The 63,981-nt window shown below is 33.0% G+C and overlaps 2 protein-coding genes and 2 non-coding genes across 4 annotated transcripts; 2 read left to right on the forward strand and 2 right to left on the reverse strand.

Annotated features, from left to right (window-relative positions):
- Window positions 1–1,400: 1,400 nt before the first annotated feature.
- Window positions 1,401–1,471, reverse strand: TRNAH-GUG (transfer RNA histidin (anticodon GUG)). The gene has a single exon. It is a non-coding gene; the product is annotated as a tRNA-His (tRNA).
- A 2,681-nt stretch (window positions 1,472–4,152) lies between these two features.
- On the reverse strand, window positions 4,153–4,224 carry TRNAH-GUG (transfer RNA histidin (anticodon GUG)). The gene has a single exon. It is a non-coding gene; the product is annotated as a tRNA-His (tRNA).
- Window positions 4,225–26,269: 22,045 nt separating this feature from the next.
- LOC143236540 (uncharacterized) lies at window positions 26,270–27,817 on the forward strand. Its single transcript, XM_076474844.1, has 2 exons — window positions 26,270–26,411; window positions 27,623–27,817. Exons 1-2 carry the CDS (start codon window positions 26,277–26,279, stop codon window positions 27,815–27,817), a joined length of 330 nt encoding a protein of 109 aa, XP_076330959.1. The 5' UTR covers window positions 26,270–26,276.
- A 2,054-nt stretch (window positions 27,818–29,871) lies between these two features.
- Window positions 29,872–41,656, forward strand: LOC143238445 (epithelial sodium channel subunit beta-like). The gene is made up of 9 exons (XM_076478673.1): window positions 29,872–29,973; window positions 30,548–30,711; window positions 31,835–31,924; window positions 33,069–33,183; window positions 35,237–35,309; window positions 37,662–37,776; window positions 39,898–39,926; window positions 41,046–41,121; window positions 41,419–41,656. The coding sequence occupies exons 1-9, from the start codon at window positions 29,958–29,960 to the stop codon at window positions 41,581–41,583; spliced, it is 843 nt and encodes a 280-aa protein (XP_076334788.1). The 5' UTR covers window positions 29,872–29,957; the 3' UTR covers window positions 41,584–41,656.
- The last annotated feature ends 22,325 nt before the right edge of the window (window positions 41,657–63,981 follow it).

Genomic DNA, 63,981 nt, shown 5'->3' on the forward strand with positions numbered 1-63,981 from the left:
CTTTCATAACCAAATATCTTTACCACGAGATGCTACGAAACAAAATTTGAGGAATTATTGAGAATTACTTCGTCGAATTTTGGCCAGTTTTATTGGATTAGCCGCAAAGATATTTATCCGCAGGAAAAACACATTGACATACAAAACCCTTGGACATGCTCATTGTTAGTAATTATAGTTGGTCAATATGTGAGAAAAAAGCATAATATTGTACGAACAACATTCTCGTGTTGCAGCCACTTTATACTGCACTTAGTGCAATGACACCTTTTTTACATGTGCAAAACCGCGATATAGGCCAAAATTGTCTATATTGTCCATTTGAATATCTGGGTTTCGTTCATTTTTTTCAGCAAGGAAGTACGATTTTGGAAACAAAACATGTACTACTCTTGTGTAGGCCAAGATACATAGGCTTTGGTAGAAAGATATGTCATTCCAGATCCTAAATATTGATATAGTTAGTTTAAAGGGTTTCAATTTGTCCATGTCAGTATTGTCTGGTGAAGACATGCTGTATGAGGCCACGAAAGTTTACTTTTTAATTGTTTAGTTTTGCGAGTATATATTTTCTCATCATTGTCTTTGTTATCGTCATGACGAACATTTGAAACAATTTTCAGTAAATTATTTGGGAAAATTTATATGTGAGAAAAATGTCTATTTTTCTATTTTATTTTATCCCCATATTTTTGTGCGTGCAACGAGGACCTACTTTTGTATTATAAAGTTGGTTATATATAATTACCCTAAAAAAACACCTAATCTGTTAACTGTCGTCAAGATTATGAAATAGTCACACGTAGTATACCGTTGACCTCATATTCTTCGTAATAGTATTTTAATATATTTCTCATGATAACCGTTTTCGTATTACTAAAAATTATGAGATAATAATATAAAAAATGAATTAGTAAGGAGTTATTTTGATACGTTTTAAGAAATATAACTTTTCTTTGCAACAGTTTTTCACAATATGGAAATTATTGCAGTGTGTATGAAGATTTTTTTAAGATCATGACGAGGTAATGTTATGAAAACACGTGCTACAAAACAATTTTTTATTCAGAATTGGAAAGAAGAATTTCGATTAAATATTTATCTTTCTTTATTCTGTACAATGAAATAAAAGCTAGAATTTATTGGATTGAGGTGTTATCTCATTTACAAAGTTCTTTATTTCTGTTTTATAATGTAAAAAGTGTTAATTTTGATAAATATTTTTCTTTGGCGAACACGAGCCAACAGGTGGATTTTTAAAGGTAAATAAATTGTGTAAGATAACATCACGTGATAATTTAGTCAAACCTTGATATTCGTTTTTAAACGACAAATGTTGTAAGAGATTACGTATCTGTAATGTCACCCTTAAGGTTTATTTTGGAAAAAGTAAACGTTTTTGCCGTGACCAGGATTCGAACCTGGGTTATTGCGGCCACAACGCAATGTCTAACCACTAGACGATCACGGCAGGTGTGAATATGTTTTGCGTTTTCTTCTTTTTTTCATAGAATTTGTAGCGGGTAACACAAGCGACAACCACGATGCAAATGTGTTTCAGTCAAGACTAATGATTCAGAACAAATGTTTAATTTCATCACGTGTATTGTCTCAGTTTTACTGACGTTTGGAGGCTACTCTTATCTTGTTAATGGACTAATTTAAACCGTTCATTTCACACAAAAATCACCATATACATACCTGTTTTATATAATAACAAAATAAATTGTGAACCGATGGTTTAAGTATCGTTTGATTTTTGATATTTTTAATTCTCCTTACCTATAGATATTGGGAGATTTACAATTAAAGTCTTATAATGATCTGAAGTGATTATTACCTCACGTTTGACATGTGTTAAACGTGTAATGATAAAAATAAAGTATTTCACCGTACATATTTCTTAGTGCATTTCATTGCCATTAGAGATTTAAATGTGAGCAAAATTGAGAGTAGAAAATGACCTTCACGTTTGAAATTTAAACTAAAGTCTAAAATGAGTGAGTTATCTGATGTACGAAACGTACTAATCCGTAGTGCGGTGTGTGATTTACAATCTCACTTTAGTCTGAAGTTTTTCTTTTCTTCTCAGATTTAAAAATTATAGAGCATACGAAATGTATGAAAAGTGAAGAAAAAAACGTCATATAAATGTATGTGTGTGTATCAAGAATAATAAAGTTTTATTTAGTTCATCATCTTGATGAAGACGTTTCGCCGAACTGGTATAGGTGAAGTAGTTAGAGTGAAACGTGAAATGGAAACAAAGATCTAAGTTACATAATGAGGAAGACTTGGCTTATTTTCTTCATAATCACATTTATGCTTTATAGATTCACAATAATAACGGGGCCAAGTATTTCACTTCTTTTTAAATTTTCTCTTACTTAAATTTGTTACATAGTTTCAGTATTTTCTTTATGTGATTTATTTAGTTTTTTATATAAAAGAATGGATTGTAAATACTGTAGAATTTTGAATGAAGTATGTGACAAGACGCTATCGAATCCAAATTGTGGAATGATAACTAATCTTCACATAAAGGTTTAAGTGTTGTACGGACGTGACAATCAACTCCTCAGTATCGGTTGAAAGTTATTGTTCACTGGCTTCTTCATATTAGGTCAGTAAATCAAATATAGAGACAGCTGAAAATTTCACTTATAGTTTCGTAGTAAATACAATATTCTAACCAAAGGTTCATGACACTCTTACGAGTACAGAAGATGTGCTACGCCTGAATATGTATTTGTCTCTTTCAGGTCTCGAATTTGCGTTATTACTTTCATAACCAAATATCTTTACCACGAGATGCTACGAGAAACAAAATTTGAGGAATTATTGAGAATTACTTCGTCGAATTTTGGCCAGTTTTATTGGATTAGCCGCAAAGATATTTTCCGCAGGAAAACACATTGACATACAAACCCTTGGACATGCTCATTGTTAGTAATTATAGTGGGTCAATATGTCATAAAAAAGCATAATATTGTACGAACAACATTCTCGTGTTGCAGCCACTTTCAACTGCACTTAGTGCAATGACACCTTTTACATGTGCAAAACCGCGATATAGGCCAAAATTGTCTATATTGTCCATTTGAATATCTGGGTTTCGTTCATTTTTTCAGCAAGAAAGTACGATTTTGGAAACAAAACATGTACTACTCTTGCGTAGGCCAAGATACATAGGCTTTGGTAGAAAGATATGTCCTTCCAGATCCTAAATATTGATATAGTTAGTTTAAAAGGTTTCAATTTGTCCATGTCAGTATTGTCTGGTGAAGACATGCTGTATGAGGCCACGAAAGTTTACTTTTTAATTGTTTAGTTTTGCGAGTATATATTTTCTCATCATTGTCTTTGTTATCGTCATGACGAATATTTGAAAGAATTTTCAGTAAATTATTTGGGAAAATTTATATGTGAGTAAAATGTCTATTTTCTATTTTATTTTATCCCCATATTTTTGTGCGTGCAACGAGGACCTACTTTTGTATTATAAAGTTGGTTATATATAATTACCCTAAAAAACACCTAATCTGTTAGCTGTCGTCAAGATTACGAAATAGTCATATTCTTCGTAATAGTATTTTAATATATTTCTCATGATAACCGTTTACGTATTACTAAAAATTATGAGATAATAATATAAAAAATTAATTGTAAGGGAGTTATTTTGATACGTTTTAAGAAATAAACTTTTCTTTGCAACAGTTTTTTCACAATATGGAAATTATTGCAGTGTGTATGAAGATTTTTTAAGATCATGACGAGGTAATGTTATGAAAACACGTGCTACAAAACAATTTTATATTCAGAATTGGAAAGAAGAATTTCGATTAAATATTTATCTTTCTTTATTCTGTACAATGAAATAAAAGCTAGAATTTATTGGATTGAGGTGTTATCTAATTTACAAAGTTCTTTATTTCTGTTTTATAATGTAAAAAGTGTTAATTTTGATAAATATTTTCCTTTGGAGAACACGAGCCAACAGGTGGATTTTTAAAGGTAAATAAATTGTGTAAGATAACATCACGTGATAATTTACTCAAACCTTGATATTCGTTTTTAAACGACAAATGTTGTAAGAGAATACGTATCTGTAATGTCACCTTTATGGTTTATTTTGGAATAAGTAAACGTTTTTGCCGTGACCAGGATTCGAACCTGGGTTATTGCGGCCACAATGCAATGTCCTAACCACTAGACGATCACGACAAGTGTGAATATGTGTTGCGTTTTCTTCTTTTTTTCATAGAATTTTTAGCAAGGTAACACAAGCGACAACCACGATGCAAATGTGTTTCAGTCAAGACTAATGATTCAGAACAAATGTTTAATTTCATCACGTGTATTGTCTCAGTTTTACTGACGTTTGGAGGCTACTCTTATCTTGTTAATGGACTTATTTAAACAGTTCATTTCACACAAAAATCACCATATACATACCTGTTTTATATAATAACAAAATAAATTGTGAACCGATGGTTTAAGTATCGTTTGATTTTTGATATTTTTAATTCTCCTTACCTATAGATATTGGGAGATTTACAATTAAAGTCTTATAATGATCTGAAGTGATTATTACCTCACGTTTGACATGTGTTAAACGTGTAATGATAAAAGTAAAGTATTTCACCGTACATATTTCTTAGTGCATTTCATTGCCATTAGAGATTTAAATGTGAGCAAAATTGAGAGTAGAAAATGACCTTCACGTTTGAAATTTAAACGAAAGTCTAAAGTGAGTGAGTTATCTGATGTACGAAACGTACTAATCCGTAGTGCGGTGTGTGATTTACAATCTCACTTTAGTCTGAAGTTTTTCTTTTCTTCTCCAGATTTAAAAATTATAGAGCATACGAAATGTATGAAAAGTGAAGAAAAAAACGTCATATAAATGTATGTGTGTGTAACAAGAATAATAAAGTTTTATTTAGTTCATCATCTTGATGAAGACGTTTCGCCGAACTGGTATAGGTGAAGTAGTTAGAGTAAAACGTGAAATGGAAACAAAGATCTAAGTTACATAATGAGGAAAACTTGGCTTATTTTCTTCATAATCACATTTATGCTTTATAGATTCACAATAATAACGGGGCCAAGTATTTCACTTCTTTTTAAATTTTCTCTTACTTAAATTTGTTACATAGTTTCAGTATTTTCTTTATGTGATTTATTTAGTTTTTTATATAAAAGGAATGGATTGTGAATACTGTAGAATTTTGAATGAAGTATGTGACAAGACGATATCGAATCCAAATTGTGGAATGATAACTCATCTTCACATAAAGGTTTAAGTGTTGTACGGACGTGACAATCAACTCCTTAGTATCGGTTGAAAGTTATTGTTCACTGGCTTCTTCATATTAGGTCAGTAAATCAAATATAGAGACAGCTGAAAATTTCACTTATAGGTTCGTAGTAAATACAATATTCTAACCAAGGTTCATGACACTCTTACGAGTACAGAAGATGTGCTACGCCTAAATATGTATTTGTCTCTTTCAGGTCTCGAATTTGCGTTATTACTTTCATAACCAAATATCTTTACCACGAGATGCTACGAGAAACAAAATTTGAGGAATTATTGAGAATTACTTCGTCGATTTTTGGCCAGTTTTATTGGATTAGCCGCAAAGATATTTTTCCGCAGGAAAAACACATTGACATACAAAACCCTTGGACATGCTCATTGTTAGTAATTATAGTGGGTCAATATGTCATATAAAAGCATATTATTGTACGAACAACATTCTCGTGTTGCAGCCACTTTCCACTGCACTTAGTGCAATGACACCTTTTTTACATGTGCAAAACCGCGATATAGGCCAAAATTGTCTATATTGTTCATTTGAATATCTGGGTTTCGTTCATTTTTTTCAGCAAGGAAGTACGATTTTGGAAACAAAACATGTACTACTCTTGTGTAGGCCAAGATACATAGGCTTTGGTAGAAAGATATGTTTTTCCAGATCCTGAATATTGATATAGTTAGTTTAAAGGGTTTCAATTTGTCCATGTCAGTATTGTCTGGTGAAGACATGCTGTATGAGGCCTTCAAAGTTTACTTTTTAATTGTTTAGTTTTGCGAGTATATATTTCCTTATCATTGTCTTTGTTATCGTCATGACGAATATTTGAAAGAAATTTCAGTAAATTATTTGGGAAAATTTATATTTGAGGAAAATGTCCATTTTTCTATTTTATTTTCTCCCCCTTATTAATTAAGCAGTGTAAGACTAGAGGGAAGGTAGTTAGTCATCACCACCCACCGCTATCTTTTGGGCTACTCTTTTACCAAAGAAAAGTGGGATTGACCGTCACATTATAACGCCCCCAAGGTTGTTGAGGGCGAGCATGTCTGGCGCGACTCGGGCGCAAACCGCGACCCTCATTTTACGAGCGCACGCCATAACGTCCTAGGCCATGCCAGGCCCAGCTTAGTATTTCAAAACTTACTATTTAAATGACATATTTTGATACTTAAACAGCAAATTATTCAATTTCTTTCTTTTAATAAGAGCTTAGTTTAAAATCAAATGTTTCCTGTTAAAAGAATGAATGTGTCAAATCGCTATAATTAAGTTTTTAGAAATTTTTTGTGCTATTTGTCAGCTGGTGTGCTTATAAGTGACATCTGCTTGCCTTTTGAATAATGTCGGCGTGTTACTGAGTTGTTGAAATACTAATGGTTATAGTTTGAAGAACAAATATTTTGAAGTAAGTTATTCTAAAAAGTTTTGAGAAAGTTCTAATGCTGTTCTTATCGAATCCTTATCTTTAATGTAAACACCTCGAGTTGATTTGTATGCCACACTTCACCACTCTTTCACATTGATGTATAGATTAAAATGTTTCAGTTGCTATGCACGCGCGATTGAGCAAACTTCGTGCTGTTTCGATGAACGTGTTTAGAAAGTTTGTAAATCTGTTGTGGTGCTTTAAAAATCGTATAGGAAAAAAAAACAACCGAGAATGAGTTAGTTGAAATATTTGGCTCTAGCATTCAAGAAAGTATGCTTTAGGTTAGGTTGGAGAAAAATACAACTTTCTGTCTGTCATCTGGAGAAAAAGGGTGATGGAGACCTGAAGATCAAAATGATCAACATTTAATGTAAGGTATTAATCTACAAAGAAATGTTGAAACTTCAAAATGCGAACTTTGTAGGAAACAAATGGTTAAAAATGTTATGAAAAACAATAGGAACACGGGTGTCAGATGTGGCACTATGTCGGTGAAAATATGATACATCTCGTCTGAGCTTCAAGACGAACAGAAAGGCTCAAAGGTAGATCGAAGTGATGAAACAGTTGTAAAGAGACCAAAAGGAAAACGAGAAAAATTAGCTGGACGAAAGAATCAGAGAATGAAGAAAACAGAAAATTTAAAGATCAGAAAGAACGAAGCAGGTAATTAACAGAGGAATCACAAGAATGCAACATTAACAGAAACATTACAAAATCGAGTATAAAATCGAAGAAGCTATTAAAGATTAGGACCTAAAGATTGATGTTGCAAAAGATCTATGTGATGTATAGAAAGATTATAATAATATTAAATAAATAAAAAAACCCATCAAAAATGAAAAGATATTTTACCAAATTAAGAACATCAAAGAATCGCATGGAAAGTACAGAAGTCTTAGAAAAAGATCAATAGAATACTACAGAAGTCTTAGAAAAAGATCAAAGGAATACTACAGAACATTGAAAAGTTATAAATAACTTCAACAGCAGGATGAAACATCTTTAAACTGAATTAGTAAAATCATCCATATCTCTCTCTACAATAACTTTAGACACAAACATCTAGACACGAAATGGAACTCTATGACTTTAGACACTAACATCTAGACACAAAATGGAACTCAACACGTACTTCTAAACATAAAATAAAAATAATTTGGTTGACGCCCATCACCGCATCATGTTTCCACCTATGAGTGCAGAACCTTCTTAAACTACTACAGGTGCATGAATAAATCGCGAAGCTACAGAAATTAGCAGACCGTATCAATAAAGTTATCCAATCAACATACTATGACGGAAAGATGACATAGAAGAACGTTAGCCACACTTTGGAATAACTTTGCATTCTTGAAGTTGTGAACAAGGGCTATTAATTTTGCTGCAGACATAAAAGGACCAGATTTAATAATATTAATCAACCTTGCTAAAGAAAGTCATAATAACGTTTTGTAACGATTTTAAAGCTCATAATCTGGTCCTTTGTTTTACATATTGAGGTCCCTACTTTGTAAGTGAGAGACTCTTATAATGCATCTACAGTCCCAACCAAGAAAACCTGATTTGTGATAGAAGGATACAAATAATGAACTCTCGGATTAACAAAGCTAAAAGTTTGCACGCGCGAGATTGTTCAGTGGTATCACATCTCGAGCTATGGACTTTCTGATACGCAGCCCGGACAAGTAACTACTAAAAATAAAACTGTGGTGTAAAATATTAAACAAAAACTAAAATCGATTCATTTTTTATATTTAAATGTTCACATCGAAAGCTGTTAGGATTCTGCAGTTATTTTATAGAAAAGTTTTATTATTTTATACAAACTCAAATAACTATTATGTGCTATTTTTCCCAAGGTCATAATTAATTTTGTAATACATTCTAAAGGCATCTTATGATCTATTAACGTGTTTCATTGATTAAGACGTGGTTAATAATAATAGGCCCAGTATGACCCGGTTGTTAAGGCGCTGAACTCGTAATCTGAAGGTGGCGAGCTCGAATCTCCATCATACCAAACATGCCCGCCCTTTCAGCTATGGAGGCATTATAATGTGATGGCCAATCCCACTATTCGATGGTAAAAGGGTACCCCAATAGTTAGCGGTGGGTGGTGATGACTAGCTTTTTTCCCTTTAGTCTTACACTGCTAAGGTACGGACCTTTAGCGCAGATAGCTCTCGTGTAGCTTTGCGGGAAATTAAAAATACACTTAAAAGTACTGATAAATATTAGTTGATTTTGTGTGTTTTTCTGGGATTCTCATCCATAATAAAGCATATTACTCCTCAACTTGTTACATCAGAGTTTTTAGAGTGAGTATTGAATAAAATATCTTAGTTGTTATTCATTTATTAACGATACCTTAGTTGTTACCCACTTATTAACGATATCTTAGTTGTTACCCATTTATTAACGATATCTTATTTGCTACCCATTTCTAACGATATTTTAGTTGTTATACATTTATTAACGATATCTTAGTTGTTACCCATTTAGTAACGATATTTTAGTTATTACCCATTTATTAACGATATCTTTGTTGTTACTCATTTATTAACGATACCTTAGTTGTTACCCATTTATTAACGATATCTTTGTTGTTACCCATTTATTAACGTTATCTTTGTTGTTACTCATTTATTAACGATATCTTTGTTGTTACCCATTTATTAAAGATATCTTAGTTGTTACCCATTTATTAACGATTTCTTAGTTGTTACCCATTTATTAATATTATCTTAGTTGTTACCCATTTATTAACGATATTTTAGTTGTTACCCATTTATTAACGATATTTTAGTTGTTACCCATTTATTAACGATATTTTAGTTGTTACCCATTTATTAACGAGTAGCTTTGTTCTTTGATAAAGTATTTGATTACCTTAACTGTGCTAGAGCTGTGGGTTTTCGTGTGGTTTTACTATCTCAACTATTAAAACTGTGGGTTTTCGTTCGGTTTTTGTACCCTAACGATGAACTCTGACGAGTAATTACAAGCACATTTTAATAAACTTTACATAGTGACAAGAAATGTTGTAAAAATTGTATCCTGCTATCGTAGCTGTACAATAACCACTTGTTAAGTGGCACAAGTGTAGAATCAATATACTTACGACGTGAAAATGTTTGTTTGTTTGTTTTTCGAATTTCGCGCAAAGCTACTGGAGGGCTCTTTGCGTCAGCCGACCCTAATTTAGCAGTGTGAGACTAGAAGGAAAGCAGTGAGTCATCACCACCCACGGCTGACTCTTGGGCTACTCTTTTACCAACGACCGTTACATTATAACGCCCCCACGGCTGAAAGGGCGAGCATGTTTGATGCGACAGAGATTTAAACCTAAGACCCTCAGATTACGAGTCGAACGCCTTAACCCACCTGGCCATGCCGGCTGCCGTGAAAATGTCTTTATTACCTACAATAACTGTAAGTTAGTTAAGTACTTACGTCAATAACCTAATATCAAAGTGACAATCATGTCGACAGATGGCACTGGCAATTTCATTTAAATACAAATTTATTAGCTTAATATTAATAACCTTTCAAGTTGCTCTGGGGCCTATTAGGTCCCACTTTTCGTAGGAGTGTTAAACTTTTTCCTTTATTCACTTTCGGTAAACCTTGAAAACCATCTATTTTCGGGTGTTTACTATAAGAGACATATCGTACAGATCGCAGGAAAGGAAAGATTGGTTTGTTTTTAATTTTGTGCAAAGCTACACGAGTGCTATCTGCGCGAGCTGTCCCTAATTTAACAGTGTAAGACTAGAGGAAAGGCAGCTAGTCATCACCACCCTCCGCTAACTCTTGGGCTACTCTTTTACTGACGAATAGTAGGATTGATCGTCACATTATAACGCCGCCACTGCTGATAGGGCAAGCATATTTGGTGTGACGAGTTCGACCCTCAAATTACGACTCGAGCGCCTTAACCACGAGGCCATGCCGGGCCAATAATATAGAAGTATACTAATATTCATTCGTTTTAACGAATGTGTATGTTCGCCAACAGAGAGGAATGCGTGCTAGTTTAAATTTTAAATGTTCTGACGTAAAGCGCAAAGATGCCCAATGAGTTGTTTGTGATACGCCTCCTACCTGACGCAATAATCGAACTATAAACTTCAGAAGAATAAGTTTTCAAACATACTGCTTAGCCACTAAAGACTATTATTCGATTACAATCCAAAGTTAGTCTTTCCAATGACCCACTTGGGGACATACTGTTTCGAAAAAAACACACAACGCCATTATTTAAATTTGGGTGAAAACGTTTTAATATATATATATACCTGTTAATATTTATTTTCAACTGAATGATATTAAATTGTCCGTTAATTTGATATTTGTTCATCATGTAATAACATTTTTTTCATTTGTAAGTAGGTGAGGTTTGCCTACTCTCTCTTTATATTCTCTTGAGTATTATACACAAATTCCATTGAAAATTGTCAAAATATTGTTCAGACGCAACATACCAACTAAGTATAGGAACTGAGGACTAAAAGACCAGTTTTCACAAACCTTTTGATTAAGATTTGCAGATGAAAACTATATTTTAATTTGTACCCAAACCAACATTGTTTTAAAACTTCAAAAAGCGAGTGAAAGTCAAACCCTCTCTAAGAACTAGTAAAAAACTAACTAGTTTTGTTACGTTAACGTTCTTTACCGTTACTGTAAACACACACACATATTATTAAATTTATCAACATACACATTTATTAATAGCGAATCAAAGAAACCACAAAAAGGAAATGAATGTGTTGGAATGTTTGTTGTTCAGCGCAAAAGTGTGTAACTGGCTACCTATGATATGCCTAACGCCTGCAATGACTCCCGAACTTTACTGTCATAGAGCCAGCTGTACGCTTACCGTTGAGTTATTACACTTAGTGTTGTTGTTGTTCAATACAGAGCTACAAAATGAGCTATATTTCTGCGTTCAATACATGGATCAAATCCCGAATGTTAGTATTATTAGTCCATTAACTTACTGCTGATTCACCAGGGCGCAGTGTTGGGACTATTCAATACAGGTTGTACACTGTAAATATGATTCTTGATTCTCAGATAAACAATACCTTTGCAGCTCAAAGCTTGCCTTCTAAAGGTATCCTATGATGTCTCAAAGAAACAACAACGTTTTTAAGGTTATCGCCGGTAGGTGTTAAGAACAGAATTCCCGAGTCTTGAAGAAATAACCGCTAATTTTGCTTTATATTCAGTTGTGTACTACGTTTTCGCGTAACAACAACAAATAAAACTCCTTGTAAGGGCCCACTATGGGAAGGTTTGGCTTGGATTTTTGGACCTTGGAGTCTGTATACTTACTGGGGGACTTTTGTCAAAGGTACTTGATAATATCCCAGATATTTATCTTCTAAAGGAATATGTTTTTACTTTTATTCATTATTTTTAAAATCTACTTGAAAATGTTTTCACTCATTAAATAAAGTAGATCACATTTTACGAGAGTTTTAGTAAATAAATGTACAAAAACCTTCGGCAAACTATGAAATATAGCACCTTTGGTGCCTTGTGTCACAAACTAACACGTGACGACACCTAATCTATACTATTGGTGCCTTGTGTGAAAATATAATGTGTAACGAAAGCTAATGTACACCATTAGTGCATTGTGTCACACACTAACTTGTAACGACAGCTAATCTATACTATTGGTGCCTTGTGTCACAAACGACATGAAAAGACAGCTAATATACATCATTGGTGCATTGTGTCAGAAATTAGGATGTAACGACAGCTTATACAACTGATGCCTTGTGCCACAAATTCACTTTATAACTGAAATGTAACGACAACTGACGTACATCATTAGTACCTCAATGTCAGTTCTAAAACATTTATAAGTTACATGTAACAACAACTACACATCATCAATACTTTCGTACAGATTGTTATGTGGTTATGTAACGTCATTTATAATCAAAATAAGGCATTTTATATGTCTTGTTCTTTAATACAACACCAGGTGGACACGATTTGAAGACTACAGTTTTATTTTCTGTTAGCTACATTAGAGTAACGCCCACCGTGGCTAACTAGAAGTGTCTAATTTGTATTTTGATAATTCACACATGATATAAACGTCTGTGTACGACGACAGGATACTAATCTCTTTTTCTACCAGGCAGTGAGAAACTGCAAAGAATAGTTAAGAGAGAAGTAGGTAGGTGGTGTTCCAAGACTGAATGATTGTTAGCAAGTAATTGTCCAGCCCGGCATTACCAGATGATTAGGGCATTTTACTCCCACTCTGAGGGTTTCGTGTTCTAATCCACATTCCACCAAACGTGCTCACCTTTACAGCCGTGGGAGTGTTATAATGTGACGGCCAATGACACTATTCATTGACAAAAGAGTAGCCCAAGATTTGGCGGTGGGTAATGATGGCTAGCTGCTTTCCTCTTTTCTCACGCTGCTAAATTGGGGTTAACGCAGATAGCCTTCTTGTAGGTTTGTGCAAAATTCAAAACAAACTAAAGAAGTAAATATCCCACCGAAATTTCATTTTACTCACGTTTCCTCTCTAAAGTGCTTTTATAGTTTACTGTTGCTAATAACCTTAAAAGGACGTTTCTATTAACACCCTAATAGGAATTAGCAACACATAGGATATGTGGAAAAAGTCAATGACATCTATATCTTTAAAATATGAAACAAGGATCGAGGAATGTTCCTTCAGCAACTGAAATGGAAATCTCGTTATGAGCTCATCTGTATAGATCGTTCTGGTTACTTTGGTCGTGTTGATATATTGGAAAGGACTAAGAAAGCTGTTGAATTCTAAGTGAAATCAGTTGAATTTCAAAGCGAAACAATATTTTAGTGGATCAGTGATACGTTTATCACTGATAAAACACAGCTCTCTAAACCGGGATTCAATTCACCACGGTGAACAGAGAGAAATGGTTTATTGTGTAGCTGAAGACGTCACTTACTGTCCTGAGAGAGTCGCCACCGTCTGGCTGATCAGAAACCAGGTTAAGAAAATCTTGTTGTCTGAACCTAGTCTTGAGAAGTCAGAAATGGCTGAGAACAGCTGATCTGTTCTCTCGTGAGGTCCTGTCTAAATGGTTAATCATGACTGTCACATTACCACCGACAGCCTTCAAAGAGCCTTTGAATCGAGAGTGACTTCCTCAGTATTGAGAAGTTCTGGTTGACCAGAGAAAATGGAGATCAGAAGGTTGGGTGCTAGGCCTTAACCAAATTCCTGATAGATATGACAAACGTTATTTAACGTTTAAAGTTATTTTAGTTAGACTGAGATGTAATACGAACATATTCACTGATTTAAACATTGGAATATTTTCTTATGCTAGATCCATGACTGAAATCAAAACGAATTTATTAACCAACAGGTGCGGAACCAGGGTTCTTATTTTAATTAAGGATGTCACAAATTGTCAAGTTTTATACCGTAATAGTAATAATAAAGCCCCCACTGTCTCAGTGGTAAGTCAGAAGGCTTATATATAAAAAAAACAGGTTTTAATACCCATGGTGGGCATAATACAGATAGCCCATTATATAGTTCTGTGCTTAACTACATAAAATCCATAAACAAGATAACAAATTAGCATATGTTCATATTATATGTTAAATACTTTTAGTTTCAATACTTATTGTGTGATATAATATTGTATTTTTCATTCTATCACTATTTTTAATAATTATTTATAATTTCTCCTCAAGGTAGTTATCCGTTACATAAAATATAAGTTATATATATATATATATACAGGTACATAACATACATCATAGTGGTTGTGCTTTACTAACTTAATCATAAGTAGATAAGATAATATTAAATATGTTTTACTCTGATTACTCACCGAGGGTCAATGTATTCTCACAATAAGCCCAGCATGGCCAGGTGTTTAATGCACTTGACTCGAAATCCGAGTGTCATGGGTTCGAATCCCCGTTACATCGAACATGCTCGCCCTTTCAGTTTTGGGAGCGTTATAATGTGACAGCCAACCTCACTGTTCGTTGGTAGGTTTGTAGAGTAGCCCAAGAGTTAGCAGTGGATGGTGATGACTAGCTGCCTTCCCTCTAGTCTTACACTGCAAAATTAGGGACGGCTCAGGTTTTACCTCCTGGTTGGGGGTTGTGCAGTAGGCTAACAATCTACTCACTTAAAAAACCAGCCTGTTAATGAATGCGCAAGCGATTGCGGCCCTATGTTCCTTCATGGAATCGAGAGGCATAATAAATAAATAATAATGTATACGTTTATATGTATATATTTTTCTCTACAAGTGGGTTTTCTCGTCATCACTGATATTAAAGCCCTGTTTTTAGTAGTACAACTCTGCAGATATAACGTGGTGGGGGCAACATTCAAGTGAACTTTAAATACGGTAAATTAACGTCCTCTGCTGGTAGAGCGGTAAAATTACGGATTTACAACGCTACAATCAGCGGTTCGATTCTCGTCAGTGGAGTCAGCAGATAGCCCGATGTGGCTTTACTATGAGATAGCACACGCTAAATTAGCACACCAAGGGAACTTTGGGGATCGAGGTCTTTCTTTAGTCATAAATTTAAAACAAAATGCGTTAATATAATATATGGAACGAAAATTTCACCGACCAATAGGGGGATTGACCATGAGTTTATAACGCCCCTACAAATAAATGGGCGAGCATGTTTGAGTGACAGGAATTAGAACTCGATACTCTCAGATTGCGAATCGAGTGCCTTATCCACTTGCCCAGCCACCACTGAGAAAGGAAGTGCTTCGTTCATGCAGACTATTAAGTAAATAATATTAATATAAAGCAGTGGAAAATATAGATTTAAGGAAAATTTGTTTTACTGTGCGTTGAAAAAGAAGAAAAAAACTGCATTGTAACAACATTTGTATTGTTTTGATCGTTTCGGATTACGTTCTTTTCAGGAGATTGTTAAGTGAACAATTAATCTGTGTCAAAAAGTATGAAAGAAATGATGTTATGATTAATTTAAAGAACAGGGAAGAAGAAAGGTACTAACGCATTTTATTGTAGACTGGATTTGTTCTTATAAACAGAAGCGTAACGTCGATCATTTCGCGTAACAACAATCGTATCTATTGTATTCAACGTTGAGTTAAGAGAGTTTTGTGATAAATGTATGTGTTTTACTTTCATCAAAGTGCCAACAACGTAGTGTTTCATTCTATAGATTATTATAATAATTGAAACGATCGCCCGTTTTGTTTGTTGTGAAACATGAAGCCTCACGATTGGTTGTTTCTGATGTGCCGTTCTGGTGATATATTCCTAAATTTTAGTAATATGAGACTTGAAGCTTACGGCTGAGCTAGGAGTGTGTGTGTACTGTGTGTTGCACAGGATTTCACTTGAAATCTATTAACGTATACCTATCAGGGAGTCCCAAGCATCACAAACACAAAACATTAATATAATGATATTACGTATATTGACGTAATAAGAGCCATGTGCACGTGAGACATTCATATACCGGTGCGTATCTTATGCTGTAAAATTAAAGTTATTTTGTAACAGACTTTCAAGCCCTGCGGGTCTACTTTATACTAAGAGCGAGGTACCGTAAGTTGATACTTGACTTTATATCAAAGGCAAAGTACCGTAAGTTGAGACCTCACTTTATACCGTGGGACAATAACATGTTATTGTTATTTTGGAATTTCGCACAAATCTACTCGAGGGCTATCTGTGCTTGCCGTCCCTAATTTAGCAGTGTAAGACTAGAGGGAAGGCAGCTAGTCATCATCACCCACCGCCAACTCTTGGGCTACTCTTTTACCAACGAAAAGTGGGATTGACCGTCATATTATAACGCCCCCACGGTTGGTAGGGCGAACATGTTTGGCGCGACGCGGGCGTGAACCCACGACCATCGGATTGCGAGTCGCACGCCTTACGCACTTGGCCATGCCAAACCCATCCATGGGCGAAGTACCGTAAGTTAATACTCCACTTTATACCAAGAATGAAATAGTGTAGGATGATATATGTTAAATGTGACACCTTCTCCTCTTTATTAAGAGTATTTTTGTCTGTTTTTTTTCTGTTTTGAACATGTAGCATCTTTGCTTGTTAAAACGTAATAAATTAGAAGATAAACATAAGAAGTTCTTTCCGTAATTTTTTATGCTGCAGAATAATAAATATAATATATTTATATATAAATAATAAATATATCATTAAAATATAAATACAAATGCAATATAAAAGTTTAGCAACTAGTACACATACGAAGAGAAACGCTTGTTGAACATAAGGTACGCATTAAGAGAACAGTGGAATAAGTTTGTTTTCTATCACATTATTCAAATTCATACATCGGCAGAACGTTTCTCAGGCTCTAACTGAATAGTGAGAAATCTTTCCTCTTTATTGGTTGTAAGCATGTTATTCAACTTCAAACTGTCATTTAAAAACACAGCTTTATTTCACTTTGCATGTGGGCACGACGTACCATAAGCTTAGAAATATTTGAATCCAAAACCCATTTAGAAATTATTGAAAAGTTTTCATACGCTACTGAAAGACAGGTGGAACCTCAATTTAACCTTGTATGCCAGCAGTCCTTGTTCTATTATTACAGTATCATACGTAACGGCTCGTAAAGTTTATACTTCTAACAACAAGTGGATCACGCGAATGCGAAACGTGCAGTTTTAAATGTTTCAAATCTTTCCTTTTAAAATTAAGGAACAAAAGTTACGTCATTGTGAAAGATAATTTGTTATAATTATTTTATTTTACACGAACAAATTGTCTTGTACATAAATACATCTTAAACAACGGTTATCCGATTAATTTTATAAAGAATATTATACGAAGTTTCCCAAACAACAAATTTCAAGCATCTGCCAATGTTCACACCGTCCCCAAATGTTCCCTTATCATCTCCCTTCCTTTAATTAAAAAAACAACTCTCGTCTCTAACAAAACCTTCTACCCTCAAATTCAGTTTAGAATAAAATACAGAACTAACCTCCGTATCAAACACCTATTCCAGTTCAATAATATACAGACTTAACCTCCGTATCAAACATCTATTTCAGTACAATAATATACAGACCTAACCTCCGTATCAAACACCTATTTCAGTACAATAATATACAGACTTAACCTCCGTATCAAACATCTATTTCAGTACAATAATATACAGACCTAACCTCCGTATCAAACACCTATTTCAGTACAATAATATACAGACCTAACCTCCGTATCAAACATCTATTTCAGTACAATAATATACAGACCTAACCTCTGTATCAAACACCTATTTCAGTACAATAATATACGCACCTAACCTCCGTATCAAACATCTATTTCAGTGCAATAATATACAGACCTAATCTCCGTATCAAACACCTATTTCAGTACAATAATATACAGAACTAGCCTCCGTATCAAACACCTATTTCAGTACAATAATATACAGACCAAACCTCCGTATCAAACATCTATTTCAGTACAGTAATATACAGACTTAACCTCCGTATCAAACACCTATTTCAGTACAATAATATACAGACCTAACCTCCGTATCAAACATATATTTCAGTACAATAATATACAGACCTAACCTCCGTATCAAACACCTATTTCAGTACAATAATATACAGACCTAACCTCCGTATCAAACACCTATTTCAGTACAATAATATACAGACTTAACCTCCGTATTAAACATCTATTTCAGTACAATAATATACAGACTTAACCTCCGTATCAAACATCTATTTCAGTACAATAAAATACAGACCTAACCACCGTATGAAACACCTATTTCAGTACAAAGATCAAGTACCTAAACCCATACGTTCATGATTTATGTATAAATGAACGAGTGGCGACTGTACAATCACGTACATTGGCAAAACTAAACGCCACTTAAAAACTAGTGTCTGTGGACATTTTGGAGTATATAACAGAACCAACCATCCACTACTTAAACCCATCCACTCAACCATTCGTACACATTCTGAAAACACAGGTCACAATATTTCATTTAACAGTTTATCTATCATCACCATAGCATCTTCAGACATTGACCTTTACAATAAATAAGTCTATTCACAGCTAAAGACCGCCTGACCCTAATGATTCACAAAGTTCTTTAGACTTAAAATTATTCTCAATTTTCACACGTAACTCAGTCACAGTGTAATATATACATACAATGTTTTATCCATTTTCTCTTTTCCTAATAACTAAATAAACTTATGATTATGTTATATAGTATTATAATCATGGTAGCAAACATCACTGTAACACAACTGTCAGTTTTCGCTAATCATGGAATAAGTTGTTCCGAAACGTTAGAACCTTATAAACAGAATGTGTTGTTAAACGTCTTCTTTATTAAACTCCGGTTTTCTCACGATGAATCAGTAACTAGTGTTATAACTTACTTGATAATAGTACTTCATTAAACTAAGTTCATATTAAAGTGATTTATTTATATTTGGAGTGTAACTCAATAGACATGTACAGAAGGGGTTTTTAAATGGGGACATTGATATTGGGTTAATTTACAGATACAGAGAACCTGTTCTTGTTGAATAAACTTGTTACGGCCCCACAGTTAGGGAACTCCTGTTTCCAACTCTCGGTATGAAGCTAAAAATAATGTAGTTTTCTATTATATTTCTATGTTTTTTTCTATTATGCTTATCTTCTCTTATGTCCACGATGTTGGCGTAACGTTAAAAAAAACCCGTGAGAAGCAGATCAAAAAATTCTAAGTCTGGCGCATTGCGTTGGTTATTCTCCTGAGTCAAGTTCTTTCTAAAAACGTTATTTGTACATATATTTAAGACACCACAAGACCATTCATTGTAATTATCTTCAGATAGAAATGCTACTCTGTCTGCACTTTGTTTAATGTTGATTGTTTTGTGTTGTTAGCATTGTATAAGTATTTAAAATAATCTATGTTTCCTTCTCTGGCCGAATTTCGTGAGGTGATATTTGGATTATGACCAAAAGTGTCGTTAATAGCGAGGGCACCCAACTGGGAATCAATACATCCTAAATTATAAGTTTTAATTTTGTGACGTTGCATAATCCAAGTTAGATCAAGTTATCCACATTATATACTTCGCCAAAGTATTAATGCTAGCCTATGTATGTATGTTGCTTTGATATTGAATTATGGGTAATTAGTTTAGGATCTAGTTTTAGTATTTACAGGCCATCGTCGTGTATTTGAAACGTTATGTATATTACGTAAATCACAAAACGTATTTTAGGATTATTTCACATGCTGTTTATGTTTAAGAAACGCACCTAATAGATTAGATTTATTTAAGATACAGTAAAATTGTAGAGGGTGCTGAGCTATGCCATCAACAAACCATAAATTTTCAACATTCTAGCCTCTCATTCTTTTCATTTCTTTATAACAGAAATATCAAACAATTTTAAATGAAATAGTTAATTCGAAATAACTGAAGGCACGAAACAGATTCCTCTTACCTCAGTAAACCTAGCCACCATTATTGTTACAAATAACTGAAGGCACGAAACAGATTCCTCTTACCTCAGTAAACCCAGCCACTATTATTGTTACAAATAACTGAAGGCGCGAAACAGATTCCTCTTACTTCAGTAAACCTAGCCACTATTATTGTTACAAATAACTGAAGGCACGAAACAGATTCCTCTTACCTCAGTAAACCTAGCCACCATTATTGTTACAAATAACTGAAGGCACGAAACAGATTACTCTTACTTCAGTAAACCTAGCCACTATTATTGTTACAAATAACTGAAGGCACGAAACAGATTCCTCTTACCTCAGTAAACCTAGCCACTATTATTGTTACAAATAACTGAAGGCACGAAACAGATTCCTCTTACCTCAGTAAACCTAGCCACTATTATTTTTACAAATAACTGAAGGCACGAAACAGGTTCCTCTAACATTAGTAAACCTAGCCACTATTATTGTTACAAAGTACGTTTAACCTCTGATACTAAATAAATATATATATATTGCTCTTACGTTTAGATTTATAATTACAAACCACATGTAAAACAGTATTTCTGAGTAATGTAATATAATAATATCTACCACACAGTGTATATAACATGCCGTCACACCTGAGAAGCCTTATACGTACTCTTTGGTTAAATACACTAATACATCATGTATCACATACACTTTTTTTCTCAGTTTCAGTGAATAATCAACTGATTACTTAAATAATACATCAAACAAAATGTCCCTAGTCATGTGTATTGTAGAACATTGCAAAATTAAAGTGGTCACCAATCCAACTTATATAAAATTCAAAATTCCGTATCATATATCGGTATAAAACAAATAAATAGATCTGGCGTGGCCTAGTGGGCAACAAATCAGATTTCCAATTCGTATTAGACATACGTCATATGGTATTCACTTGGATATATACCTATGTATTACACTTCCAACATGTTTCTATGTAGTTCTATTTTCATCTAAACATATGTATTGAACTGTGTTTTGTTTGATGTTAACAAACACTTTTCTTCTTTCTTTATGTGTTAATAAACCAGCCATACGTACTGGAAACAGTTAGGTCTAGAACAGCTTCTTTAATTTCAGTTTTTCTTCAGCTGGAAACTTGTGGAAGATAATTACTGTAGTAAATATTTCTATTTTAACAACAAATTTTATTGTAGAAGATAATTACTGTAGCAAATGTTTCTATTTTAACAACAGATTTTATTGTAGAAGATAATTACTGTAGTAAACGTTTCTATTTTAACAACAGATATTATTGTGGAAGATAATTACTGTAGTAAATATTTCTATTTTAACAACAAATTTTATTGTGGAAGATAATTACTGCAGGAAATGTTTCAATTTTAACAAAAGATATTGTAGTGGAAGATAATTACTGTATTAAATGTTTCTATTTTAACAACAGATTTTATTGTAGAAGATAATTACTGTAGTAAATGTTTCTATTTTAACAACATATTTTATTGTAGAAGATAATTACAGTAGTAAATGTTTCTATTTTAACAACAGATTTTATTGTAGAAGTTAATAAATACAGTAATTGTTTCCATTCTAATAACATATATTATTGTAGAAGATAATTACTGTAGTAAATATTTCTACTTTAACAACAGATATTATTGTGGAATATAGATACTGTGGTAAATGTTTCTATTTTAGCAACAGATATTATTGTGGAAGATAATTACTGTAGTAAATGTTTCTATTTTAACAACAGATTTTATTGTAGAAGATAATTACTGTAGTAAATGTTTCTATTTTAACAACAGATATTATTGTAGAAGATAATTACTGTAGTAAATGATTCTATTTTAGCAACAGATATTATTGTGGAAGATAATTACTGTAGTAAATAATTTTAACAACAAATTTTATTGTAAGATAATTACTGTAGCAAATGTTTCTATTTTAACAACAGATTTTATTGTAGAAGATAATTACTGTAGTAAATGTTTCTATTTTAACAACAGATTTTACTGTAGAAGATAATTACTGTAGCAAATGTTTCTATTTTAACAAAAGATATTATTGTAGAAGATAATTACTGTAGTAAACGTTTCTATTTTAACAACAGATATTATTGTGGGAGATTATACCTGTAGTAAATGTTTTTATTTTAACAACAGATTTTATTGTAGAAGATAATTACTGTAGTAAACGTTTCTATTTTAACGACAGATATTATTGTGGAATATAATTACTGTAGTAAATGTTTCTATTTTAGCAACAGATATTATTGTGAAAGATAATTACTGTAGTAAATATTTCTATTTTACAACAAATTTTATTGTAGAAGATAATTTCTATAGCAAATGTTTCTATTTTAGCAACAGATATTATTGTAGAAGATAATTACTGTAGTAAATGATTCTATTTTAACAACAGATTTTATTGTAGAAGATAATTACTGTAGTAAATGTTTCTATTTTAACAACAGATTTTATTGTAGAAGATAATTACTGTAGTAAATGTTTCTATTTTAACAACAGATATTATTGTAGAAGATAATTACTGTAGTAAATATTTCTATTTTAACAACAAATTTTATTGTAGAAGATAATTACTGCAGGAAATGTTTCAATTTTAACAAAAGATATTGTAGTGGAAGATAATTACTGTATTAAATGTTTCTATTTTAACAACAGATTTTATTGTAGAAGATAATTACTGTAGTAAATGTTTCTATTTTAACAACAGATTTTATTGTAGAAGATAATTACTGTAGTAAATGTTTCTATTTTAACAACAGATTTTATTGTAGAAGATAATAAATACAGTAATTGTTTCTATTTTAACAACAGATTTTATTGTAGAAGATAATTACTGTAGTAAATGTTTCTATTTTAACAACAGATATTATTGTAGAAGATAATTACTGTAGTAAATGTTTCTATTTTAACAACAGATATTATTGTAGAAGATAATTACTGTAGTAAATGTTTCTATTTTAACAACAGATTTTATTGTAGAAGATAATTACTGTGAAAGGTTTCTATTTTAACAAAAGATATTATTGTGGATATTTACTGTAGTAAATGATTCATTTTAGAACAGATATTATTGTGGAAGATAATTACTGTAGTAAATATTTCTATTTTAACAACAGATTTTATTGTAGAAGATAATTACTGTAGTAAATGTTTCTATTTTAACAACAGATATTATTGTAGAAGATAATTACTGTAGTAAATGTTTCTATTTTAACAACAGATTTTATTGTAGAAGATAATTACTGTAGTAAATGTTTCTATTTTAACAACAGATTTTATTGTAGAAGATAATTACTGTAGTAAATGTTTCTATTTTAACAACAGATTTTATTGTAGAAGATAATTACTGTAGTAAATGTTTCTATTTTAACAACAGATTTTATTGTAGAAGATAATTACTGTAGTAAATGTTTCTATTTTAACAACAGATATTATTGTAGAAGATAATTACTGTAGTAAATGATTCTATTTTAACAACAGATATTATTGTGAAAGATAATTACTGTAGTAAATAATTTTAACAACAGATTTTATTGTAGAAGATAATTACTGTAGTTGTTTCTATTTTAACAACAGATATTATTGTGGAAGATAATTACTGTAGTAAATGTTTATATTTTAACAACAGATTTTATCGTAAACGATGATTACTGTAGTAAATGTTTCTATTTTAATAACAGATTTTATCGTAAAAGATAATTACTATAGTAAATGTCTTTATTTTAACAACAGATTTTATTGTAAAAGATAATTTCTCTAGTAAATGTTTCTATTTTAACAACAGATTTTATTGTGGAAGTTTGTTTGTTTGTTTGTTTCGGAATTTAGCACAAAGCTACTCGAGGGCTATCTGTGCTAGCCGTCCCTAATTTAGCAGTGTAAGACTAGAGGGAAGGCAGCTAGTCATCACCACCCACAGCCAACTCTTGGGCTACTCTTTTACCAACGAAAAGTGGGATTGACCGTCACATTATAACGCCCCCACGGCTTGGAGGGCGAGCATGTTTGGCGCGACTCGAGCGCGAACCCGCGACCCTCAGGTGACGAAGCACACGCCTTAACGCGCTAGGCCGTGCCAGGCCCCAGTTATTTTTTTTGGGGGGAAGGGGGTATTGTGGAAGATAATTACTCTAGTAAACGTTTCTATTTTAACAAGAGATTTTATTGTCCATGCTCGATTCGTAATCTGAGAGTTAGGTTTCGAATCCCGACCACACCAAACATTCTCCTCTTTTCAGTCGTAGAGACTTTATAAAGTGACGGTCCACTATTCTTAGGTAAAAAAGTAACACAATGGTTGACGGTTGTTAGTGATGACTAGATGTCTTCCCTCTAGTCTTACAGTGCTAACTTTAAAACGTCTAGGGAAGATAGCCTTCGTGTAGCTTTGTGCAAAATTGAAACCAACTTTATTTTCCAAAATTATCACGTGTGATAATATTGCGCGGAAGAAAATATTCCCCAGAACTTATCAATAGTTAATAAACACAATAAGACGAATGGAGATTTAAGGTCTGACCTGTTTGTCACATTAGGAACAGTAACAAGAATGGAGGAAGAAGAATCTTCACATAATGTTTCCGTGATAAATGAGTCCCCAGAGGATGAACTGGACAATAATTTAAACTATACAATCAACAATTCCGCAACTAAGATGTCTTGAGGAGCCGAACTGACAGAGCCTACGTCAGTAGCCATCGAAAATGGTGTTTGGGATGTATGTAAATACCTATTCGGGCAGTCTTCACTCTCAGGGGTTTCTCAAATTGCCAAGTCACCGACTGTTTGTCGTCGTTGCATTTGGGTCTTCGTTTTCTGCTTGTGTATTGGATTTTGCATCTATCATAGCGTCAGCTTCGTGACGTCATATTTGGAGTATCCCGTCATTGTCAATTTGGACGTGGAGAACAATTTGGAGTTGAAGTTTCCTGCTGTCACTGTGTGCAAACTGAACGTGTAAGTTGAAAAGAAACGATTTATAAGGCTTTGAGATATCTTTGAATGAGCAAATACATAGTGTAAAGGTTAAAGGCTTAACATTAATGTGTATAGAGAGAGTAGAACTTCTTTTCGTGTGTAACCTTACGCGAATGTCTGCAATTCTCCCTCCGCTGTTCAATCTGAATATGAAGATAATTATATAAAAACACAAACTACAATAGTGTACAAAAAACATTAAAACATACATGACATTTTAATCATTCAGTTTCATTCCTATTTTTTTTAACTTTCCCTTCAAGAAGGTGTATAAAAGTAGTTCTTCAGAAAAGACTGAGATAATACTGAAAGTATTTGAGTTATATATAACACTGTTTGGCAATATAATTTTTAAAAACAGGGTTTGTGTCTTTTAAAAAAGTCACTTTGGGTCATCTGCGCTAATCGAACGTAGAGCTCACTAAATTATCTAATTGGTTATCTGTGCTGTGCCTGCTGCGAGTATCGGAACCCGGTTTTCAGTCCTCAGACAAACATCTAACCTAATGAAGAGTTCAGATACGAACGTCCGTAAATTTACCACTAACAGACTAGGTTAGAAAAATAAAAACAACTCTTCGATTAAGGTTTTATTAACTTTTTGTATACAAATATACCCCCAAAAATATAATGGAAAAATATCAGACTAACAAAACTTGTGCATAGAAAGCATCTGTCAGGTTATTAAAACATGTAACTAATGTATATCAGTCAAACAATTAGAACATGCACTTAATGAGCGCCGGTCAAACTATTGGAACATGCTTTTATTTTCACAAGTGAAACATTAGAAGCGATTTTCTTTTCAAGTTGTCACTCAACTGGGATGTACTTAGTGGGAGATGAGTTCGTGTTTTGTTTTTTAATTGTATTCTGATTACCTGATGGGAATCAATTCGTATCTTATTTGTGTAATGGGGAATTAACTGTATTCTATTTCTTCTGATAAAGGTCAACAAGTGATCATAAGTTTAATTCAACAGTTAACAGATATCTTCGCCACCAGTTAAACTTAAGTTTATGTTTGATCCCAGACTCCGTAAGTCAGCTCTGATGCTACAGCAACACGTCAACCCAAATGAAGACATTTACAATCTCCTGTTGGTAGCTGGAATTCTTTCAGTGCGTTATTCGAAGCCGATTATTTTTTTTCCAGTAAGTCTGTTAAGATAAATATACATGTATTTGAAGTGATATCTAGGCAGAAGGAAAGGTTTACCAAGGTGTGTATTCATGAAATACGTATGAATTGTTAACTTACTGGTCTCGGTAGTAAGTTGTAATACCATTGTTAACTTATTAGTCATTGTGGTAAGTAGTAAAACTTTTGAATACATTAAAATATAAATCACCTGCAATTTCACCAACAAAGTTTATTTATTTTAACTTCTGTATTTATGAAAATATAAAACTTAGGTTTAATCAATAAAAATATTTAATACATTATTATTAGAGATGCTGTTAATTCTGTTTATTGTATTAGACTGTCGTAATACCGGATTAATAAAGCACCCATTACATATGGAGAGGGTGAGTACGTTATATTATAACTAATTTTGGTGTCGATATCACAACATCCGGTCATGTTCTATCTGTTGACCATGCATTTGGGCAACATTCCTGCAGCATGACTCTGTTTTAAAGCTGTCATGTCCAAAGCACAATATTGGTCCTTCATACGTTTTGTGTCCCATTGAGAGTACGGTGACAGTAGTTTTGCAGTTCGTTTTTATAATAGTATATTATATATTTGTATAGAATAGCATGAGTACTAGATTCATTCTACAGTCTCTTGAGGGCATTATTTACAAGCAATTTGTGTTACTTAGGCTATTGTTACTTTTGCTACTCGTCTTCATGTCTGTGAATTTTCACTTGTTACAAGACTGTACGCTTTGCTTACCACATTTGGAATATTTCAGGTTTCTTTCTGGATGGTTCTGGTATCGCACGGTGAACCATATATTATTGTTCTCTAATAGTATCAGGTAGAAGTGATATTCATATCTTGGAAATTATATATCCCTGATCTGAACACGTCCTTATGATGTGAGAGTATGACTAATTTGAAACAGAAAGAGCTGTTACATATTATTCCCAAAGGCGATCAGTTTACAGTGACGTCACAGTACCACAAAACTACAAACAATGTTAGAACCTCGTTCTGATACATCCAGTGTCACTGCTTCTTCATATGGCGTTGGATGCCATGGAATTAAGAGATGTAGATATTCAAAATTGTTATAAAATAACATATTCAGTTACCAATATAAATCTAGTACGAGTGAATAGAATTTTACTGAAATGTTAAGAATGTGACTTTTTACCTCCTTTGTAGCTTTACCTTTATCTCTTCTCTTTTTCAGCCTCGTTCAGCTGTTTCATCCTGTAAAAGAAACGACCAAGATAAAAGTCAGCCATACAGTGACATTCGAAGATTCTTCAACATCTTGCACAAACTAAATACAACTTTACGTCAGAAACTTGGACATCAGGCACAGGATTTCATTAAAAATGCACTTGGATGGATGAGGATTGTAGCTACTAGTATACTTCCTTAGCGTTACGTGTAATAACGAATAACAAAAGTTAGGCTTAGGCAAGATGAAATCAAACAAACAAACAAACAAGAAGACTTGTAATACTCTCTTTAACAATCTAATTAAAAATACAAAGTTGGGTGAAAGTCGCAGATCATTTTCCAAACAAGTTTTCTGTTTAAAAAGAACCAACAAATAGACTCACTAGTCATCGTTTGATTGGGCGTTTAACAAACGTTAGATCTTTAAACTGGATTGTTAGGTCTTTGATTTGGACGTTTGTAATTCTTGACCACTTTCACAGCTCGTCCTGTTTTTATTTCATGTTAGTCCGGTTTGTTCATTTTTACCATCTACTTGAAGAGTAAATATTTCTTTGTGGAAATGGTGGCTTCATTGTCTCCGAGAGGCGGGTTTGATAAAAATTCACTCAATATGTTTTACCAGTACCGTTTCAACCATAACTTGTTTTCCTTCTTCACAGATTTTGTCTGATTGGGCCACACCAATTTTTAACATTAATACATCAAATGTTAGTTTGAAATTTTTCCCAAAACGGATACGTGATACTTACTGCTGGTTGAAGTAAGTCAGTGTACCATTACATACTATTTTAGCTCTTAATGATATAATTCCCTGCTAAGAGATGACCAATATGGTTTCATACTGTTGAATTATTACCTAGTAACAGATTACCATCATGGTTTTGTAGTGGTAATAAATATCCAACATACTTTTGTAGTGTTGAATCATACCCTGGTAACAGATATCCAACATACTATTGTAGTGTTGGATCGTCACCTGGTAGTAGATGTCCAATATGGTTTTATACTGTTGAATTATTACCTAGTTATAGATTACCATCATGGTTTTGTAGTGTTGGATCGTCACCTGGTAACAGATATCCAACATACTTTTGTAGTGTTGGATCGCCACCTGGTAGTAGATGTCCAATATGGTTTTATACTGTTGAATTATTACCTAGTAACAGATTACCATCATGGTTTTGTAGTGTTGGATCATACCCTTGTAACAGATGGCCAACATGGCTTTGTAGTGTTGGATCGTTTTATGGTAACAGATATCCAATATACTTTTGTAGTGTTGGATCGTCACCTAGTAGAAGATGTCCAATATGGTTTAGTAGTGTTGGATCGTCACCTAGTAGTAGATGTCCAATATGGTTTAGTAGTGTTGGATCGTTACCAAAGTCCAATGTCTGTAACTGGTTTTGGGTCATCCTTGCTCCTGGCTTGGCTTCTTCAGACCCTAACATTCTAATACTAGTTCTTCCGAGAACTTGATGATAACAGGGAATGTAGTTACTTTATACGTGACAGAAATGACTGTTGTTTACTTCAACCATTACTTAGTCGGCTTCTGTTCTCAAGACCTCTTGTAGATTGCGTACCAACTCTAAGAAAATGACCCATTGGGATGCAGAAATTAGCATTTCTATATTTAATCTATTCCTTCAGACACTCCTAGCAGTTAAATTTTAACGATAGTGTTTCTTAATTGGAGTAAAAACGACTTTCATCAAATTTTCAAAGATTTATTCTTGTTTGTTTTCGTTTGTGTTATTTACCAATTCTTCTTTGTTTAATTGTTGGATAGAAAAACACAGAATCAGGTAAATCAGTTTGTAATGACTCCAGTGACACAGAAGTACAGATTAAAATATGCAGGATCAGATAGATCAGTTTCTAGTGGCCCCAGTAACACAAAAGTACAGGTAAAGAAAATACGGAATCACGTAGATCAGTTAACACAGAAGTACAGGAGAAAAAATACAGAATCAGTTACAGTTTGTTGTGACTCAGTGACACAGAAGTATAGGATAGAAATACAGAACCAGGCTGATCAGTTTGTAATGAGTTTAGTCCAGACTTGCAAGATTAAAATTATTATTTACGTACACTAGTGAAATATGTGAAAGTATTTGAAAATCTATGAATCTGTTTTGTTTAAGTTAAACAGAGATTATCGTTACTGTTTCATGAAACATTCCTTATCCTGTGAACGTATTTTGTTGTGTGAAAGCTTTAGTTAATCTTTCTTCTATAGGAATTTCACAATCTTTACATCGTATCTGTATGGAAACTGCTTTACATTTAACGCAGACTGGTCAAATACGTCAGTGACAAAAAAAGTGAAATCTATGGGAGCCTTGAGTGGTAAGATGTGGTTATTATTTTTATTATTTATTTATATTTTTATAAATTATATTCTTATAGAAAAAATACAAATTTCAAGTATTCCAATTGCTTTCCCTTGCAGGAGAAAAATATATCTCCTGTGGAATAAGTTCCTTCAGAGATTTTTTAAGATAGCCAATACGTAAAACAATATATTTTTTATTTAAAAGTTTTGATATTCAAAGTGATAAGTCTGTGATTTTCAAAATCAGCAGAACGAAATACGACTACTAAGTGAATATTGTATTAAATATCATTTTTCAATACCAGTATCTTCGGTTTGTGACCAATATGGTACTGTGGTAAAAAATGTTTTTTGTGTTTTTTTATGTCGTGAATACTAGAAATGATTAAGGTTTTTGTAGATAACTTAAAAAATCAAGAGGGATTACTGAACATTTTACACTTCGTATAATTTGTTAAAGAAATGTGTGCATGTTTTACCCACGTTCCAAATTGATTTCGCTAGAAACAGTGTAAATTACGAAAGATATTTGCGTAGCCTTCATTTAATACGTTACTATACAATGTTCCTTTATCTGAGTTTTGCTAGGTCTAACGTTGGAGTTGAACTTAGAACGAGATGAATATCTTGATGAAATAACATCTACAGTTGGTGCTCGTGTTGTCGTCCATGATTCTCGTATTGTTCCACAGCCTGAGAACGAGGGTATCGACATTAGTCCTGGATTGCAAACGTCAGTAATGGTTTCCAAGGTAAGTTTTAAAGTCCTCTATGAATAAAAAATCCTTAAACTAAGAATCACATTTTTCTGCAATTTATCAAACTATTTTTTCATATTTTTAGATCGTAGATTAAAAGTAGAAAATTTTGCGATGTATGTTCTTATTATTTAGTTTTAAAACTAAAATTATTTTCACCTAAACTCTGCCCGTGTGCTTATATTAATGAAGTGCAGAATAATTATTCATACATTTTAAATGTTCAGAAATAATCTCTTCAAATGAAAGATTCTTAAACACTAAAACAATAAAAACAACAGCTATAAAATCAGGAATATTAAATATTAACTCTTTTAAAAACTTTAATTGGCTGACTTTATAAATGTTATTTTAGTGCCTAGAGGACTAATATGTCTGTTTCAGCTTGCTTGACACTACACCGTTGTTAGGCCTAATTATTTCATAGATTCGCTATTTTTAGCTACTAAGAAATTATTGTGACATTACAGGATTTGTGCTGCATATAAAGTAGAATTGTAAATTGAGTTTTGTCTACTGATATTTTTATTCCAACTGATGAATTATGGTGATGTAGGAAAAGTCTCTTGGGCATCGACATGTTGCAGAAAAAAAGAAGATAGATTTAAAATATGTGTTTTTCTTTTGTCGCAACTACATGCTGATTTAAAATTCGTTAAGGGAACGAATTAAGGGGAATATAAAAACAACAACGAATCCCTTACCTCTAATGTGATTTTTCTATCATTATTATTAGGCCTATTCCATTCATGGGTGGAAAGTGCATATTCATAATAGAATATGGAACCGGCCTTAGTAAGATGAAAGCCTATCAGGAGGGTAATCAGAACACACAAGTTTCAATGTAGAGTGGATATATAGCTCCCTCCGAAAGTTCTACAGTTAAGAATTATATTTGGCAGCTAACTGTTATGTTAAATAATTACGTAAACGAAATAAGAAAATCTTATTTTAGGGGATAGCGACACACCAAAGCAGCCGCTCATTTTATATGACTTCTGCCCACGGATGACTGCGCAGAGGAGACATTTGACTTTGATATCGCACTATTTGACCTTTAATTATAAAACAACAAGGTGAAAGAGTATAAGCCAATTCTGTATATTTACTATTCCAGGTAACTTTCGAACGTCTGCCTCCTCCTTATAAAGACAGGTGTCGTAACTACCATAAAGATGAGTCGCACGGACCGGCCACTCGACATTTGGTATTGAAAAATTTGATGCTTTTGTGTTGGAACAAAGAGCTTTTGCACATCGTGTTGATAGTATATAACAATCTAAACCAGGGGCTCGATCTCTCACGGTGAACACAGTTGATAGTATATAACAATCTAAACCAAGGGCTCGATCCCTCACGGTGGACACAAAAGATTCCGTAATGTAGATTTCCTCTAAGAAACAAAGAAACTAACAAATAATAATATATTATGATTATCAGAACCGGTTTATCATTATATATTACTACATTATAATTATCAGAACCAGTTTATCAGTATATTAAATTACATTATAAATGTCAGGACTAATTTATCAGTATATAATACGGTATGATATAAATATCAGGACCAATTTATCGGTATATAATAATACATTATAATCAATTATTAGGACTAGGTTATCAGTACATAATACTACATTATAATTATCAGGACCATATATATACATTATAACTGTTAGGACCAGTTTATCAATATATAATACCACATTATAATAATTATCAAAAGCATTTTATCAGTATATATACTACATTATAAAGTATACATCATACTACATTACAATTATCAGTACCAGTTTATCAGTGTATAATACTACATTATAAAGTATATATCAAACTACATCATGATTATCAGGACCTGTTTATCGGTATATAATATCATATCATAATTAATTATTAGGACCAGTTTATCAGCATATCAAACTACATTATAATTATCAGGACCAGTTTATCAGTATATAATACTACATTATAAAGTATATATCATACTACATTACAATTATCAGTACCAGTTTATCAGTATATATTAAACTACATCATGATTATCAGGACCTGTTTATCGGTATATAATATCATATCATAATTAATTATTAGGACCAGTTTATCAGCATATCAAACTACATTATAATTATCAGGACCAGTTTATCAGTATATAATATTACATTATAATTAATTATCAGGACAAATTTTCAGCATAAAATACCGCATACCGCATTATAACTGTCAAGACCAATTTATCAATATATCATTCTACATTATAATTATCAGAACCAGTTTATCAGTATATAGTACTACATTATAATTAATTGTTAGAACCATACATTTGACTAACATTTATATTTACGTTTTAATAGGATTGTTTCTTCGATTGTTTACAAGACCTTAGTTTAAGACTATGTAACTGTACTGATCCATCAATGAAACTAAGAGAAGGTTTTGAAATATGTTCACTAGAATCGGATGCCCACGGTAAGTGTTGAACTACTGCCTATTTTAGAATTTTTGTCTAAAGTTACACAAAGGGCTGTAGTACCAACAGTATGACAACTGGTGAACAATATAATAGCTTGTCAACAGTGTCACAACTTATCAATAGTACATAAGCTTGGCAATTGTATGATGGCTCGAAAACCATATCCACCTATAACGTACGGGATAACGTAGTTTGAAAGAAGGTATGTTTTTATTATATATCTACTCACTGCAACTAAAGAAATCCTCTTTTGGGTGTCAGCGGAAAGCTGAAAGACTTACAATGCTAAAATCGAGAGTTTCATTCCCTGCTGTGGTGGAAGTGCAGATAGCTCATTGTTCAAGAACCGTATGTTATATGAACATTAATACAGGCAGTATTTAAACAATAAACACAACTGTAATACAATAATGTAAAGTTTGATACCTCAGAAGTAAAATATCAGAACATTAAAGTCTAATAGAGAAAACTCTTTTGTACACCAACTGGGTAAAGTAAAAAAAACTGAACACTACATCTATGTTTTATTAGCCCAGTTAGATGATGTGTTATTTAACCCAATTGAACTTACATCTGTGTTTAATTATATCAGCCTAGTTAGATGATGTGTTATTGAAACCGACTGACACTACATCTATGTTTTATTAACCTAGTTAGATAATGTTTTATTGATCCTGACTGAACACTACATCTGTGTTTTATTAACCTAGTTAGATAATGTTTTATTGATCCTGACTGAACACTACATCTGTGTTTTATTAACCTAGTTAGATAATGTTTTATTGATCCTGACTGAACACTACATCTGTGTTTTATTAACCTAGTTAGATAATGTTTTATTGATCCTGACTGAACACTACATCTGTGTTTTATTAACCTAGTTAGATAATGTTTTATTGATCCTGACTGAACACTACATCTGTGTTTTATTAACCTAGTTAGATAATGTTTTATTGATCCTGACTGAACACTACATCTGTGTTTTATTAACCTAGTTAGATAATGTTTTATTGATCCTGACTGAACACTACATCTGTGTTTTATTAACCTAGTTAGATGATGTTTTATTAAACCCGACTGAACACTACATCTGTGTTTCATTTACATGATAGAATAAACTATTATGTAGTAATTAATTTTGATATCAATCAATGCTAATTTATATTTTACTTTCCTTTTCTACAACAAAAAAACAACACATTTTACAATTTGGGCTTTAGATGCATTGTAAGAGTTACAGTCAAACAGTAATTTAATCCAAGGTTTATGAACGGATGCTGTTGACTAGTCATTTTCACCTTTAATCTACCAGTTTAAAATTAAGGGTTGCCAGTTCAGACACCTCTTGTGTAGCTTTGCAAGAACATTTATAATATAACGTGTAAAATGCACATGAATTAACTTGTTGCTGGTAAGAAGGTACAGACTTACCTGATTGTGACATGTCTCTTTCTTTCCTTTGCTGGAAAGTAAAATAGATGTGTACCATATTAGAATAAATAAAAGAAATAGTATAAACTATTATTAATCTTAGAACAAGTTGAAAAGTTAGAAATGGTGTAAATATGTAATAAGAGTTTGAGGTTTGTCACACGAGCTAATGTTATCATTTTAACGTAAAACCTGTGTTTGAGTTGAATAATTAATGAGTATAGATATTTCTGAATAACGTAAACTAAAACTTAACTAAATGGAATGTTGAAAAATAAGTTAATCAGGAAAACTTAATTAACTATACGATTAAAATATTTTTGTTAATTGTTTGTTTGTTTAAAATTAAGCACAAAACTTCATAATGGGGTATGTGTGCTCTGCCCACCACGGGCATCAAAACCCGGTTTTTTAGCACTGTGACTTCGCAGACATGGTGCAGTTGGGATTATAATATTAAAGTTACATTACAAAAAACAAGGTTGAAATAGCTTAGTCTGACTGAACAGTACAAACATTAAGGCGTCCTCTATTAGTATACTAATTCACGCTATTGTTATCCTGATTATAACGTTTGTACCACTGCGTGATGTGTTTTTTGTTTGTTTTTTACTGTAGTTTGCTGTTTGGACGACGTTTTGGGGGGTGTGAAGAACAGGACACTAAAATGTGACTGTCCACTTTCTTGCAGGTAAAGTACAAAAATGGTTTCACAGATTTTGTTATTAAAATATTATTATTATTTTACAGAAACTAAAACGTGTTAATTGATATATTAAATGTGTTTGATGGAAGTAGAGAACGATTAATGTGAAAACGTGCCATATTATGACTTATAGCACATTATTACTCCTGAGTTTACGACTCTTGGGAACGTAATACATTTACATCTGGACGAGTTATTGTAACGTATGAGCTTTAAGAAGTATTGTCGTGTGATATTGACGAGTTATTGTCCCGTATGAGCTTTAAGAAGTATTGTCGTGTGATATTGACGAGTTATTGTCACGTATGAGCTTTATGAAGTATTGTCGTGTGATATTGATGAGTTATTGTCACGTATGAGCTTTATGAAGTATTGTCGTGTGATATTGACGAGTTATTGTTACGTATGTACTTTATGAAGTATTGTCGTGTGATATTGATAAGTTATTGTTACATATGTACTTTATGAGGTATTGTCGTGTGATATTGATAAGTTATTGTTACATATGTAGTTATTGTTATTGTTGCATATGAGTCGTGTATATTGAAGTATTGTCGTGTCGTGTGATATTGATATGTTATTGTTACGTATGAGCTTTATGAAGTATTGTCGTGTGATATTGGTTAAGTATTGTCACATGTATGTGTAACAATCTAGACGAGATACTGCTTTGTGTAGTATTGATAAATTAAGTTTTGTTGCGTGCGATCTGGGTAAGGTCTGTGTGGTACATACTGAAACACTTGCTTTGTGTAATTAAAATAACACGAGGGATTATCTGCTCTAGCGGTCCCTAATTTAGCTTTGTGCGAATATCAAAACAAAACTAAAGAAAAGTGTTTCGGGTGAAAAATTTACACCTACAAACAACAAAAACCGTGTTTTTTTTCATCCATTCAATGAGAACTCAGAGTTGTATTTTAGAATTAATTTGTAAGTCCATTCACTTGCTTCTGTTCTGTGGACTTTGTACACGTGGTGTAAATCTTTTAATGATATTTTTATTAAAATACGGAATGTTCTAAAATAAGCTTATCTGACATTTCTGGATCTATTTTAAAAGTTTTATTTAAATTTTGTGTTAAAGGTATGTTAAAGATTTAAATGTCCCGTGAAATACACTAATTATTGTTACAGCGACACCTACACTAAACATTTTATCACTATTTACCATTAATGATAATATTGCAGTCCTCAAGGTAATTTAAATATAATTTTTAAAATATATAATTTTAGTTGATTTGACATATTAATAGGTAACACACAAAATACGTATGTTACGCATCTAATCAATCACATCTTTGTAACTACAAAATACTAAGGTTACGTCTTTAGACAATACACATCTATGTAACTAAAAATATGTAAGTTACGTCTCTAATCAATATACATCTGTGTAACTACAAAATACGAAAGTTACGTCTAAAATTAAGACGTCTCTAATCAATATACATCATGTGTTACGTCTTTAGACAATACACATGTGTTTTTTCTGAGGAATATCTTTTACGGGTCCACTATAAAAGTTACATCTGTAAACAATACTTTTACACAATTAAAATAATTTCTCAACTCTCGAGTTGTACTTTGCTGCGTTATACCAGTTAATACTAGTTAATATCTATGCCTTCCATTCACTCACACAAAACTGAGAGGTAAAATAAATAAATGAAAACAGATTTATCTGTCGTTCGTCTGTTCCTGTTCTTATTGTAATGAATCTTTATATGAGTTGAGCCAAAGAATCACAGAGTCAGTTTCCATTATAGAGCACTAGATGTTATACAATCCATAAACCCGTAGCATAGTGAACGGAGCCAACAAAACTGTATTAGTAACCAGCAGTACAGTGAACGTAACTGACAAACCTGTATTAGCAACCAGTAATACAGTGAATGTAGCCAATAAACCTGTATTAGTTTAATGTGGCACATAATCAGTGATGACGAGAAAACCCACTTGTAGAGAATAATATATATGTTAAAACGGCTGGTTTGGATTGAGAAAATTTTTATGTTGAGGAGCGAACAACGTTTCGACCTTCTTCAGTTATCGTCAGAAGAAGGTCGAAACGTTGTTCGCTCCTCTACATAAAGATTTTCCCAATCCAAACCAGCCGTTTTTACATATATAATGTAGCATATAGATTGTTGAAGGAACTCTAATTTATTAATTGTACTGTTTGTTGGTAGTGAACTAGATCGGCTGTTGGTCAAAAATATTTCTTTGTTTAAGAGTAAAGGTTCAAAATGGGCTATTTACTGTAGGGATCGAACCCAGGATTTTAACATTATTATATGGAACATGTACATTAATCACTATATATATTTTTTTCAGAAAGTCAACATTTGATATGACCTTGTCGTCATCAATGTTGTTTAACATGGAGGAAGAGTCAGAGTTTCCAGAACCTTCACAGGAAACAGTCCAGAGCAACTCAGGTTCGAGACGTGTAAGTGAATACACATGTTTTGGTATCTATCTTTGTCTGTGTTAATTACAAATGTAATTTTTATTGGTCAGTTTTTTTTTAACTTTACGTAATCGAAAACATCCCAGTGTCTTTTGAAATTCCAGAAAGGTCAAATGTCTACTGTACAGATCTAGGTAAACATCCTTGTAGATGGTATGTATAATCACAGTTTGTGTGTGTTTTAAGGACGTTTGTAAGATACGCTGTGGAACGTTAAGTAAGCTCAATTTTTATACTTATTAATACGGGACGACCATTCGTGGTTTCTGTCTCGTTGTCCCGCTATACTGTAACCAGTAGAGGAATGGTGGTCAAATACAATTGTTCAGTCAGACAAGAATATTTTATGGTTTAAAGTTACTGATGGCCTTGTGAACATTGAAAGGATGTTCTGAAACAAACAGACTAACATTCCTTTCTCATCATCTGTACCTCATACGTTCAGGTGTTTTGACGATGAACTGAAATTTTAATCTACAACTTGAAAGACACTTTGTAAGCACATGGGTTAAATGACCAAATTAGAAAACCCACTGGTGTCTGGATAGTGAGGAAAGCTAGCAATAAACAAGCAACATACGCCGCCACAAGTTTTATCCAGTTCATTTAACTGAGTAACAAGACTAGCTGCCTACACTTTTATAACGCATTCATATTTAAAATTGTGTGATCTTACCATGTTTCGAACCCCAGGTCCTTATATCATTGTATGTTGACCATTGAGCCACGACAGACTTTTAACGGAGAATCTCGTTCACGTGCTTTAGTTCGACCAATATCACAGGCCTGCGAATTTAAACTTCATAAAAGTTGTTTTTGTTTTAATAACGGATTTTCCTTTATTCACCTACGTAGATTTTTTAAAATAATATTCTTGTTTTTTTCTATCATGTAAGGATTTTTTCTACAAATGGAGAAGAAATAAAACTTACTTGAAACAAATTATTATTTAGTTTACCACAATGAACATTTGTTATTATTTTGTTTATTAACAAAAATACAAACAAACTAAAGAAAAGGGAAAAAACATTGATGTCAAACAAATATGTTTTTCATTTATTCTGAATTGTGTACGAATTCTACATCTTCTGGTCTCAGGAGTACGCGTTGTGGTTTTTCTTTATATATTGTGTCCGGACCGTCTCGTTTAAATGACCAATAGTAATTAGCCATCATGCTGATTCTCCACCTTTCCGGTTACCTCCTCTCCATTTCCCTGATGCTTTCATGAAACCTTTCTCTTTGTTCTTCACTCATGGCACTAAAGAAAAATTAATGTCAAAGTGCATCCCTAAACTAATTCTGCGACCGGTTAACCGTTTATATACTTAAAGTGTGTTTCTGTTGGGTTGTAAAACGACCGATGAGATTTTAACCTGGCGATTTATTTAAAGAAACATGTTTGGTTTGTTTTGAATTTCACGCAAAGCTACACGAGGGCTATCTGCGCTAGTCGTCCTTAATTTAGCAGTGTAAGGCTAGAGGGAAGGCAGCTTGTCATCACCACTCACCGCCAATTCCTAGGCTACTCTTTTACTAACGAATAGTGGGATTGACCGTCACATATAACACCCCACGGCTGAAAGGGCGAACATATTTGGTGCGAAGAGGATTCGAACCTGCAATCCTCGGGTTACGAGTCGATTGTCTTAACCACATCGCCAAAGAAATGTGTATGTAGCCAGTGGTTGTCAATATTTTAAGCATAAGCAAAATATGACCCGATTTCAATGAAAATGATTCACTTACGAAAAAAATACATGTTATGATTGTTACATGTTATGATTGTAAAATATATAAGTGTCGAAGAAAAATGGATATGGTTTTGGATTCAGCGTTCAGGAAATATCATAGTACGTATAAACCTGTCAAGAGAATAAAACCATCACAAGCCTGTGTATTTAATAAAAATACACATTATTTAAGCATTTCTAATATATTTAGAGACAGTTTCAATAAAAGTTTAGGTGATTAATCTATTGTAAGTAGCAATTAACGTAAGTGAGAAAAACAATGCCACTCATATTTATCCATTGTTAGTGGAGTCATTACCATGATATTATTTACTGAAAATATTACAAACGTGCATTTATTTTACAGGGTTTGCGTCAAAGTTGGACCTCTTCAAAGTAAGTTAATTGAAACGTGCTTGAAACGTTTGTGATTTTTCTAATATGAACAGATTTGTATATAATTAATTACTTTTAATATTTTAGATATTAAAACGCTACGTGTACACTATGCTTCTTTATTTAATATTTATCATCATGGTTGCATGATGGTTCGTAGCGCCATCTATGTCATACTTCTGTCATAACTCAATATTTCTGTTTTGGTGAGTTCATCTCATAACGTGCGCTTCTTGTCGAATCTGTAATTTCACTAAATTTCAGACTATTGAGTAATTTTATGATAAGCATGAACCTTTTGATGTTTCTTGTCAATAAAACTCGAGTGTTCGTGGAAAATCAATGAGTTGAAAGTTCCTACTTTTACTACGGAAACAGCTCGATGTGTTATTCAATGAAAAAAAAACAACACAAGAGGGCTTTCTGCAAAGAAAATGGCTGTACATATATCTGTTTAATATATAGTAAGAATGCATATTATATTTCTATTTCAAATAATACCTAAAGGTTGTGACGATTTGGAAAAAACTATGAAAAAAAAATCCATCTATATGTATGGCAACATAAATATAAGTAAATTATTTAGGTAGACAATTAACTTTCATATACATTAACCTGTTAACTGCCAAGTATTTCAGCTGCTACAATACAACTGTAATGCTTCTTCATTTTGTAACTTTTTTCTGACGGCATTGTGGATCGAAAGTGAAACAATTTGTAAGTAGGTCAAATGCATGTATGGTGCTGACATCTAGCGTTGAAGTTAGGCGTTATTGAGAACGAATTAACTTGTCCGTGGCACTGTGTTACCGATCGGCTTGGACGAGTTATCTCGTCTACGGCACTGAACAGGTTAATGTGAAATAATTGAAATGCCCATTTTAGCTTTTTCTCCTTACTTTTTGTTATCTTCGGACTCTAAGTTTATTAGGTTGTTACGTTAAATTACTGTCTCAACTAAAACTTGTTTGAGAAATTACAGTAAAAAGGTGCAACGAACTACAAGACCCGTTAGTAATTACATATGTATATAAACATTTACGTTTTGGTTGTAATTAACTAAAATTATGGACGTTAATATTTGGTTATTGTACTGAAATAAATGTTGATTGTTTTTAGTGAGAACTTCGCCAAACTTCGTGTGTTCTACAAAACGTTAGATCACATAATCTATAGGCAGCAGCCTAAGTATCAGGTAAGAACTATTTGTTCTAATTTTTTTTTTTTTTTCTAATGAAAACAACCAGAATGTTTTGTAACTCATTAGTTTCGGGTGTTTAATAATAAGTGAAACATGAAACATGAAATTATATTGACACGACTTGGTCTTACGCTACATATGATGAATTACAAATGTCAATATTGTACGTGATATATTGATTAATTATAAATATCAATATTGCGTGTGACATTTGATCAGTTACATATGTCAATATTGTATGTGATATATTGATGAATTACAAGTGTCAATAAAGCAGACATTTTGTTTCAGAGTAATGAAATCTTTAGTAACCTTGGTGGACAACTGGGACTATGGCTAGGGATCTCCTTAGTGGCCTGGTTCGAGGCTATAGAGACCATCTACCTGCTGATTGGATATGTATTTTCTAAACGACAAATCCAGAAAGAAAAACCACAGGATGTTTCTCGTAGTTAATAATAAGTGAAAGTAACTTTTAACCTTTCATTAATAGTTTTCACGAAAATCCTGTTTACACATTATGTGATTAAGGTTTTCAATTATCGTTATTATAAATATGGTTTATCCTCATTTTAAATAATGATTTATTAATTTTCGTATTTAAATATATATATATATATATATACTTATAAAACCAAATAGCTGCCTGAAATAGTGTTACTTCCTATTAAACACAATTCACAACACCTGTCCATAATTTGACCTCTTCCATGAAAAACAACAACACAATAATGGTACTTTCTCTTAATGTCGCTTTAAAATACCATCAGAGCTAAAACTAATTTTAGAAGCTAGCACTAAAATGTCCAATATCATAGAAACATTCGAAGATTGTTCTAGACATAATTTTTCGCTAGAGAGCGCTATCAGCAGTAATTGTCAAAACAAAACATTTGGCACTGTTGTGTAACTTAACAGAAACTCTGAACACTGTACATTTACTGTACCTTTATCAGATTATATGAAATATAAAAGAAAAGTAGTTTTGGAATTAACCTAATAAATGTAGCTGTTACTTATTTTTATAAACATGTTCGTCAGGAGATATTCATATCAGAAAAGTTTTATTTAAGTAAAAATATTGACTCCTCTATGCAGTACGTCTGTGGATTATTGAATCAATCCTATGACTAACTCTATGGAATACGTCTGTGGATTACTGAATCAATCCGATGACTAACTCTATGGAATACGTCTGTGGATTACTGAATTAATCCGATGACTAACTCTATGGAATACGTCTGTGGATTACTGAATTAATCCGATGACTAACTCTATGGAATACGTCTGTGGATTACTGAATTAATCCGATGACTAACTCTATGGAATACGTATGTGGATTACTGAATTAATCCTATGAGTAGCTCATTTATAATCACCAGTTTTATTAAACTCGTGACATAGTTCTAAAATAGTTTGTATCTCGCTTTCATCCATGTGCAAACATAATCGTGGCTAGAGGTGAATGTGTTTTTCATATAGCAAAGTCACATCATGTTATCTGCTATACCCAGCGAGGGGAATCGAACCTTTGATTTTAGCATTTTAAATCTGTAAACTTACCGCTGTATTAGAGGTGGGCATCGTACCTAGTGCCTGGTAATAAATTCCGTTCCTATGTCATAGCGCACCTACACACATAAATAATATGTTTCTTTTCATAAACTGACGTTTTTAGAAACTAATTTCTATTCCCTACGTTGCTGGTAAGTAACAAAGAATTGGGATAAATTTCTTTCCCAAACATTAGAAAGTTAAAAAGTGTAAAAGGAGAAACAGTAGTTCTCGATTTCTAGAAAAGAAAAATTAAAACGAAATGCAAACGAAAAATTCTTTTAAAAATAATAAGTTAAAAATTACAGAAAAGGAATGTTAATCCTTTTATTCCAGAAATAGAAAATGTAAATAATTGTAAAGAGAGAACTCAGAATATATATACCCCTCTTCGTGGAAAATAACAACTTTTACACATTAATATAATTTACATTGTCTCAGTGGTAAGTTTCAAAAGATATTACGTTAAAATTTGGGGTTTAATTCTTGCGATAGACTTAATAGAAAATTAGCAAACGTCTTTCAGAAAATAAGTTTAAAAAATGTAAAGGTGGCGGTGGTAATCGTAATCGGCTATAGGCTTAGGATGACCAGCCTTACTTGAGGTAACAGTGCTCTAAAATAAAATAACTTTTACTGCTTCCAAAACTTGACGAGATACCCGATTCACTGAAGTAAGTTGGATTGATAGCAAAATACTGTATTGGCGAGTTATCTGATTCAGTGAAATTAATTTGATTGCTAACGAAAAGAGAAACAGAAAGCCGTTTTTTTTTCAAACGTAATTCACATGTATTAATTTTAAATTAAAAATAAGAACTTGGTTTTTGTTTCTTTTGAAGTGGAGAAAATACTGTAAATTTATTTAGTTAAAAATGTATTCAACAATTGTTATTTTTTATATATATATTTTAATTTTAAATACTTAAACGAAATATGTTACATCGAAGTACTATTTTGTTTTCAATTTCTCAGTCAATTTTATTTTTGTCAATGAAAAACCAAAGGAAAAGAAAGACAGGTCTGTTGTTTCAGTTTAGTGTGCTTAGAAAATATGCAGATATTTCATTAAATATCTGAACATTTTAACAATTACTGACTTGACGCAAAATTTACATTTATTAAAGATAAACTAATTTTTATTTCGTGTTTTTCTACTATATTTCGCTCAGTTTACGTGTGGTATACTTATTTGTTTGTTCGCTGAATTTCGCGCAAAGCTACTGGAAGAACATCTGTGTTAACCGTTCCTCATTATAAAATGATACACTAGAAGGAAGGTATATTGTCAACACTACCCAACGCTAACACTTAAGCTACTCTTTTACCAAAGAAGAGTGGGATTTAACTTCACATTTTAATGTTTTCGGTGACAGGATTAGAACCCGTGATTCGAATTCCCTAACCACCAGACAAAGCCGATCGCAACGTAAATTCTTTGCATTTTCTATCTGCTAAGAAATACCACAATTAATTTAATTATTTTCAAATTTTACACTTTGTTATTTAAATAAGAACGTTTCATTTACCTGTTACACTATATCTTATTTACTTGTTAAGTTTTTCTTTTCAACTCACTATTTTACCTCATTCAGTACTCTTGTCTTGAATTCTGCGTTCAGTTTCAATATCTTTAAAGTTTTGGAAACAGGAATAATATAAATTTATTTATTTTTTGAAATGGTATTATATTAAGTTTCATCTAAACAATTCTGAGACATATACAGCATCACTGTAGACTAAAAGTCACGGTTTATCGAACAAATAGTGTTGTTTTTATATACAAAGCATCTTTAGTAATTATGGATTTTGTTTTCAATGTTTCTCACGATTTGATTTACGAAAAATTTCTAACAGTGCCCTCTTTTGACAAATATATTAACTTTTAATTCTTAATAAATCATGAGTGTTACTGTTGAAAGATTTAAACAATAATTAAATCCTTATTTTCAAACATATATTGTTTCAAACAGTGTCCTCTTTTGACAAATATATTAACTTTTAATTCTTAATAATTGGCCACTGAATTGCTGTAGAGCTGTGTAGAACGGTTTATTTTCACTCGAAAAAAGCCGGTTTTCTATTGAATAAATCATCCCGTAAATAAACGAAATTTGTTACTGCTAATTGCTACACGTCGGCCACACCACTCATAATGTTAATAAAGCACCAAAAGAAAAACAAAACACGTCAATAAAGGTTCGTTACACAGCGCATAGTAATCTCACTAAAACCGATGATTAGAGGTTTCTCTCATAGTGCTATTAAGAACATTATAAAAGTTTTTCTCAACTGATATAACAAAAGAACAACTTATTCAGTAAAATCCAGCACTGTGCACCTTCCTTCGTTGTCTTAGTTTTACTATCCAGAAAATATTTAGTATAATGTGTTAAAATAACGCTTTGCATAGAAACAATATATGTTTGAAAATAAGGATTTAATTATTGTTTAAATCTTTCAATAGTTACACTCATGATTTATTTATTGTTTAAATCCTCCTTTAGTAACACTGCTGTGACTTATTTATTATTTAAATTCTCCTTTACTGACACTATCGTAACTTAATTATTGTTTAAATCCTTATTTAGTAATACTGTCATGACGTAATGACTTATGTATTGTTTAAATCCTCCTTTAATGACACTATCATAACCTAGTTATTGTTTAAATCCTCATTTAGTAATACTGTCATGACTTATTTATTGTTTAAATCCTCCTTTATTAACACTATCATAATTTAGTTATTGTTTAAATCTTAACAAGGAACAAGTACCATTATTGTACTCATGACACCTGGTACAGAACAGAACTTTTATCTGCATCACGTGTATTGTTTCAGTTCTTCCTGATACTTGGAGGCTACTATTATCTTGTTACTGAACTTTTTTAAACAGTGTTTACCACACAAAAACTAATACCTTCATACTTATTTTAGATTAAGTAAAACAAACCATAGTACAGAATTTTTTTTAGTATTTCTTCTTTAACTACAGCCACAACTCAACGTCCTGACTACTAGATGACTACGCTCCTTCTGTTTGTTTCTTTCAATTAACCATATTTTTGCTGTGTATTTTAACAACTTCACTCCTACAATATTTTACTGAGTATTTTATCTTGCTATTCAACCATGTTTTACTTCGCTTTGTCTATATTTATGAATCTGTCATATTCAGACCTACTGTTATTTTATTTTGTTTTGACAGAAATGTGATGTATGGTCAAAATGTCCAATTTCTTATTCCACTTCTCTCTTATTGATAGAACTATTAAATCAGTTTCATGATAAACAGTTGTTTAATATTAGAAAGGATCTAATAATAATATAACATTAGTTTCTTGATAAGCAGCTGTTTACTGTTAGAAAGGACCTAATAATAATAACATAACACCAGCTTCATGATACACAGTTGTTTACTGTTAGAAAGGACCTAATAATAATAACATTAAATTCATGATAAACAATTGTTTAATATTAGAAAGGATCTAATAATAACATAACATAATTTTCATGATAAGCAGCTGTTTACTGTTAGAAAGGGCCTAATAATGATAATATAACACCAGCTTCATGATAAGCAGTTTTCCCTGTTAGAAAGGATCTCATAATAATAATATAATACCAGGTTCATGATAAACAGTTGTTTACTGTTAGAAAGGACCTAATAATAATAACATAACACCAGCTTCATGATAAACAGTTTTCACTGTTAGAAGGGATCTAATAATAATAATGTAACATCAGTTTTGTCACACACAGTTTTCACTGTTAGAAAGGTTCTAATAATAATAATATAACATCAATTTCATGAATAACAGTTGCTTGCTGCTAGAAAGGACCTGATAACAATAACATAACATCTGATACATGATAAACAGCTGTTTACTGAAAGAAGGGATATAATAACAATAATAATAATTCAAATATCAGATCAGTTACTACGAGGATAAATTGGAGATGAAAATGTTCCTTGTAACAAATTTACCTGGAGATTTAATGTGTAATCTCAAAACGCAAGTTTCATATCCAAATACTGAATATTTTCCTTGACGCCCTTTAAGTTTAGAACAAATCCTGAATACTGTGACAGAAAATAAAACTAAAACTATTTCTTTTCAGATTTTCCTTTTTTTCCAATTTCACTTACCTTGAATGAACAAACGTTATTATGATTTCCTATAAACCATTAGACCCACGATTTACGTTAAAAATACAGGTAAATTAGCCATTTATTCTGTTTAGTTGAACAAATAAACAATGGGTTCGTTTCAGAACTAGTTATCTTCTATAAAGTTTATGTCAGTGTTGTATTAATTAAATCTTGGTAAACAGTTCTTATTGTCAAGAAACTTTATGGCACAAAGAAGAAAAAAAACTCGAGAAAGTTACAGTCGATGTCTCCAAATATAAAGTATGCAGAGATACGCATTGCTGTGATCAGAGTTTGAATCTGGATCATGGTGGTGATCATAGATAAATATCATTAATTTTTTACTGGACATTTTAGCCTTAATTTGAGGCCGCGGCCCCATAACCCATGTTTCTTCTCGAAGAAAGCTGTATCTTTACCTCAAGTTTGGAGTTTGTAACTCAACTTACAGATGATCTTGCATAGAAGGAGACCACATTCGCGGTCATATATAAATATAGAAGATAAAAAGATTAGCAAGTATGTTAGGTTTAAGTCGTTAATACAAACACAGTAGAGGTGAGCTATGTGTTATTTTATTTGTTATGTTTGGTGTCGTCTCTAATTGTGAGCTATGTGTCATATATTTGTTCTGTTTAGTTTCGTCTCTAATTGTGAGCTATTTGTTATGTTTAGTATCGTCTCTGATTGTAAGCTATGTGTTATTGTATTTGTTCTGTTTAGTATCGTCTCTAATTGTGAGCTATTTGTTATGTTTAGTATCGTCTCTAATTGTGAGCTATATGTTATTGTATTTGTTATGTTTATATCGTCTCTAATTGTGAGCTATGTTGTATTTGTTCTGTTTAGTATCGTCTCTAATTGTGAGCTATATGTTTTGTTATGTTTAGTATCGTATTGTGAGCTATTTGTCTGTTTAGTATCGTCTCTAATTGTGAGCTATTTGTTATTGTATTTGTTATGTTTAGTATCGTCTCTAATTGTGATTGTGAGCTATGTGTTATTGTATTTGTTCTGTTTAGTATCGTCTCTAATTGTGAGCTATTTGTTATGTTTGTTTAGTATCGTCTCTAATTGTGAGCTATGTGTTATTGTATTTGTTATGTTTAGTATCGTCTCTAATTGTGAGCTATGTGTTATTGTGTTTGTTCTGTTTAGTATCGTCTCTAATTGTGAGCTATGTGTTATTGTATTTGTTATGTTTAGTATCGTCTCTAATTGTGAGCTATGTGTTATTGTATTTGTTATGTTTAGTATCGTCTCTAATTGTGAGCTATGTGTTATTGTATTTGTTATGTTTAGTATCGTCTCTAATTGTGAGCTATGTGTTATTGTATTTGTTATGTTTAGTATCGTCTCTAATTAATTATGGTGATTCTTAGTTCTCATGTTTGATATGTTACTATAATCATATATGGTACTTGAATTGTGTCTCATATCATATTTTCTAAATTATGGTATTTTTGTTATATTTCTGTTGTATTAGTGATAGTATATCTGTTATATTTAGTGTTGTATGTATTTAGTTATAGTATATCTGTTATATTTAGTGTTGTATGTATTCAGTTATAGTATATCTGTTATATTTAGTGTTGTATGTATTTAGTTATAGTATATCTGTTATATTTAGTATATTCAGTTATAGTATATCTGTTATATTTAGTGTTGTATGTATTCAGTTATAGTATATCTGTTATATTTAGTGTTGTATGTATTCAGTTATAGTATATCTGTTATATTTAGTGTTGTATGTATTCAGTTATAGTATATCTGTTGTGTTTAGTATTATCTACTTTAGTTTGCAAGCAAAATAACCTTTGTAAGTTTCAAAATCTAATACAAACAATTAAAACAGCTGAAACATTGTTATTGCTTTTAGATTTAAAGTTACAGTGTTTCGTTTATACCTTGAATTAGAAGATAGTGTTATCTAATTGACATATGCAAATATGTAGGTAATTCAGTTACCACTACGCTATTATCCATATTTATTTATAATAGAGATAATGCAAAATCAACGCTATTTTTAACTAAGTAAAAGTTGTGGGTGTGGCATGTGATAAAGAGGCGACTGTGGATCCAATTGCTGAAGAATCAGACCCGAGATATTCTCATGAAAACGATTTGTACGTTCGGTTGTAATCCATGGCCAGTAGGGGTTAGGGTGCTCGACTTATAATATGTGAGTCGCTGATTCGAATCCCATTGCAAGCATTTTTAATGCAAGACATCTGGTCATCACCACCCACTGTCAACGCTTGGGCTACTCTTTTATTAACGAACAGTGAGATTAACCGTAGGGACGTTATAAAGTCACGATTAATCCCACTATTCGTTGATAAAAGACTAGCCCAAGAGTTGGCGGTGGGTGGTGATGACTAGCTGCCTTCCTTCTTGTCTTACACTGTTATATGAGGGACGGCTAGTACAGATAGCCCTCGGGTAGCTTCGAGCGAAATTCTAAGGAGATAAAAATAAGCCTTTCATTTTATAGGATTCTCCAAATCAGTGAGTGCTTTGTCTGAATATTGAGGTGTTTGATCTCCCTAACAGTGGAGGAAAACGCGAATAAATACGAGATGGCTCATCATTCCACGTGTGGAATGTCTGACAATTTTAATGACGCAAACTATTGTGTCGTTTTATCTCGTCCTACACGTGACTTTGTGTTATTATGTTTCGGACGTAAAGTTAATATAACATTTTATCTCGTACTACACGTGAGTTGGTGTTGTTATGTTTCATAATTTAGTTTTCTTTCTTAAAAATTAACTTCAATGCAGATAAAGCTACAGGAGATAAACATGTGTTCATAGAATAAAAGTAAAAATAATCGTTACATTGACTATAATGTAAAACCTGGAAATTATTAGGGAGAGTTTGTAATGTAATCTGCGGGCTGACAAAAAAGTGTTCTCAGAAACTCGTGTGAAGAGAAGAAAAAGAAATATAATAATAAACAGACCGACATTCAAACTGTAAAATTTGTCACAGGTATTAGAAATATCGACATTCAAACTGTGAAACTTGTCACAGGTATTAGAAATAGCGACATTCAAACTGTGAAACCGATTATGGACAGTAGAAATTTCGACTGCCAAGCGGTGAAATTCATCACAGGTGGAAATTGTTGTCTGGTGAATTAAATATCGCTATTTAGTAGGCTTGAAAAGAAAATAATATGTCTATATCTAACAATATATCTAACAGTGTATCTATATCTAACAATATATCTGTACAGTGTATCTATATCTAACAATATATCTAACAGTGTATCTAATATCAGTATATCTAACAGTATCTATATCTAACAATATATCTAACAGTGTATCTATATCTAACAACAGTATCTAACAATGTATCTAACAATATATCTAAAAATGTATCTATATCTAACAGTGTATCTATATCTAGCAATATATCTAACAATGTATCTATATCTATATCTAATCAATGTATCTATATATCTAAATATCTATCAATGTATCTATATCTAATATCTAACAATATACCTAATATATCTGTATCTAAACAACAATGTATCTATATCTAACAAATGTAACTATGTGTATCTATATCTAACAATGTATCTATATCAATATATATCTAACAATGTATCTATCTATATCTAACAATATATCTAACAATGTATCTATATCTAACAGTGTATCTGTATCTAACAACAGTGTATCTATATTTAACAATATATCTATATCTAACAATATATCTAACAAACAATAATCTATATCTAACAATATATCTAACAATGTATCTATATCTAACAACAATATCTAACAATGTATCTATATCTAACAATATATCTGACAATATATCTATATCTTAGAATGTATCTACATCTAACAATATATCTATATATAAGAATGTATCTTTATTTAAAAATATATGTATATTTAACGGTGCATCGATATCTAATAATATATCTATATCTAACAATGTATCTATATCTAGCAACGTATCTATATTCATAAACATCTGCAGAACTTTAATATCAAGTTAATTGAGCACTTAAATTATTTAAATAAATATGCAGCATGTCTGAGGGCTCACAATGTTTAATTTCAAACAAACAATCTTCAGTCAAAATTAAAAATAAAGTATTTCATAGGTAACTTCATTAAAGAAAAGAATTTCCTGGAGGAGAATTCAAACCTGTTTTACTGCTGCTACAGAGAATCTTATAATTTCTACACGATCACAATACGTTAAAAAGGTTTGTCTTGTTTATATTTAATAAATATATTTATGCAACTTTATTTACATTTTTGTTTTTAAGGTGTTATATCTCTTTTTATCTTGAAATATTTAGTCTTAGTATTATCCTAATAAATTACACGTGTGTGTAAGTTTCTGGTCATTATTTTACTCAATATATTATGCGCCTCAATTAACACAGAAATCACATCTTTGTTACTACATAACGAATTGGATTACTCTACTACGTAAATAAATGGATCACTATACTACATCAAGGTCCCCTCTTGGGACAGTGGTATTTAAGTAACTGTTATATTAATTTATGTTACATTACCATTACTTCCAAGCTGAACTTCTATTTCGTGATGACGAGAAAACCCACTTGTAGAGAAAATTATATATGTAAAGCCAGCTGGTATGGGTAGAGAAAGCACTTTGTGAACCTGAGGACGACCGAAGAAAATCGAAACGTTGTTCGCTCCTCCACATAGTGATTTCTCTATCCATACCAGCCGTTTTTACATACATGAACTTCTATTACTTAACAAGGTGCTTGGTTCAACCACATATACATCAAGTATAAACCAAACTTCTGCGAACTAATCTGTGTATGCGTGTGTTTTTTCTTATAGCAAAGCCATATCGGACTACCTGCTGAACCCACCGAGGGATTCGAACCCCTGATTTTAGCGTTGTAAATCAGTAGACATACCACTGTACTAGCGGGGCGGCCAACTAATCTTGTGTGAAATTCGAGCTGGTCAGCCACACATACTTCAAGTATAAACCAATCTTTAACTAACTGACCCGTGTCAAGTTCTGGCGAGTCAGCCACGTTTCAGAAAATATTTTTTTCTTTGTTATTTTGTTACAAGTAATAAAGTAAAATATAAGGTGGGTAGGACTAACCTCAGTAGCAGCGAAATGATGTTCTGATAAAAAAAGGTGGGTATAACATTTTACATCATCAAATGTTGCTACATAGAAACAATTATAATATTTATCTAAAAGATTCGCAATCGTTTAGTGGTTAAGAAATTACGTTATGGAGGTTCATGAGCGTAATTTTGATTATCATTTAAGTCAGCGCAAAATTTACATTGATACAAATGGATGGTTTCTTGAGACATCCTGTTGTCACACGCTTCGATGTGGTTGTGTTATATAAACCAAGATGAATTACTTTATTTATGTAAAGGGAGCGTAGTTTGAATACTTAGAAACTAATGTTTCAACATATGATATACATTGTTTTGTTTGAAGATATCTTAACGTAAGTTTGAATGTTATTGTAACACGTAAAACGTTTCTGGCTATTACTTGAATATTAATGAACACGAAATTTTTAGTTTTTATTAAATTTATTAAAACGCTGTTGTCTACAGTTATGAGTTCGTGTGATTTAGCACGAAACAGGTTTTATGATTTGATATAACATTTAATATTGCATTTATTGCTCAGAGGTAAGCTAAAACTAGAAGTTCGATCGTAAGAGCTTTATGTATCTTTACACTTAAACAAGCAAAGAAAACATTATATTTATTTCAGCTACCTTGTCTGATGTTAGTTCAAATATTATCCTAACAGTGGAAAACTCGGTGCACATTACTTCTTTATCTGATTTGTTTTTAGAAATAAGTCTACTACGTTGTGGTACAGCGGCATGTCTGCTGAATTACAACGCTTGAAACCGGGTTTCAGTATCCGTTTTGACAAAGCACAGATAGCCCTGGAAGTAGCTTTGTGCTTAACATTTATAAATTTATCATAAGTAACTGCATGAATATTCCACTAAATCAAATAAGGTAAAACACGTGAATTAATAGAAAATTAATCTAATTTTTAGTTTACCTTTTATACGTATTTAAAAAAAAATGCTTACGGTGTTCTTACGCATGCAGATGACTTTTAGAAGGTATAACAAGGAAAAGTAATTGTTGAATGTCATGCAGTGTTGGAATCAACGAGGTCTTGAATGTAATTCATTGTTGAAAATGAGGTATTGAATGTAATTCATTGTTGAAAATGAGGTCTTGAATGTAATTCATTGTTGAAAATAAGGTCTTGAATGTAATTCATTGTTAAAAATATGGTGTTGAATGTAATTCATTGTTGAAAATAAGGTGTTTAATGTAATTCATTGTTGAAAATAAGGTATTTAATGTAATTCGTTGTAAGAAATAAGGAGGTGTTTAGTGTCATGTATTGTTAGAATTAAGAAGGTGTCAATGGTTATGCATTGTTAGAATTAAAATGTGAAATGTCATCCATTGTTAGGAACATCAAGATAAAATAAAGCTTTGAAAACCGGCTTTTCTTACCGTTCCACCGTTCTGATACCCAGAGAAATCAGGAGGGACATCCGTTGTAACCAATATAACGAAGTCGAGTTCTGAATTTGAAACCATACCTTGCTGAGACGTAAAGTTTCAGAATTCGGTTGCATCGTGGTGTATGAAGCAAAACCTGAAAACAGACAGCTACAAAATACCATTGTACACGTATAGTGTACAACAGGTAAAACTAGTTTCAAAATGAGAGTTTTAGTGAGCTAATAAGTATCCATTATCTTTTGAGCTGGTAGTGAGCTGGTAATTACACATTATTGTATAGTGAGCTAATAAGTGTCTATCGTCGTTGCTAGTGGAAAATGAACGTATTTAATTCAAGCCTATTTTACATCAATAATGACATGAAGAAGTTGGTTGGAAAGAAAAGTAGATAAAGTGTACGAGATTGTTTTCAAATGTTTATTTAGTTTGTCTGTTTGCAGTAAAAGACAAAACTACTCTACGAGCTATCTGTGGTTCGTCCACCGGGAGTATCGAAAACCAGATTTTAGCATTATAAGCTAACCGACTTATTACGGATCCACATGGGACGGGGGCGCTACAGAAATTAAACATTAATCAAAGAGGGCGTGATTGTGCCTGAATTAATGAAAGAAAACTGACATTTTTTAACTGTAGAATATTTATCTTGTTCGTTTGTTACGCGCTCCTACTGAAACATTTAATAGAAACAGAAGGAGAGTGGTCATCTAGTGGTCATTACGTTGCGTTGTGGCTGTAATTAAAAAAGAAATACTAAAAAAAAAAAAAACAAGAACTGTACCATGGTGCGTTTTACTTAATCTAAAATAGATATGAAGATGTTGGTTTAGATGTGATATACATTCGTCTAGATAAGTTCAGTAACAAGATAATTGTGGCCTCCTTGCATCAGGAAGAACTGTGGCAGCGCACGTGATGTAGATAAATATTCAGTTCTGTACCAGGAGTCATGATTACAGTAGTATTACATCGTCAAAGTTACTTGTGTTACGTCACAAGTATATTACATGTGCCGCGATCGTCTGGTGGTTAGGACATTACGTTATGCCAGCTATAACCTAGGTTAGAATCCTGGTCATGACAAAAACATGTACTTCACCGAAATAAACCTTAAGCCTAACGTTATATATTGACATCTCCGACTAATATATATACATTCTTACATCATTTGTCGTTTTAAAACTAACATCAAGGTTTAGGTAATTTGTTACGTGATGCTATCTTTAATAATTATTAAACTTTAAAAACTCCACCTGTTGGTTAGTGTTCGCCAAAGGAAAGTATTTATAAAATTAACAGTTTCATACATTATTTCTATATAAAACAGAAATAAACAATTTGGTGAATAAGATAATACCTGAATCCAATACATTCTAGTTTTTATTTCACTGTACAAAATAAAAACGGATAAATAATTAATAGAAATTCTTCTTTTCAATTCTGAATATAAAATTTTTTGTAGCACATTTTTTTCACAACATTACACAGTCGGGGTCTGTGCACTATGTTTGGTTAAAGTGAAGCAAGAAATCTACAAAGAAAGATGTTCACAAATGAAATGTTTTTAACAATTTGAAAATATTTATCTTATTTCCGTGTCTTCTGTTGGTTCAGAAGTTAGACGATAGGTGAGATCGCTTATAATATATGTTACTTCTATTGTTATCTTGATTTTCATTTGTTCGTTTGTTTTAGAATTTCGCGCATAGCTACACCAGGTTTATCTGTGATAGCCATCCCTAATTTAGATGGAAGAAAGGTGGTCATCACCAACAACACTTATGCTATTCTTTAACCAACGAATAGTGGGATTTGAAGTCACATAATTATGCCCTCACGGCTGAAAGAGCGAGCATGTTTGGTGTCATGGGGTTGGAACCCGCGAGCCTAAAGTTATGAGTAGAGTGCCCTAATCACCTGGCCATGCCAGACCACTTTTTATTTGACTAAGTTCAATTTTAAGTGAGTTCAGTGTTTCTACGGTCCAATCTGGCCAGGTAATCATGGAGGTTCGACTCATAACCTGAGGGTCGCGGTTTCGAATTCTCGACCAACCAAACATGCTCACTCCTTTAGCCGTTGTAGCGTTATAATGTCACGGTCAACTTCACTATTTGTTGGTAAAGGAGTAGCCCAAGAGTTGAGGGTGGTTGCTGATCAGTGGCTGCCTTTTTTCAAATAATTAAGTAGGTTCGACTCATAAACTGAGTTTCAGGTTTTCAATTCGCGGTTTTGAATATCCGACCAACCAAACATGCTCATTTCTTTTGCCGTTATAACTTTATAATGCTACGGTCAATCTCACTATTCGTTGGTAAAACAGTAGTCCAAGAGTTGATGGTGGGTGCTGATGACTAGTTGCATATCCTCTAGTCTTTGTTAGCGCGAAATTCGAAGCGATTCCATTGGACAATAACGGTAGAGCGGAGTTTTAAATAAAGAGGGCGCTGAAAATATTTAAAGTGTTTTTTTTCTTTGAGAAGACAAGGAGGAGATAACAAACAAAATCTGTATGCCTAAAAATAATTTTATTTTATAATTCAACCGCCTTTGACCAACTGGTGAATAAAAAGTAACAATCTCAGAATCCAATCAAATTTCGTAATTTCACTGAACATTTCTGTTTCTAAGATTAGTTCCAAAACTACCTAACAGATGGCAACATCGTTGACTATTTCATTTCCGATGACTGCATTGTTTTTGTTTGTTTTTAATTTCGCGCAAAGGATACACGAGGGCTATCTGCGTAAGTCGTCCCTAATTTAGCAGTGCAAGACTAGAAGGAAGGCAACTGATTATCACCACCAACCGACAACTGTTAGGCTACTCTTTTAGCAACGAATAGTGGAATTAACTATAGAATTATAATGCCCCCACGGCTGAAAGGGCGAGCATGTTTGGTGTGACGGGGATTAGAATCCACGACCCTCAGATTACGAGTAAAGTGCCTTAACCACCTGGCCATGCCGGTCCCCGATTGTTGTAACAAACAATTAATATAATTTCAATTCCTTTTTAATTGTGATAATTTCAGGAGTATGCACTTAATATCCCATGTAGATAGTACTAAAGAAACGACTTTAATAGAATATTAGTTTTATAACGTAGGTTTCAGTTCAAAATGATACGTCGTTATTCTTGGTTTTAATTCTAAATGCTTTAATATATCATTACGACATAAAAAATAACAGTTATAAAACTGTAACACGTAAAATAACTTTCAATTAATTAGTTTAGGTATTAACGGAATGTGTTTTTATCGATGACCGAAAACTTAGAGGTCAGAAGAAGTGCCAGTTACTATACATCAAGTAATCATTTCATTTTGTTAAAAATAAAGCTACATCTTACGTGGTTAATAACAATACCAACTACGACTCGAACGATTGATAAACTTATGGACCTCACTGGTTTCTTAAAACGTATCTGTCTACGCTATTTACTAGATAGTGACAGGGTCTCTGATGTTTCGTAACGAAAAATAACTAAATAAATAACTGTTACTGAGTGTTTTGAGGGTCAATCTTAAAGTTACTGAGTATTGTAATAATCTTCAGGATAGTGGAAAGTAGAGGGAGCTGATACAGTGACGTTGCTGAAGTGAAGCAAACCCACATTGGGCTATATGGAGTGTATATAGAGGGAAATTGAACCCCTGATTTTAGTGTTATAAATCCTTCGATTTATCACTGAGAAGGAAGAGACAAGTTAAAATTAACTTATTAATTCATGGTTAACAAATTAGTTGACTAGGAATCACGAAAAAAAAAACACTGCACAATGAGATGTTTATGTAATCAAATACTTATTGACCCGAATGTCAATGAACATCGCAACAAAGCTGTATTAAACTCACAGTGAACGATATGTATCAAGGAACAACTCAACAATTCTGTATTAACTCACTGTGAACGATCTGTATCACAGTACAACTCAACAAATCTGTATTAAAGTCACAGGGAACGATCTGTATCAAGGAACAACTCAATAAATATGTATTAAACACACAGTCCACGATCCGTATCAAAGAACATCTCAGTAAATCTATATTAACTCACCGGGAACGATACGTGTCTAGGAACATCTCAAAAAATCTGTATCAAACTTACAGTGAACGATCTGTATCAAAGATCAACTCAACCATTCTGTATTAAACTCGCAGTGAACGATATTTATCAAGGAACAACTCATCAAATCTGTATCAAACTTATAGTGAACTATCAGTATCTAGGAAAAACTCAACAAATCTGTATTAAAGTCACAGTGAACGATTCCTACAATGAATCAACTAAAAAATCTTTATCAAAGTGACAGTGAACGATCTGTATCAAGGAGCAATTGAATACACGTAAATCTGTTTTAACTCACAGGGAATTATCCGTGTCAAGGAACAACTTCATATATCTGTATTAAATTTAAAGTGAACTATCTTTATCGCGGTACATCTCAACAAATCTGTGTTAAACTCACAGTGAACGATCAAAATCAACATTAACATAGATTTATTGAATTGTAAAACTCAAAATGTACGATCTATATAAACGAACAACTTAACATATCTCTACTGAACTCACAGTGAACGATCCGTATCAAGGTAACAACATCAAGGAACAACAAATCTGTATTAAACTCACAGTGAATGATCCGTATCAAGAAACAACTCAACAAATCTGTATTAAACTCACAGTGAATGATCCATATCACAGAACAACTCAACAAATCTGTATTAAACTCACAGTGAATGATCCGTATCAAGGAACAACTCAACAAATCTGTATTAAACTCACTGTGAACGATCTGTATCAAGGAACAACTCAACAAATCTGTATTAAACTCACAGTGAACGATCTGTATTAAAAAACAACACAATAAATCTGTATTAAACTCACAGTGAACGATCTGTATCAAGGAACAACACAATAAATCTGTATTAAAATCACAGTAAACGATTCGTATTAAAGCAACAAGTGTGTATTAAAACCATACTTGTTTCTTTTTTAAATACATAATGCTGGTGTTCTTATAACTTTATTTCTAGCTCAAAACAGCATTGTTTTAAAATTCAGAAACTTAACAATAAAGACATTGAAACAGTTATTGTAGGCTCTCTATATACACTAAATATAAATATTTCACCTTCTTCAGCCGAAATCTTTCTGGAAAACACACTGTATTTGAAGAAACGTGAGTGTTTCGGATGATTCAGATTTACAGTTTTAAAAGACGAATCTCGGTTGATTTGTACAACACATGGAATGAGATAATTATTAAATGTGTTGTCTGTTCTAATTAATATCGTGTATAACTTAAAATGGATAATTCGAAAATAAACCAAAAGAAACAAACATTATTCAGGCATGTGTGCTTTATGTTTGTCTGTTTTAGAATTTCACCTAAAGCTGTTTAATGAAATTTTAACCCTAGTTTTGAACCAGCACACTAGGTGGAAGACAGCAATGAGCAAACCAACATAAAGCACAGTGAGCTTTTGAGCTGTTCTTGCCAGCAGTAAGTCTATGTGACTACCTTGCTAAAAATCTGGTTTCGATATCACTGGGGGCAGAGCAGAAATAGCTCATTATTTATCTTAACAACCAGCTTGACTGCTACTCTATTAACGCACCGATTGCTGTGAACACTAGTCACTTAGTCACTCCCATCCTTAGAGACAAGCAATTGAAAAACAAAAAAAAAAAACTATTTAACATGTGTTAAAACTATACTCTTCAAAATAAGAAACGCAAAAGGCAAAATATGAGACACATTGTTAACAAGTTTATTCCGGGTAGTTCTGTATGACATGTGTGAAACTTTGCACATTCACTGCTGAACATCCCAAATCTGCAAAGGCGAAGTCCACGCTCACTAGTTGAAGTTTAACGTCACTTAACGTCAATAACGAGTATGCCCCCCGTGAGCATCAATAACTGCTTGGCATCTCCTGCCCATGGAAGCGATGAGATGACGAATCACATCCTGTGGAATGGCTGTCCACTCAGCCTGCAAAGCTGCTGCAAGCTGAGGTAGAGTCTGCGGTTCAGGTTGTCGCCGTCGCAGACGTCGGTCCAACTCGTGCCAAAGATGTTCGATGGGGTTTAAATCTGGTGATCTGGAGGGCCAGGGAAGAACGTTGATGCTGTGGTGTCTCAAGAAGACAGTGGTGAGTCAGGCTGTGTGAGGACGGGCGTTGTCATGTTGAAAAACGTTGTTGACGTTCACTATGATGGGTTGCACATGGGGCCTAAGAATCTCGTCGACGGTTGCGTACGGTCTGATCGGAAATCCTACGCAGCTCTGGTATGGTTGAGGCAGTAGACGTCGCAGTGGTGGTCCTATCCCGAAGGTGACGTAACCGGATGTAGCGATCTTGTGCGGGCGTGGTCACACGAGGTCTGCCAGATCGTGGACGGTCACGAGTTGATCCATGTTGTTGGTGACGATTGCATAACCTTGTGATGGTGCTTGGGTGGACATTCACAGCTCTGACAACATCTGATCGAGATTCGCCTGCTTCCCAGCGACCATTGGCGTTGTTGCGTTGTGCTTCAGTCAGTATTGGCGTAACTGTATTGCGTGTCGGTGGCTTAACACTGAACTATGGAAACCGAGAACCCGTCACTTTTATAGGGATTTTGCACATGTTGCACTTGCAGAACATGCAGGTCTCTCAAAAAATTTATTGGACACGCATGCGTTTTGGCGAAAAATCCGATGTTTTTCTCCGTTTTCAAAGTGCACAACTTTTATTGTCATTTTGGTCTGACAATCAGTGCTTTAACACGTGTAACATCACATACTCTGAGCTTGTAACGTTATTACATATATTTCTCTTTAAAATAACAAAATATCCCTTTGCGTTTCTTTTTTGAAGAGTACATTACCACAGTTATATCTTTTATGTACTGTACACACATTTTGACACAAACTAAATCTGATACCAACTACTATATATTATGATAGGCTAGTTCTGAAGAGTAACTGATATTACACATCCGGTTTACGTGAAGTCAGCATTTATACCTATATATTTCATTGCACGCATTAAATATAACCCTTTATTTTCCTTAAAAAAAGCAGTTAACTGTTCGAATGTTTTCGAGATTCTGATCTCTCTTGAAGTTACTAGAAAACGTGTGAAAACGGAACTGAAGAGACTTATCTCACGTGGTTGATGTACGGAACTGAATAGATTACCTTGCATAGAAAGGTTTGTTTTTTTATTCTGTCCACTGCACATTCCCCAAATACTTTATATGTTAAAACATTACTGTACACCTGACCTGAGATGTATTAACAAGTTGTCGTCTGGATGTTTCATTGGTGTATGGTTCCACAAGTTAATAATAAACAAAAACAACTCCCTCCCTTCTGTAGCTCCCAGTGGCACAGTGGTATATTTGTAAACCTACAATGATAAAAACCAGGTTTCGATACCCGTGGTGGGTAAGGCATAGATAGACCATTGTGTAGTTTTGTGCTCAATTCCATAAAAATAAACAAACCTCCTGTTTTACAACCACCCGCTAGTACAGCGATATGTCTCCGGTTTTACAACGCTAAACTCAGGGGTTCGATTCCCCTTGGTGGGCTCAGCAGATAGCCCGATGTGGCTTTGCTATAAGAAAACACATTACAGCGGTAAGTCTACGGATTTATTTCATCGAAAATCAAGGGTTCGATTCCCCTCGGTGTGCTCAGAAGATAGTCCGATGTGGCTTTGCTAAAAAAACAAAAAATACACACACACACGCACCCTTCTACAGTTCATCGGTAAGCTTGAAGGCTGTAGAACTCTATAACTCGAGGTTCTATTCCTGCGGTGGAGATAGCCCATTGTTCACTTAATAACAGACATTGAACTGGTTTGAAAAATAATTTGACGTTACTTTTCCCACTGCGCCAATTGATTCAAGATGGTAAAATACTTAAGGAAAAAAAAAATCTGTATCAGTCTTGAAAAGAATAGTTAGGACAAAAAAATCCTGAATCAATCACTGAATTCAAGCCAAAACAGACTGAGTCATTCTTAAAAAAACAAAATCACACACACACGCACCCTTGTATTGTTCTCAAGCCAAAACAGACTGAGTCATTCTTAAAAAACAAAAACACACCCACACGCACCCTTCTATAGTTCTCAAGCCAAAACAGACTGAGTCATTTAAAAAAAACACACACACACACGTACCCTTCTATAGTTCTCAAGCCAAAACAGACTGAGTCATTTAAAAAAAAACACACATACACACGTACCCCTCTATAGTTCTCAAGCCAAAACAGACTGAGGTCATTTAAAAAAAAACAAACACACACACGCACCCTTCTATAGTTCTCAAGCCAAAACAGACTGAGTCATTTTAAAAAACAAAAAACACCCACACGCACCTTCTTAAAAAACAAAACAGACTGAGTCACCCACACGAATCAAACACACACACGCATTCTATAGTTCTCAAACCAAAACAGACTGAGTCATTCTTAAAAAAAAACAAAATCAAACACACGCACCCTTCTATAGTTCTGCCAAAACAGACTGAGCCAAAAAAAACACACACACATGGCACCCTTCTATAGTTCAAACACAACAGACCTGAATGATTCTAAAAAACACATGCTTTCATAGTTCTCAAGCCAAAACAGACTGAGTCAATCTTAAAAAAAAACACACACACACGTACCCTTCTATAGTTCTTGCCTCAAAACAGACTGAGTCATTCTTAAAAAACACACACACATACATATCGTACCCTTCTATAGTTCTGCTTAAAACAGACTGAGTTCAATTTAAAAAACAAAAACACACACATGCACCCTTCTATAGTTCTCAAGCTTTCAAACAGACTGAGTCATTCTTAAAAAAACAAAACACACCCACACGCACCCCTTCTATAGTTCTTAAGCCAAAACAGACTGAGTCATTTTAAAAAAAAAACAACACACCCACACGCACCCTTCTAAGTTCTCAAAAAACAGACTGAGTCATTCTTAAAAAACAACACACACATCGTACCCCTTCTATAGTTCCTCGTTTCACCCTTCTATAGTTCTAGTTCTCAAGCCAAAACAGACTGAGTCATTCTAAAAAAACAAAAAAACACACCCACACGCACCCCTTCTAGTAGTTCTCAAGCCAAAACAGACTGAGTCTCATTGGAAAAAACAAAAACACACAAAACACGCACCTTCTTATAGTTCCCTCAAGCCAAACAAACTAGAGCTTCAGTTATTTAAAAACACATTACACACATTCACCTCTTCTATAGTTCTTTACAGCCAAACACAGCTTCAAACAGACTGAGTCATTTAAAAAAACACACACACACGTACCCTTCTATAGTTCTCAAGCCAAAACAGACTGAGTCATTCTTAAAAAAACATAAACACACCCACACGCACCCCTTCTATATAGTTCTTTCAAGCCAAAAAAACAGATCATCATTCTTCTTAAAAAACAAACACACACACGCACCCTTCTATAGTTCTCAAGCCAAAACAGATCTGAGTCATTCTTAAAAACATAAACACACCCACACGCACCTCCTTCTATAGTTTCTCTGTTTAAAACAGCCTGAGTCATTATTTTAAAACACACACACACGTACCCTTCTATAGGACTCGTCTTTCAAAACAGACTGAGTCATTCTTAAAAAAACATAAACAGTTTATTACTAGCCACACACGCACTTCACCCTTCTAGTTCTCAAGCCAAAACAGACTGAGTCATTCTTAAAAAACACACACACGTACCCTCTATAGTTCTTTGTTAAAACAGACTGAGTCATTCTAAACATAAACACACCCATTACGCACCCTTCTATAGTTCTCTACCGCCAAACAGACTGATCATTCTTAAAAAACAAAAACACACACATCACCCTTCTATAGTTCTCAAGCTTAAACATGATCTTGAATTCATTTTAAAAAACAAAACACACACATGCAATTCTTCTATAGTTCTCTGCCAAAACAGACTGAGCCTTTAAAAAATAACACACTACACATCGTACCTTCTATAGTTCTCTTGCCAAAACAGACTGAGTCATTCTTAAAAAACAAACACACACACACACGCACCCTTCTAGTTCTCAAGCCAAAACAGACTGAGTCATTTTAAAAACACACACACACGTACCCTTCTATAGTTCTTGCCAAAACAGACTGAGTCATTCTTAAAAAACAAACACACATCGTACCCTTCTATAGTTCTCAGTTTTCACACCCACAGCATCATCTTAGTCCCTTAAAAACAAAACACACCCACACGCACCTTCTATAGTTCTCAAGCCAAAACAGACTGAGTCATTCTTAAAACAAAACACACACACACGTACTCCCTTCTATAGTTCTCAAGCCAAAACAGACTGAGTTTAAAAAAAAAACACACCCACACGCACCCTTCTATAGTTCTCAAGCCAAAACAGACTGAGCTTCATTCTAAAAAAAAAAAAAACACACCCACATCGTACCCTTCTATAGTTCCCTGAGCCAAACACAGACTGATTCCATTCTTTAAAAAACAAAAAAACACACACACACGCACCCCTTCTATAGTTCTCAAGCCAAAACAGACTGACTCATTTTAAAACAAAACACACACA

The sequence above is a fragment of the Tachypleus tridentatus genome, chromosome 13, assembly GCF_004210375.1.
Source record: "Tachypleus tridentatus isolate NWPU-2018 chromosome 13, ASM421037v1, whole genome shotgun sequence".
NCBI classification, from domain to species: Eukaryota; Metazoa; Arthropoda; class Merostomata; order Xiphosura; family Limulidae; genus Tachypleus; species Tachypleus tridentatus.

Excerpts from the sequence above, each read along its gene's own strand:
- LOC143238445 (XM_076478673.1), top strand. Across the intron at positions 35,310-37,661 it reads GACTGTCCACTTTCTTGCAG|AAAGTCAACATTTGATATGA; the intron begins GTAAAGTACAAA and ends TATTTTTTTCAG. Across the intron at positions 41,122-41,418 it reads GGCAGCAGCCTAAGTATCAG|AGTAATGAAATCTTTAGTAA; the intron begins GTAAGAACTATT and ends ATTTTGTTTCAG.
- LOC143236540 (XM_076474844.1), top strand. The coding sequence starts at position 26,277 with ATGTTTGATCCCAGACTCCGTAAGTCAGCTCTGATGCTACAGCAACAC. Across the intron at positions 26,412-27,622 it reads AGCCGATTATTTTTTTTCCA|CCTCGTTCAGCTGTTTCATC; the intron begins GTAAGTCTGTTA and ends TCTCTTTTTCAG.